The following is a 72,089-nucleotide window of genomic DNA, read 5'->3' as shown; positions in this document are numbered from 1 at the left end:
GATACTCGAGAGGGTCCAGAGAAGAGCAACAAAGATAATAAAGGGCATGGAAAACCTTTCATAGGCTGAAAGGCTAGAGAAACTGGGGCTCTTTACCCTAGAAAAGCGGAGACATGATAGAGACTTATAAAATCATGAAAGGCATAGAGAAGGTGGAGAGGGACAGATTCTTCAGACTAGCGGGGACATCAAAAACAAGAGGGCAATCAGAAAAACTGAGAGGAAACAGATTCAAAACGAATGCTAGGAAGTTCTTCTTCATTCAGAGGATGGTGGACACCTGGAATGCGCTTCCAGGAGAGGTGATAGGACAGAGTACAATATTGGGTTTCAAAAAGGAATTGGATGACTTCCTAAAGGAGAAAGGGATTGCAGGGTATAGATAAAGGGTTACTAAACAGGTTAATTAATGATTAGGGTATAAACAATTTAGGTGATGGAGAACTTACAGGTCATGGACCTGGGGGGCCACCACGGAAGCAGACTGCTGGGCACGATGGACCCCTGGTCTGACCCGGCAGAGGCAATGCTTATGTTCTTATGTTCACACAATGTTTGTATGTGAGATTTTGGCGTGCTGGATGTGAGGTGTTTTTTGTGGGGCTGCTACTGTGCATCATTTTTTTCACCACTGTTTTTGATATAGTGAAGACACATAAGTTGAGGTTTTTTTTTAGCCATATGAAGCTTAACTGAGGCTTTTTCTCCATTTTTTTTTCTGTGTCTTCTTTTTTTTTCAGACTGTGGGTGTATGTGTGATGTGTGGGTGGCCTTGCAGTGTCCCCATAAGACCCTTGAAAGTTCTATTTAGGGCGCATTTTGTGGTACATGGTGATTGTTTGTGTCCCTATCCTTAGTTAGTTGGACATATTCTGTCCCCATGTCATTCTCTAAATTCTCTGAGCATTCTTTTGCCCCTGCAGCTGAAAAGAGCGTTATCTTATTTCATGAAATGCCAATTTGCAGAAACAAAATACTATGTTTTGATATTTCAGAACGTTGATTGAACCGTATCCACGTCGTTCTTTTCTTGGTTGGGCAGAGAACTTTTCAGCACCCCCCCTCGTAGTTGGAATCTAAGGATAGTACCGGATGGTTCTATACTCTGTGTCCCAGAAATGTCAAATAAAAGCAATTTAATCATGAATTAATAATACGTATGACTATTGGGTAGACTGCATGGACCATTCAGGTCTTTATCTGCTTTCATTTATTATGTTATTATTGTACTGGGCAGAGCGCCAGTTCCATAACAGTATTAAGACTCGTCTAACTCTTTGTAGAATACTAGCACAAAGCCTTTTGGGCTCGCTCAAGTTTAGGCATGCTCCCGCAGCAAGAAAGGACTTACAAAACTGGTAAATCACAGTTTCAAGAAAAGGCTGAGATGCACGATACTCTCAGGACCTTATTTTTGAACTCAGAATGGAAGGCAGATCTTTGTCTGGTATAATTTAGTGCTTTGATATATATATATTTTTTTTATAACTCTTTAAGGGGCCTACAAGGGAAAATGACTTTGCTACTTGCACATAGCAAGAACATATGTCACAAACAGAGCACAGAAGCATGCTGACATTTTATCACCTGAAAGAGAAAGATGTATGTGCAATTTTGCACGACGTATACTATATTTCAATACAGTGCTGTAAGATCTTGAATGCCAAACTGTTGTTCTGATACCTTCCTATGCTACTGTTAAGAAGTTGAAAATTGATACAGAATGGATGATTCATTATATAAGATAAACATTCTCTAGTGGTTATTTGAAAAATTGGAGGAAAAATACCTCTGATGCCAGAAAACACTCATTTAAACCAGTGTCATTTATAGGCTTAAATATATTTTTGATTACTCCAAAAACCTGCTTTTGATCAAATATTTTCAATGTGAAACATCTACACAATCGCAATTCATAGCATGCAACAACAAAAAAAAAGCACAAAACGTTTTCATCATATAAGATGATTTGATTCAAGCAAAATACTTATCTTAGCCCTATAGCAGCCATGTATTTCGCATTAAGCACTTCATTAAGGGCTTCTATTTTTTAAATGTTGAAGCGACCCCCCCCCCCCTATACCAACTGCCACTTGCTGGGTCTGTGCCTGGAAATGAGCATGCTGAGAAAGAAACACGAGACCTAATATTCAGCCAGGGCTGACCACGGCCAGCGTTAAACCCGGAAAATCAATTCTGGACTATGACCGGGTACCAGCATTGAATTTCTGGGTATGCAGAGCTAGCTAATGCAATACACTTCTCCCTCTGGATTCGCGGGGGATAGGGGCAGAGCCAGACCACGAATGGTGAAAAACCGCGAATATCCGGCTCTGACCCCCCCCCCCGCCTCCCTCCCACCTTTCCGGCCTTACCTGGTGGTCTAGCGGGTTTTCGGGACAGGAGCGATCTTCCTACGCTCATGCCCCGTGCAGATCGCCATTAGCAAATGGCTGCTGTGAGTTCCCGTAGTCTCTCGAGACTACGACGGGAACTCCCTACAGCTATTTCCTAATGGCGATCTGCACGGGGCAGGAGCATAGGAAGATCGCTCCTGCCCCGAAAGCCGGCAAGACCACCAGGTAAGGCTGGGATGCCAGGAGGAAGACTTAACGATGGGGTTTTTTTTTCTTTTTTCCCCCTCCCCCCAAAATTGCGAATATGTGAAATCACGATTGCTGAAATCGCGAATGGGGAGGGGGAAGTGTATTCAGCACTTAAGTGAGTATGGGGCACCGCATAAAGGGGGCCCTTTTACTAAAGCTTAGCGTGTGCTAATTGAATTAGCATGCACTACATGGGAAATTCTTTACAGGACACCGGTTTCTGCAGCCGCTTAAGAAGGGGCTGAGGATTGCACACAGGCATCCTATACAGAATTCATCTGCCCTAAAGGACAGATGCCTAACCCCTCATTAACCGGCCTGATTCTTTAACCAGTGCCTATGTCACAGGCGCCGGTTAGAGAATTGTGCCTGATCCTTTGCCATCAACTGATCGCAGCAATGGAATCCTTCTGCCGCGATCAGCTGAACGGCTGTGGCAGAGAACCCCTGAATTCCCATGCAAACTCAGCCAGAAGGAGGGTTGCCCACACCCTCAAACCAGAACCCCCCGAAACTCACACCTGTGAAGTAAGTGGGCAGATTGGATGCCCACTCTCTCGTGCCTTGGAGCCACCCCCCCCCTCCCTCAGGCAAGCTGGGCAGGAGGGATGCCTACTCCCTTCTGCTGCCCCCCCTGAACTTGAATCCCCACAACACTCCCCAAGGCTCAGGACCCCCACCCTGTACATCTACCTCTACCCTCAACCCCCCATACCTTTCAGTTGAATGTCCAGCCAGAGGGACGCTCATACCCTCCGACCGGCTATTCTGCCACTCCAAAATGGTGTGCCTTCCCCTTCCTGGTGCATTCTGGGATACCCTTGGGAAGGGCCTAACACTCTGATTGGCTCAGATGCATATAAAATGTTAGGTGTGACATTGGGCAAGAGCGAACAAGAAAGGGATCTGGGGGTATTGATCGACAGGACCCTGAAGTCGTTGGCGCAGTGCGCATCGGCGGCAAAGAAGGCAAACAGGATGTTGGGCATGATAAAGAAGGGAATCACGAGTAGATCGGCAGACATCATAATGCCGCTTTACAGAGCAATGGTCAGACCACACCTGGGGTACTGTGTCCAGCACTGGTCTCCCTACCTAAAAAAGGATGTGACCCTGCTGGAGAGGGTGCAGAGGCGAGCTACGAAGCTAGTAGAAGGTATGGAAAATTTGAGCTACAAAGAACGCCTCATAAAACTGGGCTTATTCACCCTTGAGAAGAGAAGACTGCGAGGGGATAAGCTAGAGACTTATAAAATAATAAAAGGTTTCGACAAAATAGAGCGAGAAGCATCGTTATTCAAGTTGTCAAATGTGAATCAGACAAGAGGCCATGGACTGAAGTTGAGAGGCGACAGGCTCAGGACAAATACCAGGAAGTTCTGTTTCACGCAGCGTGTGGTGGACACTTGGAATGCTCTCCTGGAGGAGGTTGTGACAGAAACAACCATTCTGGGTTTTAAGGGCAAGTTGGATGCACACCTTCTTGCAAATCACATTGATGGATACGGATAAACAGGTCTTCATCGGGGAACACCTGGCTTGGCCTCCGCGTGTGCGGGACACCGGACTGGATGGACCAATGGTCTGATTCGGTGAAGGCGCTTCTTATGCTTCTTATGTCCCTCCCATTGGAGTGCATCCTGGGATGCAGTGGAAGTGGCCTAAGACTACGGTTGACCCAGGTGCCTAAGATCTCTCCAATGATAGGGTCCTTAGGCATCTGAGCCAATCAGAGCCTTAGGTAGGGTGCAGGAGGGCTTGGGGGTGGCTGCAGGAGGGAGTGGGCATCCCTCCTGCCCAACTTGACTCAGGGGGTGGGTGGTGGCTCCGGGGCATGAAGGAGTGGGCATCCCTCCTGCTTGACTTGCTTTGGGAGTTGTCCAGGGCAGGAGGGAGTGGACATCCTTCCAGCCAGCCAACTCCAAAGGGGGTTCCTGCCGCTGACCTACATTTCAGGTGTTTGTTGCGGCTCTAGGGAGATGCCTAGGGCCGCTTAAACTCACTCAAGGCCACTTCCAGGCAAAATCACGCCCACTCCTAGTCATGGGCAAGCTTACGTGTCTCCCTAGACCCACAAAAACACCTACAGCATAGGCTGCCTGCGACGGATAGATTTTTTCTAAATACATGCATCCCAATTGACTGCCAGACAGTGGTAGGACACCTACCGCAGCCTACAATCAAGATGCCTGTTTATAGAATCAGCCAATAAGTGCTAAGGAGCCCAATTTATACAGTGCCAATGGACTAATTCCATTAGTGTGCACCATGCTTTAGTAAAAGGATCCCATAGACCTGTCTTTGTGTGGTCCTATTTATGCTGAATATTTGCACTTAACTGGCCAACTGCCCATCCCATCTTCAGAACACCCCCAAAACAACTGCTTTTCAGCTTGATATTGTTTATTTTCAGTTAACTAGTTAAATGCTACTGAAAATTAGCCCACAAACAGATGTTTTATTTTATTTTATTAATTCAGTTTTCTATATTGTTCTCTCAAGAGAGCTCAGAATGGTTTTCATGAATTTATTCAGGTACTCAAGCATTTTCATCTATCTACCTAATGTAACTGGGGCAAGGGGGGATTAAGTGACTTGCCCAGGGTCACAAGAAGCAGTGTGGGTTTGAACCCACAACCTCAGGGTGCTAAAGCTGTAGCTTCAACCACTGTGCCACGCTCTCCCCTCAGCTTTTTTGGCTGATTAAATCACTTTGAATATCAATCTGTAAGTGGTTAACGCTAAATATGTATTTATTTAAAATATTCAAAACCTTCTCTATCCTTGTATTCTAGGCAGGTTGCAAAAATAAAACATACATAATACAATAAACAAATATAAAATGGCATCAAACGGGCTTGGCACATACTGAGTCTCATTCATAGCATTATATTCAGGTATTCTGTATTATAACAGAAATTCAAGATGGCAACCATACTTAAACTTCATGCTTGAACTGTCCAATCAGAAGTTTAGAATAAGGTCACATGTTGGGGGGAGGGTGGAGAGGAAATGCAAGTTCTAACATTGTTTACAAAGCATCTAATCTCACAAAATCCAAAAGTCATGTGGGTGAAACATAGAGTAACTGAACAAGATTTAAAAGAAAAATTTCCTTTCAGTGTTAACGTCGATACTGTGCAGTTCCAATGACTGCAACCTTTGGATCCAAAAGTGGTTTTCGCTTAATTAAAATCTTCTCCCTAAAAAAAAAACCCCCAAACTCTCCATAATCCCAAACTTGCCACATTTACCAAATACCCTTTTCCTACCAGAATTTCATGTTGGTGAAAAAAAAAGGAACAAACAGCCAACCAAGGATTACCTCTAACCTGGGCCAAAGGAGATTAATTCAGTCCACACAAACTTCCATACTGCTCGTCAAACACAGAGTGTGAGTTAAAATTGAGCTATTCCTACAGTTCCTATAAGACAGTGGGTTGAAATCAGAAAGAAATAACAAAGTGTTCAGCCCTATCTGTACAGCTCTCACCTGAATATCTTCTAAAGACACCCAGGGGACTCAATCCACTCTTGCATCAAAAGTGTCCCCCAATAACATTTTTTTAAAAAAATTTATTTACCTCTTTTTATGTGGTACAATCAAAGCAGTTTACATGTTGCATCCAGGTACTTTTCTGTCCCCAGTGGGTTCACAATGTATTATGCCATGGTAATTTTGGCATCTGTGCACAGGTCTCCATATATTTTATTTTTTAGCGCTGGGGGTGGGTCAAGGGGCAGAGAGTAGGTGTTGCAGCTGTGCACTGACCAATTAACGTGTGGTTAGCACATGAGCTCTTATCGCCTACAAAATAGGTGGTGTTAGGGACTCAAGTGCTACTATGCACTAATGGGAAAATTAGCACATGACCATTAATTGAAACAATAGAAAAACTTGACCATTTAACCCATGCAGAAAAAAAAAATGGCCTTAATGCATAAGAATGACCCCCGTAAGCAAACACTATGCTCATTTTCTTTACCACAGTTTGGTAAAAGGGCCTCTACGTTTTTTGTACTTGGGGCAACGGAGTTAAGTGACTTGCCCAGGGTCACAAGGAGGTACGATGGGAACTGAACCTAGATCACCTGGGTCTCAGCCCACTGCACAAACCACTGGGCTACTCTAACAAAGACAGAGGAAGTCGCTCTATCCTGCTGCCTAGGGAAACAAAGCATCAGGATAGATTCACTAATCTGCCTGATTGTGACCAATCCATGGCAGATCAGCAGCAGGCTGATGAATTCACTAAAGGCCAGCGATCGGAGGAACGTCCCCCCACCGACCACACGGATCGCTATTGAGCGTTCCTTAAGCATGCGCAGACCATCTCCTTTGTCTGTAGATGGTCTGCTTTTATTGTCTGTCTTTTTAACTTTTTAAATACTTCATGAGCCCGTGGTTTTAACCCGCTTTAAACCCATGGGTTACAACCTCGGGCTCGCACTGCGGGGGAAAGGGCAGGAGAGTCGGGGTAAAGGCAAGATGAGATTCGGGGCACAGGGTGGCAAGTTGGGGGCGAGTCTGCCCAGTTCTGTCCACACCGCAGAGGTTATATTTCTTTTTTTTAAGTCCGGAACAAAAGCATTGCGATCATTAGAGTGAAAAGTTTGTGAAACACTGGTGTAAAGTATAAAAATTGAGTTTAATGAGTTTCAGAATGTAAAAAAAAGTAGTGTTTTTAATGATTTTCTAAAAATGTAAAGGGAACGAAGATATTCTAATATCAACAGGAAGCTTATTCTAAATGGATGCAAAGAAGTATGCAAAGGATCAAGAGGCACGTTCAGCTCTATTCTGACGGCTCTTTGGGTGGGGGGAGGGGGGATAAATAACTGGCGGAGAATAGTAGAGGAACAGTTTATTTAATCAGCAGCACAACCTGGCCCGTTATGGCGGCAAGGCAGAAGAGCAGGAAAGGTCATGAGCGACTGGTCCCCACCAGTCGCTTCTTTTTGGACCGGCCAGCCCAAAAAGTTTAGTGAATCACATCCTTCCTACTTTACACGCCATTTCCCCTCATTTGCATGTACAAATCGGAATCGGATCAGCCACGAGGTTAGTGAATCGGGTCGGAGGTCGCAAACCGATCGGTACACGATCGGTTTGCTTAGTGAATCCAGCCCATACTCATTCTGATCCTGGGAACCTTAGGCTGTCAGAAGAAGCCAGACATTAATCCATGAATCTCTGTAAACATAGTTAAAGGAATATCACAGGGTAAATGCTAGGAGAGATACATTAATCTGGGTGCATGCTTATCTTGAGCAAGGAAACTCTATCCAGCCATAATAATGGTAAATCCTTGCAGCTTCTAAGGTTCAATTCAGGCCTGCTGTACATCAGAGTATAATTAAGTTGGAATAATTCCCCAAGACCAGAAGACATGTTAATCTCCAGATTTTGCAACTCATGCCCCAGCTGGAACACCCCTTCCCCCCCACCCAGAACTCATCTGACTGATTTTAATGCTCATAGAATTCATTTTGTCCTCTTTTTCCTCTTTCTCCCTTTCATCTCTTGTCAATGTTGCCAGCTGCCATCAACAGACATAATGTGGCAAAGATACACAGTAACAGTAACATAGTAGATGACAGAATAAAGAGCCTAATTCTATAAAGCTTTTTCCAGGGGTGTCAGGTCAAAACCGCGGAAGACAAAGGCATGCGCTGACAACTGAGCGCAGCACAGAGGCGCGCGCCAAAGAAAATAACTGTTTTTAGGGGCTCCGACGGGGGGTCTGGGGGGAATCCCCCACTTTACTTTATACAGATCGCGCCGCGTTGTGGAGGGTTTGGGGGGTTGTAACCCCCCACATTTTACTGAAAACTTCACTTTTTCCCTAAAAACAGGGAAAAAGTTAAGTTTACAGTATAATGAGGGGGGTTACAACCCCCCAAACCACCCACAACGCCGTCGCGATCTGTATTAAGTAAAGTGGGGGGGGGGGCTCCCCAACAATCCCCCCCATCGGAGCCCCTAAAAACTGTCATTTTCTTTGGCACGCGCCTCCATCTTGCGCTCGGTTGTCGGCGCGTGCCTTTGTCTTCCGCGGTTTTGTCTATGAACCTTTTCCAGGTGTAAAGCCAGTTTTACGCACAGTCAAGGGCTTTTATAAAGCTGTGTGACCACATATGCATGAAGAAAGCATGCACATGGAACATGTTCACCTCTTTCCCAGGACCGTCATCTGGCCGGAACGGAGGTGGGGTGACGATGAGCACACGTGGTTTATGAAAGACATAGGTACACACATTGAATACGCATGCAGGTTTGCATCTGTTTCAGAGCAGATATGGATTTGCGCGTCAGCATTTGTGCGTCGCCGGGCAGTCTTGCTGAAGGACTTGTGCCCCTCCCTTTTCTACCTGGAACATCCTTACACCGCTTCTCTCTGTCCGCATCAGCACCCTTCCCAGCATCGGGAGCACCGCTGAGCCTTCAGCGCGGCTCCCTCCGCTAATAACTGCGGTTTAGTAAAAGGGGGAAAATGAACACCTATGCTTTTAGGTGAGAGCCAAATTGTATCACTTAAGACACACATACTCCAGAAGTTACAAAATGCTACAAACGTTCTGCTATCCAACGAGTTGATGTACTTACTAATTGCAGGTTTTTATACGGTTTAATCTTTCCAGGCAAAGTTAGCCACTCAAGCAAATGCGATGGGCAGCAAACTGATGTGACTGTCAGAAAAGATCATGATTACTGAAGTAGAGTCAACTCTTTCTTTTGCGTGTGAAATCTGATTCTTGAAATAATTTTCAAAAAAATAAAAATTCAAATTCACTGTCTCGCAAACTTCAGGAAGCCGCGGCACACTGAACCCTGTGCCGCAGCTGGAGGGCATATGGATATGCGCGTGACATCATGCGTGAAGGCCCTCCAGATGGGACCCTGAGCCACCAGTGTGTGTGTGGGGGGGGAGGGGGGGCTACGGGCTACAAAAAAGAGAAGCACTTTTGAGATGGAGAGGCCATGGTGAGGAGGTGAGGTGCCAGATCCAGCCAACTGCTTACAGAACGCGCCTCTCGATCCTTTGCATACTTCTTTGCATCCATTTGGAATAAGCTTCCTGTTGATATTAGAATATCTTCGTCCCTTCACATTTTTAGAAAGTCATTAAAAACACAACTTTTTTTTTTTTTTTTTTACATTCTGAAACTCATTAAAACTCAATTTTTATACTTCACACCAGTGTCTCGCAAACTTTTCCGGCTGGCGGCACACTAAATCCAGTGCCCCGGCTGGAAAGCACCTGGAAGTCAACGCGATGACATCATGCGCATGCATGAGGTCATCACGTCAACGGCTGCGCATGCGCGGAGGCCCATCGGGCTGCAACCCTGCCGTCACAGGGATCCGGGAGGTGCTGAGAGAAGAGGAGTGATGCAAGAGGCATGTCCTGTAGGCAGTCAGGCGGCGTGGATGACGCTCCTCCTCGCCAATGTGTCGCAGCACACCAGAAATCTCAGGAGGCACGCAGTTTGCGATACACTGCTTTACACAATTTTTTGCAAGGTGGACTTGGTTGGTCTCATATATGGAAGATGTATTAGCTGTTAGTTTATTTTATCTTTAACCTTAGGGCTCCTTTAATCAAGGCGCGCTACGGGGGTTAGCGCGTCGGACATTTCATCACGCGCTAACCCCTGTGGCAGCCTAAAATCCTAATGCCTCGTCAGTGGAGGCGTTAGGTACTAGGGCGGCAGGCGGCTTAATGCGTGGTATTCCGCGCATTAAACCTCTACCGCGCCTTTGTAAAAGGACCCCTAAGTGTGAACCAAGCTGAATTGGAAGATGACGCGGTATGGAAATCTAAGAATTAGATTAGATTAGAGAGGCACATGCTGTAGGCAGTCAGCCAGCGCTGGCGCCTCTCCTCCTCACCAGCGTCTCGCGGCACACCTGGAATCTGCCACGGTGCACAGTTTGTGATACCCTGATATAATTACCGAGTTGGTGTGCAATGTTTGTGCATCGCCGCAGATCACTATTTGTGACGTTGAATGCACAGCAGATAAAAAAACATCTATCCCCCCCTCTTTTAAAAACCGCAATAACGGGTTTTAGCACATGGAGCCGTGCTGAATACCGCACGCTGCTCCCGACGCTCGTAGGAACTCTAGGAGTGGCGGGAGCTGTGCGCAGCATTCGGCACGGCTCCCTGCGCTAAAAATACGCTATTGCGGTTTAGTAAAAGAGAGGGGGCGTTATATTACTGCATTTTGTGAAACGTTTTGCAAAATAGTGCTGTGAGCAACCACATAAAGCACCAAAGTTTTGGCATTTTTTAAATATCTTTTTTGTATGTCGTAACCTTTCATGACAAAAATCCAGTCTATGACATTAGCCTCAAAGAGTGTGAGACGCATAATTTCACGCACGTCTCTGACGTTTGTAGAACGGAGGTCTGTAGCTTTACAAAATAGCCTGATGGATGGGAACCGTGTTGTATAAGTCCTTTTAAAAGACTCTGATAGAAAAGTTTAATGTATTTTACACTATAACTGCATTTTATTGCTCATTAAATTCAGAGTTAATTACAAAGGAGCCTAGTTTATGCCGTATATTAAATATTAATCAATGCACTCTTAAACAAATGTGCACCTGAAATTTATTTTAAAGATGCATTTAAATTAAGATTGAAATAAGCTTTAGATGTTAATTAAAATAATTTATAATGCATTGTCACTGAGAATAAGAGTGGGTAATTTTTAAAGAGACCTAGCCAAGGGTTTAACAGGCTATATATCTCCCGTGGGAAAAATTGTCCTACAAAGAGAGGCTAAGCGTAGTCACCTTGATGTGGGGGATAACTTTGTAAACACATCTAGGTCAGAAAGTGTACATTTCAAAGGCAATTCTGTAAATGTGTTTTTTTTTTTTATTTCAAATATTTTTATTGAAAATTTTTTTAACAGAACAGGAAATACAGATACGGCATACACCAGTGCATGAATACATTGATATATAGGTAATGTTTACAGAAAAATATAAGCATATTATGCAGTCACACATGGCTACTCTGTAAATGTTGACTGCTTTGAGACGCCTAGAAGGAGCATCTGCTCTGTAAAGAACAGTAGATGCCTACAAATAAAATACACACCTATAATTTAGGTGCAAATACTCCTGCCAGCACTTACACTGATGTAAGTGCTCACACCTAAATTTCAAAGATATGTTTGTAACCTTCAGTAGTTTATAAGTTATATATGTAAATGTGAATCCCATCTATGACCTCTCCTGGCTCAGCAACAGACAAATAGCAGAAAGAAGCAATGTTGAGGGTCTGGCCCTTCCTCTTCTGATTGCCTGCAGCTGATCCGAAAACCTCCACTCTGCCCTGTCCTGCTATCTCTTATATAACTTCTTGATATGGGAGAGAGTAACATAAGAATATTCTTACTGGGTCAGACCAATGGTCCATCAAGCCCAGTAGCCTGCTCTCACGGTGGCCAATGCAGGTCTCTAGTACCTGGCCAAAACCCAAAGAGTAGCAACATTCTGGAACCCCAATGAGAGCAACATTCCAGAGCTGAGACTGTGATGTCATAATGCCTCATTGCACAGTGTCTCAGAGCCAACCTCATCAGTGATATTACAATGGCTTGATTGTTCTATACTTGGCTCACGTAAGAACATAAGAATAGCCATACTGGGTCAGACCAATAGTCCATCAAGCCCAGTAGCCCGTTCTTATGGTGGCCAATCCAGGTCACTAGTACCTGGCCCAAACCCAAAGAGTAGCAACATTCCAGCATCTCAATGAATAGCAACATTCTGGAACCCCAGTGAGAGCAACATTCCAGAGCTGGTATTGTGATGTCATAATTCCTAATTCCACAGTGCCTCAAAGCCAACCTCAGTGATGTTACAATAGCTTGATTGTCCTATACTTGGCTCACATAAGAAAATAAGACTAGCCATTCTGGGTCAGACAAATGCCCAGTAACCCGTTCTCACAGTGGCCAGTCCAGGTCCTTAGTACCTGGCTGAAACCCAAGGAGTAGCTACCGATTCAGGGCAAGCAGTGGCTACCAATCCAGGGCAAGCAGTGGCTTCCCCCATGTCTTTCTCAATAGCAGACTATGGACTTTTCCTCCAGGAACTTGTCCAAACCTTTCTTAAAACCAGCTACGCTATCCACTCTTAGCACAACCCTTGGCAACGTATTTCAGAGCTTAACTATTCTCTGAGTGAAAAAAAAAAACAACAACTTTCTCCTATTGGTTTTAAAAGTATTTCCCTGTAACTTCATCAAGTGTCCCCTAGTCTTTGTAATTTTTGACGGAGTGAAAAATCAATCCACTTGTACCCGTTCTACTCCACTCAGGTAGCATGTGAGAGTGTCTGCCGCCACTGCCAGTGACCCCCACAAAAAGTGGTTTTTTTAAGGGAAGGAGGGAAGGGAGATGCAGGACTATAGAGCCAGGATGAATTTTCTATGGATGCTGCCAGGCACCTCTTGGAGGCCAGACCCAGGGGAATCTTCCCCCACCCCCACCCACCCCTCACGGGGGCCCTGCCATGTTTTGTCAAATGCGCCTGTGTCAGGGGTCAATCATTAAAATCCACTCAGTAAATGAATCCTATCCAATTCACTGAAGACTGACTAGTAAAGGCTCACCAGCAAAACTAATGTCCCTGTGGAGCTTGCTGTACTGGTGTTTTAGAAGTTTTGCCACTTAAATCACCTATCACCAGCCAGTCGCTGATATTCAGTTGGCACTAAGCTGGGCAGTGCCTCTGAATATTGACTCTGACCAGCATAAAAAAAGTGGGACGGGCCAGTGGTTGGTGCTGGTGGAGGGGGGGGGGGAAGCCAGTGCTTATGCAATCACTGGCAATATTTAACCAGGGCTCACATAAGATAAGCAGGTGAATATATCCTGTTTCTGCCAATATTCAACAGCTGGCTGGCTAAGGCACACAGCCAGATCAACCCATCTAGAAAGTAGGCCTATCGTTGGCCAATAGGCATTCGCCGGCCAGACACTTAAAATCGACATGGCCAGCTATGTCCACAGCCAGTGGTGTAGCGAGGGTAGCAGGTGCCTGGGGCAGAGGCGCCCCTCCATGTGTCCTCCTCTCCACCCTTCACTCCTTCCACCCCACCCCCCCAAGCCACACTTGCGCCCTCCTTTCCCACCCTGTACCTCTTTAAATCTTCACCATCGTGAGCAGCTTCTCTAGCCTTCTGTTTGTGCCATAATTGGCTTTCCCTCTGATGTCACTTCCTAGCCCCGTGACCCGGAAGTGATGTCAGAGGGAGCCAGCCCGGAATAAGCAGCAGGCCAGAATAGCTGCTCGCGCTGGCAAAGATTTAAAGAGGTTCAGGGGTGGGGAAGGTTGGGCGGAGAGGTACCAGAACCCCCACTAAAGTCTGCCCCTGCCTGCCCCCTCCTCTTACTATGACACTGTCCACAGTGGCAAACTTTAAACTGGAAATTCAATGCAAGTAATAATAATAATAATAACAGTTTTTTTTATATATCGCAGGACCGTGAAGTTCTATGCGGTTTACAATGATTAAAGAAGTTACAGATAGAGTGGAATCAACAGAGTATAGACTTGGTGATTGACAGTACTGGAGATCATTTGTTGAGGGCTAGGATTGTAAAGGTTAGTTTCCTAAGTATTTCAGGAACAGATGTGTTTTTAGACATTTTCTGAATTCCCTATAGGTAGTAGGCGTGAGCAATTGTTCTAGGTCTTTACCCCACAGAGCTGCTTGATGTGAGAAAAGATGTTGGTGATGACTTTTAAATTTACAGCCTCTGACCGGAAGGGAAACAAAGTTCGGGTGTGAGCTTCGCCTATGTTTGTTGGTTGAGAAAGAGAAAAGGTCTGTTATATATTTAGGGCCTAAGCCATAAAGTACCTTGAAGCAAAAACAACCAAACTTGAATTTCACACATGCCTCCATTGGTAGCCAGTGTAGGAGTCGATAGGAAGGTGTTATGTGGTATGTAATAAATTTATTTAAGTTATTTGTATAGTGCCTATCAATGGAGGTTGTCTAAGGTATTCTTTTGAGCAGGGACTATTTTCTTACTCTTTGTGACTCGGTACAGCACTGCGTGCGTCTGTTAGCGCTACAGAAATCATTAATAGTAGTGTTCAAGCATTTTTCCCTAGTAGTCCTGGTGGGATCACAATCTAACATACCTGGGGCAATGAAGGATTAAGTGACATAAGAACATAAAAAGTGCCATCTCCGGAACAGACCCTAGGTCCATCAAGTCCGGCGATCCGCACATGCGGAGGCCCCGCCAGGTGTACCCTGTCATAGTTTTAGTCCCTATATCACTCCAAGCATCTCGTAAGGAGATCCTTACCTATGTCACCTTATGCCACTCATAAGGAGATGTAATACCAGCAAATGAAGGCTAATAGCTTTAAACTTGGAACGCAACAAGTCTCACTGCACCCTCTTCCAAGTGACACTTCTTCCTTTTATTAGTAAGTCACATCATTTCAGACCTTCATATTGTATTTTGATATTTGCTTCCTTTAATATTTACTTACTTTGGACCTCAGAACCACCTCCTACATCCGTTATTTTCGTGCTCTAGAACGGGGAGCTTCTCAGGTGTATTGTCCTCACTGGCCCATAGTAATACCTCTAATACTCGCAAATTTTAGCAATTTTTTACCACTTTGTAAATTTTTAGTATTTTATATATACACTTCAATTTGTACTTAGCTTTCTCATTTGTACAGCGGCAGGACCCGACATGTTTCGCAGTTGCTTCGTCAGGGATCCAAGCAAGCTGCTAACATCCACCCCGCTCTAACTTTAAATCGCAATAACGGATGGAGGAGGTGGTTCTGAGGTCCAAAGTAAGCAAATATTAAAGGAAGCAAATATCAAAATACAATATGAAGGTCTGAAATGATGTGACTTACTAATAAAAGGAAGAAGTGTCACTTGGAAGAGGGTGCAGTGAGATTTGTTGCACTCATAAGGAGATGTACATCTAACTTACCCTTAAATCCTAGAACGGTGGATTCCACAGTTACCTCTTCTGGGAGAGCATTCCAGGTGTCCACCACTCGTTGCGTGAAGCAGAACTTCTTGATATCTGTCCTGAACTTCTCCCCCCCTTAGCTTCAGTCCATGTCCTCTTGTTCGTGTCACATTGGACATTGTAAATAATTTTTTTTTCCTGCTCTATTTTGTCGATTCCTTTCAGAATTTTGAAAGTCTCGATCATATCCCCTCGCAGTCTCCTCTTCTCAAGGGAGAACAATCCCAGTCTCTTAAGTCGTTCCTCGTATTTCAAGTTCACCGTGCCCTTTATTAGCTTCGTTGCTCGTCTATGCACCCTCTCAAGCATTTTTATATCCTTCTTTAGGTATGGAGACCAATGTTGGACGCAGTATTCCAAGTGTGGTCTGACCATCGCTCTATAAAGCGGCAGCATTACTTTCTCCGATCTACTCGTGATTCCCTTCTTTATCATGCCTAGCATTCTATTCGCATTCTTCGCTGCCGCCGCGCATTGCACCAACGGCTTCAGGGTCCTATCGATTAATACGCCCAGGTCTCTTTCCTGTTCGGTTTTTCCCAGAGTTGCACCTGACATACTATACTTGTGTTCCTTATTTTTTCTGCCTAAGTGCATCACTTTGCATTTTTCCATATTAAACTTCATCTGCCATTTATCTGCCCAATTTTCCAAACGGCTCAAGTTGCTCTGGAGTTCCTCACTGTCCTTCTGCGATTTGATTCCCCGGCATAGCTTTGTGTCGTCTGAAAACTTGATGATCTCACTGGATGTTCCATCCTCCAGGTCATTTATGACGATATTAAATAAGATGGGCCCAAGTACCAAGCCCTGGGGCACACCGCTAGTCACAGTCTCCCAGTCTGATTTGCCCAGGGTTACAAGAAGTAGCGCGGGGCTTGAACCCAAAACCTCAGAGTGCTGAGGCTGCAGCTCTAACCACTAGGCCGCTCCTTCCAGCAAGACAGAACTTTTCTCATTCAACTTTTGACCTGTCACTATTCAGCAAATGGGGTTTTTTTTTTAGAATATGAACCCAAGCACGTCTGTCTCCTATACAAGCTTGGATATCGGGATTTGCTGCTGACCACAGAAGGTAGTGGTCTGCTGAATTAGAGAATGGCATAGGGACAAATTTGTTCCTGTCCCTGCGTGATCTCAATATCCTTATTCCATCCCCTTGAGTTCCATCCCTGTCTCATTCCTACAAACTCTGCCTTAACCGCACAAGCCTCCAACAACAAGTCTGGTGCAGATGAGGACGGTTCATAGTCTAAAGCGCGCGCTGACAACCGAGCGCAGACAACTGAGCGCAGGACTTAATTGTGCCGAAGAAAAAACGTATTTTAAAGGGCTCCGATGGGGGGTGTTGGTGGGGAACCCCCCCACTTTACTTAATATAGATCGTGCTGGCATTGTGGGGGATTTGGGGGGTTGTAACCCCCCTCATTATACTGGAAACTTAACTTTTTCCCTGTTTTATAGGGAAAAAGTTAAGTGTTCATTATAATGTGGGGGGTTACACCCCCCACCCCCATCCCAACATGGCAGCGTGAGGCAGCGCAATCCCTATTAAGTAAAGTGGGGGTTTCCTCCACACACACCCCCGTCGGAGCCCTTTAAAATACGGTTTTTCTTCGGCGCGATTAAGCCCCGCGCTCAGTTGTCTGCGCTCGGTTGTCGGCGCGCCTTTGTCCTCGCGCGCTTTTGACCCGTCACCGATGAGGGCAGAGCTTGCAGGAAGGTGGCAGAGACAGGGAAAGAGCTTTCAGGGACGGGAGAGGAAAAATTTGCCCCCGTGCCATTCTCTAGCCTGAATCGGGGCCATTGTTTATGGTTCATCAGCTTAAAAATGTTCTCCCTTTTGCATTCACCTGCTCATTTCAGAGGCGCTCGTGTGGCTGGTGAAGGCGTTACAAGATCCGCCTCATTAGCTGCACCCCATCAACTGACAGCCTCGCGTGCTACTGAATACCATGTTTCATGGAACACCGATAAAGAAGACAAGAGAAGAGAATAGCACAATCTGTTCCTGCAGTGGAATGCCTCGGCTAAAAATAACCTAAACCATGCAAACAAAACTCTGTATGCTTGTTGCTAGATGAGACCCTATCTGATTAGGTGTGACAGAGGCTTAAATAAAGCAGAAAACAGGACACAGCTGATAAAGCAGGCAACTTAAAGATAAGGTAGACATTAACATACAATGAAAGAGAAATCTCTGAATTACTAGAGTTTCATGCGGAAATTTTGGTAGTATAAAATTATTATTTTCTAAGTGCAGTTGTTGTATTTCTTTCTTACTTGGTTTTGCATCTTTGGAAGGAATTCAACTGCTAAAATTAGTCCTGTTCTTTTTTTTTTTTTTTTAAGTTCAATAAGTTTTATTGAAGTTTTGTACATAACAAAAACATGAAAATGTAAAGAATATGATGAATACAAAACTGTTCATGTAATAAAAGAGAAGATACATTTGCATAAACCAGGGTCCAGTTTCATGAACATATTGAACAGTATATCACATGAAGTAAAAAGGGATGGGAAAGTATCTTTATTAGCAATTGCAAAGGGAAACTACAACCAAGAAGGGAAGCAGAGAAAAATAAAGGCACAAGTCCTGTTCTGCTAAAATTAGTGTTGGCGTGCTTCTAGTGATCTCCGAGCAGTGGCAAATGCTACACATTTTTTTCCCCCTAAAATTAGAGGCTAATTTTGGAACAGACTGTCCAGTTTGTGTTGAAAGTACAGTATACCCCTGCAAATTCACGGTTCAGAATTCACGGACTCAGTCATTTGCGGTTTTTCCCCACGGAGCAGCCAATAGCTGGCAAGTTTGCATCTCCCCAACCAATCCTGATGGAAGGAGAATCGCGAATGACAGCTGAGCCCCGTGCGAGGTGAGAGGACGGGCCAGAGCCAGAGAGGAAGAGGAGGGGGGCGTGCCGAGAACGCGAGGTTTAGGTCACTGGCCCGCGAGGAGAGGATGCGACTGCAAGCGCTTCCTGCGGGACAACTGGCTGCTCATGCTTTAAACCGCATCTGATATTCATGGTTTTTCCAAATTTGTGGGCATTTCAAGAAACTTAACCCCCGTGAATTTCAGGGGAGTACTGTATATGCATATATTAAGAGACAACCAGGAGGAATTGCCTTCACAAGAGTGAGAGACACAAAAACAACAACGAAGGAGACCAGATAGTGCTCAATCCATTTATTAATAAACCAGACTTGACACGATCATGTTTCGGCCTCAAAAGGCCTGCCTCAGGAGTCTTGATGTTAACTGATAAAACCATAGGTGTATGAATCCATATGTCTAAATTTTACTATAAAATCTCTTTTAAACACCAAAGTAATGACTGGTGGCAAGTCCAGCGGAAAATCGCATGGAGATGAAAATGAAACTATGGACTCGCCGCCCTCCCCCCCCCCCACCCTTGTGAAAGACTACCTCCTCCCTCTGCAAGATGCATTATTATCCCATTGGTCTCCTTCAAGATGCCACTGGACTGGACAGCAGAGGCGCGCCAAAGTTTTCCTTGGTGGATCTAGCCAGATTCATTGTCGAAAGGCTTGCCTCTCTGCATCTCCTTTTGGGTGATCCTGACATCAGATGCCAGTCTTTATGGTCATCCAGTTCAGGGCCGAAGGTCGCTCTATCATAGGAAATGGCCTATCAACAGACTGGAGCTACGAGCCATTCATCTAGCACTGCAGACATTGGAGTCCACCCTTGAAGGCAAGGTGATCAGGGTCTTCTTGTATAATGCCAAACATGTAGTATAGGTCAACATACAGGGAGGCACCAAGAGAGCCACGTTGAGAATGGAGGCTCAATTGTCTTGCTGGGCAGAAGATCACCTACAGGCTCTAGCAGCAGCACATGTAGCAGGAGTGGACAATGTAAAGGCCAACCATCTCAGCTTGCATTCCCTGAATCCAGGGTAGTGGCATCTTTCCTGGAAGGCCTTCAACAGTATTATGCATTGATGGTAGTGCCATCAGCAGCCAAAAGAAAAGTCTCTCACTTCTACAGTCAAATATTTGAGCCCGGAAGCACCAGAATGGACACTCTAATACAACCTGGGCCAGAGAAGGAGCTGTTGTACATGTTTCCCTCATAGACCTTGATTGGCCATGAGGACCAAGAAGAATAGTGACCCACCCAAAGTCGGTAATCCTGGTTGCCCCAAATTGGCCATGTTGGCCGTGGTATGCGGATCTAGTCCATCTACAGAGGGTCAAGTGTCTCAAACTACTGCTTCATCCAGCTCTTATCACACAGAGTTCTGGGGGAAACCAGAATGCTTTGGGCTTAAGGTATGGCTCTTGAGTTCATGGATTTAGCTTGCAAGGGCTACTTGGAGGTGGTCATGGCTACCCTCCTAGATCTAAGAAACTGGTGACTGTGGGGGCCTATGCTAAGACTTGGAAAACTTCTTAACATTGGGGTGCTAAGCAGGATGGGGAGCAGAGCTATCAGTGGTCCTACCATTTCTTCAGGATAGGCTAGAAAAGGGACTGGTTCCCTCAAAATAGAGGTAACAGGCCTCTAACGCTTTAATGATCAAATGGAGAAAGTTTCTTTAACTTCTTATCCTTATGTAGCCAGGTTTTTGAAGGGAGCGATGAGGCTTTATCCACTGTGTGATGGCCATTCATGACTTAGAACCTTAACATTGTGTTGCATGCTCTCAGCAAGACCCTATACGAGCCCTTACAAGAGGTGTTACTGATGGATCTTATTATTGTTTTTCTGATAGCTATAGCCTCAGAGAGAAGGATCTCAGAGCTTCAGGCTCTGTTGTGCAGAGATCCCTTTCTCAGATTTACGGAGGCTGGGGTCTTATCGCACACAGTACCTTCCTTTCTGCCTAAGGTGGTCTCAGCCTTCCACTTAAATCAGGAAGTCCAGCTACTTACGTTTCATGCCATGGGTTCAAAGAAAAAGGACAAAGTCTTGGCATTGCTGGATGTTAAGAGAGTTCATCTTCGTTACCTCAAGGTGATGAATGATTTTTTCTCTCAAATCATCTTTTTCTGCTAAGAAATCATAGCCAGCTGGGGAAGCAAGCTTCTAAGGCTTCCATTTTGAGATGGATACAAATGGCTTATTGTCACGATCCTGGCACCGCCTACCCGAAGAGCTAGGCTGAGTGTCCACCCACCGCAGCATAGGCTGAGTGTCCGTTCACCGCCTATCAGAAAATAGGTCAAGTTCATTGGAGCTCTTATGCTCAGAGAGGGCTTTGGGCTTACCAAGGGTCAGGCACTAAGCCCACATTCCTCCCCTCGAGGGTCGCCCAGGAGCTTCTGTTTCCAGGAACTCTCATTATGCTCCTTTCTGCTGGGAGTCCATTAATGAAACCCCCCTGTAAGTTCAGGGTGAGGTCCCTCTTGACCCCCCCTCAAAATGTGCCCCCAAGGATTGAGGGATCCAAGCCAGAGTTCCTCTCCCTATCAGGAGTCCAGTTTAAGGTTCTAGAAGTCTCTTTTCTTTAAAAATCAGCACTTTTCTCAGCCACTTGATTCTTATGCAAATTAGATCATTCCATCTTGACTATTGGGCAACAGAATACTCCGGAGCAATAGAGGTAGCTGGTTCCTAACACCACCCACTTAATCTTCTACTATGACTAGAACCACCCCATTAGGAACTAGTTGAGCCCAGCTATTCCCTGTTTAACCCTGGGTTACCTATTACCCCTGGGCACTTTGTGGAGAGGTAGACTCTGATGTAGCCTTCCCTCGGGGCGGCACTCTCTCATGTGATGGGACATACACCCCATCACACTTATGTCAGGTGTGGAAAGCAAAAACTGATTTCTTTGAGGGCACACTCTACAAGGACTGTAGCTTCTCTAATACGGTATTAAATCTAAAGATCTCCAGTGACTTCAACTAATACAAAATGCATTCATCAAACTTATAACAGGTAAGAAAAATACGACCATGTGACTTTCCTCCTGAAAGCAGCTCATTTGCTTCCTGTACATCATCGTCTAACCCATAAAATTCTACTTCTAGTCTACAAAGCATAGTAAATGACAGCAGATAAAGACCTGAATGGTCCATTCAGTCTGCCCTGTAATTATGTACTTTACATTTTCATATAATTATGTACTTTACATATAATTATGTACTTTACATTTTCTTTTTTTTCTTTGTTATTTCTGGGCCATAGACCATAGAAGTCTACCCAGTACTGTCCTTGGATTCCAACTACTGGAGTTGCCACTGAAGCTCACTCCAGCCTATCCAAACCATCTCCTTTGCTGGATTCAGACTGAAAAAGTTTGCTCATTTATATTCTAATTACACTGCACAACAATTTTTTGGTTAAGTCTTGATTCCTGAAAAGTTTTTGGTGATTATGACAGGTACCAACTTGGTATGCTCAAATATGGTTTTGGTTTTACTGCATCACGTAAGAACTATGAGAAATAGACATTTTTATGTTTACTGACAATAAAATATATAGTCAAGTTTACGTTTCGCACAAGCGACTAAATGAAACAGAATTAAAAGTGTTTTGCTCCCGAGTTTCTTTTATATTCAGTGTCTGGTGCATCACGTTGTAGCATCCAACAATAGTCGGCAAGCATTGACGGATTCCAATTGCCCTGGTATCGTTTCTCCATCGTAGCTATGTCTTGATGAAACCTTTCACCGTGCTCGTCACTCACAGCACCGAGATTTGCGGGGAAGAAGTCCAAGTGTGAATGGAGGAAATGAATCTTGAGTGACATATTGCACTTCATTCTCTTGTATGCTTTGAGAAGTTTGTCTACCAGCTGAATGTAGTTTGGGGCTCTGTAATTGCCCAGAAAATTGTCAACAACGTCTTTCAAGGCTTTCCAGCCAATTTTTTCCGGCCCAACTAACAGATCTTCAAATCGCTTGTCACTCATAACATGTCTGATCTGGGGGCCAACAAAAATACCCTCTTTGATCTTGGCATCAGTTATTCTTGGGAACATCTGTCTTAAATAACGAAAACCTTCCCCTTCCTTGTTCATTGCTTTCACAAAATTCTTCATGAGTCCCAGTTTAATGTGAAGAGGAGGCAAAAATATCTTTGTCGGGTCAACAAGCGATTCATGTTCTACATTTTTCTGTCCTGGAACTAACTTTTTACGGAGTGGCCAGTTCTTTCTAGAATAGTGCGACTCTCTGTCTCGGCTGTCCCATTCGCAGATGAAACAGCAGTACTTTGTATAGCCAAGCTGCAGTCCTAGTAACAGAGCAACGACTTTGAGGTCTCCACAGATATTCCAGTTATACCTGGTATACTGGACATACTTTAGTAACATTTCCATATTCTCATATGTTTCTTTCATATGTGCTGCATAGCCAACAGGTACTGAAGGATAAACGTTGCCATTGTGCAACAGAACAGCTTTCAGGCTTAACATTGACGAATCAATGAAAAGACGCCACTCTTCCGGGTTGTGATCACAACCAAAGACCGAGAACAATCCTTCAATGTCACAACAGAAACAGAGACTGTCGACTTGTGCAAAAAATTTGGTTATATCATGATGCCGGTCTCGAAACACAGAAATTTTCGTACCTGGTGATAGCAAACACCATTCCTGCAGTCTCGAACCTAGCAGCTCAGCTTTTGCTTTTGACAGACCCAAATCTCTGACCAAATCGTTCAATTCGGACTGTGTTATCAGATGTGGATCGCCTGATGAGGATGGTTCAAAATCCGGGTCAATGTCACTGTTAGAACCCTGCACTGCAGTTTCTTCATCTGGTTCGTCTAAGGTCCAATCCTCTGGTGGTTTCGGAACTGGAAGACTGTCATCATGTGGCATGGGTCTCATTGCTGAAGGCAGATTAGGATATTCAATTGACTTCTTGTTTTTGGCAGAGAAACCAGACACATTAGTCAAACAGAAATAACAGTCCGTCACATGGTCTTTCTGTTCTCGCCATATCATCGGAACAGCAAATGGCATCGTCTTTCGAGTACCTCTGAGCCAGGCTCTCAGACTAACAGCACATGTCGCACAGCAAATGTGAGGCGCCCATTGCTTGTCTTGATCACCTATTTTGCAGCCAAAATACAGATGATAGGCTTTCTTTACAAGGGCAGTCATCGAACGTCTCTGAGGCGTAAGTGTATATTCCCCACAGATATAGCAGAATGTGTCGCGGCTGTTACGACACCGACGAGACATATTGCCCGACACCAAAACGTCTATAGCATCAAGCTTACTTACTGTTATATTGCTACAGCTACTATACTACTATACTTTACTATACTGATACTATATACACACACGGACTATCTATATTAACCAAATGAGCAGGATCGGTGTATGGAAGCCACCATTATAGCATGGTGAGACAGCGCAAGCTCGTTCAGACCTGCCCAGACATGCCCAGGATGTCATCTTCCATAAAACAGCTTCCAACCTGGCTAGATTTTATGCATGGACATACCCAGGCGGCACAAACCGTTGTTGATAAGACACTTATGGGAGAAAAAATTGTTTGCATCCAAATATAAGAAAAAATCACGACAAAATTGAAGATTTCTCTGAAATGGTACGTGATGGGTAATTTTTGATGTAATATTCATGATCAGCACCCAAAATTCTATAAGAAACACCCAGCAGTGTTCAGGAAGCAAAAACTTTGTTGTGCAGTGTTAGTGATCCTTTGTGTTAATTCCATGCTTTTTTGAATTCCATTACGGTTTTCCTCTCTACCACTTCCCTCGGGAGGGCATTCCAGGCATCCACCACCCTCTCCATGAAAAAGAATTTCCTAACATTTATCTTAAGTTTACCACCCCTCAACCTCAGTTTATGTCCTCTAGTTTTACCAGTGTCCCTTCTCTGGAAAAGATTTGGTTCTATATTAATACCTTTCAAATATTTAAATGTCCGTATCATATCACCCATGTTCCTCCTCTCCTCCAGAGTATACATGTTGAGGTCTTCTAGTCTCTTCTCATATTTCTTTTAGTACAAACCCCTTACTATTTTTGTCACTTTCCTCTGGACCACGTTAAATCTTTTTATATCCTTAGCCAGATACAGCCTCCAGAAATGAAGACAATACTTCAAGTGGGGCCTCACCAATGACTTGTACATCAACACCTCCTTTCATCTGCTGGTTACATGTCTCTCTATACTTGTCTCACTCTTTCATCACCTTCAGATCCATCACTGCAAGGTCCCTCTTCCCATGTGTGCATATCAGCCTCTTGTCTCCCAGCATATATAGAAACATAGAAACATAGAATGTGACGGCAGAAAAGGGCCGACGGCCCAACAAGTCTGCCCACTTGAGAACCCTCCCTCCAACTAGTCTGCCCACTCAAGGACCCTTCCTCCCTGGAGTATCTATCAATTGAGCATAACTCTGTAGTACTCCCACCTGTTTGTCCCATCGACTCTTGAAGTCGAGCACGCTACTGGCCTCGATGACCTGGCGGGGAAGATCATTCCATCGATCAATCACCCGTTCGGTGAAGAAGTATTTCCTGGTGTCACCATGAAATTTTCTCCCCTTAAATTTTAGTGGATGCCCTCTTGTCGCTGTGGGACCCTTTAGAAAAAAAATTTCCTCCTCCACTTTGATGTGGCCCATGATGTATTTAAATGTTTCTATCATGTCCCCCCTTTCTCTGCGCTCTTCAAGAGAATATAAGCGCAGTTTAATCAGGCGTTCTTCATATGGAATGTCTTTAAGTCCTGAGACCATCCTAGTGGCCATTCTCTGTATCGACTCCATTCTCTTCACATCCTTTTGATAATGTGGCCTCCAAAACTGGACACAGTACTCCAGGTGAGGTCTCACCATGGATCTGTATAACGGTAGTATGACTTCTGGCTTTCGGCTGATATAGCTCCTTCTGATGCAACCCAGCATTTATCTGGCCTTCGCTGAAGCTTTCTCCACCTGATTAGCAGCTTTCATATCTTCCCGGATGAGAACTCCCAAGTCCCTTTCTGCAGTAGTTCTTGTTAAGTTTTCACCGTTCAAAGTGTATTTTTTGCATGGATTTCCGCTCCCAATGTGCATTACTTTACATTTCTTGGCATTAAAGTTTAGTTGCCAAGTACTGGACCATTTTTCCAACACAAGCAGGTCTTGCTCCATAGTGTTGGGCCTGGTTGTACTGTCAGGTTTTGAGGCCCTGCCCACAACGCTGCATAGTTTAGCGTCGCCGGCAAATAGTGTAATTTTGCCTTGAAGTCTCTGAGTCAGATCCCCAACAAAGATATTAAATAGCATCGGGCCCAAGACTGAGTCCTGCGGCACTCCACTGATCACTCTCGACGTTTTTGAGGGGATACCATTTACCACCACTCTTTGAAGCCTTCCGCTAAGCCAATCTTGTACCCATGCTGTCAGTGTTTCTCCTATTCCTCGCGAGTTCATCTTGTTTAATAACCTTCGGTGTGGAACACTATCAAAAGCCTTACTAAAGTCCAAATATACTATGTCCAGGGGCTCACCCTCATCCAGTTTTTTGTTACCCAATCGAAGAAGCTTATCAGATTGGATTGACAAGACCTTCCCATTCTAAAGCCATGCTGGTGGGGATCCCTTAATCTTTCATCATCCAGGAACATGTCTAATCTGTTCTTAATCAATTTTTCCATGAGTTTACTCACTATTGATGTGAGACTCATTGGTCTATAATTTTCAGCCTCCGACCTACCTCCCTTTTTGTGGAGTGGGATAACATTGGCAGTTTTCCAGTCTAGGGGCACTTTTCCCTTGCTCAGGGAAAGATTGAAGAGCATGGCCAATGGCTCTGCCAGGACATCGCACAGTTCTCGAAGTACTCTAGGGTGTAGATTGTCCGGGCCCATAGCTTTGTTCACTTTTATTTTTGATAGCTCACGGTAGACTTCGCTTGCAGTAAATTCCATGTCCCGGAATGGGTCTTCCGAACCCCCCCTTGTCTGTAGCTGAGGACCGGATCCTGGCGCTTCGCAGGTGAAGACTGAGCAGAAGTAGTTATTAAGTATTTCTGCTTTGTCTGCATCTGAGTCGGTAAAGTTACCGTCAGGTTTCTTTAGGTGCCCAATACCGCTTGTGTTCTTCTTCCTGTCGCTAACATATTTGAAAAAGGATTTCTCCCCTTTCTTTACCTGCCTGGCTATGTTTTCTTCCATCCAGCGTTTAGCCTCTCTGAATGTCGTTTTAACTTTTCTGGATTTTGCCATATAGGATTCTTTAGCTTCAAATTGCTGTGATTTTTTGTAGGTAACGAATGCTTTTTTTTTTTGTTTGTTTTACTAGCTCAGAGATCTCCGCGGAGAACCATTGAGGTTTGTTGTTTCTGCTTCGTTTGCTCACAGTTTTTATGTATATGTTGGTTGCTTCCAGCAATGTAGATTTCAGAGTCGACCATAGTTCCTCTACATTGTCTGTCGTGCTTTGATTTTGCAGCACGTTGTAGACGTAGTCCCCCATATCCTGAAAATTAGTTCCTTTGAAATTTAGTATCTTAGTCGACGTTTTTGACCTAGTGTTTCCTTTCTTGAGGTGGAACCACACCATGTTGTGATCGCTGGATGCCAAGGTGTCACCCAACGATAACTCTGTGACACTTTCCCCATTTGTGAGCAATAAGTCCAGGGTTGCCTGGCCCCTAGTAGGTTCCAGTACCATCTGCTTGAGGCATGCTCCTTGCATGGAGGCTAGTATCCCCTTGCTACCGCTGGTTATAGCGGAAGGTTCATTCCAGTCCACATCTGGCATATTGAAATCTCCCACTAGCACTGTATCTCCACGCAGTGTGATGGTCTCAATGTCTTCCATTAGTTCATCGTCTGCTTGCTCCTTTTGTCTAGGCGGTCTGTATACAACACCAAGATACAGGCATTTGTTATTGTCCCTGGCAAGGTTCACCCAGAGGGACTCTCCCGTATATTTGATGTCTGTGATTTTAGTAACTTTGATGTTTTCTCTAATGTATAGAGCTACCCCTCCTCCTGATTTGCCCTCTGTGTCTCGACGGAGTAAGTTATAGCCTGGTATGACCATATCCCATCCGTGGGACTCTGAGAACCAAGTTTCTGATATCGCCACTACATCAAGGTCAGCGTTTCTTATTTCCATTTCCAGTTCTAGTATTTTGTTGCCTAAGCTACGGGCATTAGCATACATGGCTGTCCATTCTTTCATTTTGTATGGAGTGTTTTCTGGTTTAGATAGTTTGTCCCCTTCCATCGTACCTTTGTCACCCTTTCTGATGTCTCGGTCTCCTTCAATATCTAAGCAATTTCTCCCCCCTGACGTCCTGTCCATGCAGGTTTTCCCCACTGACCCCAAGATTGAGACTCCGTCTCTTCCTTTGTCCTCCATTCTGCTGACTTTATTGCTTATCCTAACCCTTTGGCAATATCGCTCACAAACATATTGAAAAAAAATTGGCTCCAGCACCGATCCTTGAGGCACTCCACTACTTACCTTTCCTTTCTCCAAGCTAATTCCATTAACCATCACCACCTGATATTTGTCCATCAACTAGTTTTTTAATCTAGTTCACCACTTTTAGTCCTAACATCAACCGATCAAGTTTGTTCAAGAGCCTCTTATGAGGAACCGTATCAAAGGCTTTGCTGAAATCTAAGTAAATTATACTTAGTGCACTTCCCAAATCTAGTTCTCTGGTTACACAGTCAAAGAATCCAAACAGATTCATTTGCCATGATTTACCTTTAGTAAAGCCATGTTGCTTTGGATCTTGTAACCCATTAGATTCTAGGAATTCCATATCCTTTCCTTCACCAACACTTCCATGATTTTTCCAATAACCAAAGCGAAGTTTACCAACCTGTAGTTTCCTGCTTCATCTCTGCAACCACTTTTGTAAAGAGGGACCACATCTGCTCTTCTCCAATCCCACACAACCTCTCCTGATGCCAGGGATTTATTGAACACATCCTTAAGTGGACCCACCAGAACCTCTCTTTGCTTCCTCAATATCTCTCCCCCTTTTAAGAACATAAGAAGTTGCTGCTGCTGGGTCAGACCAGTGGTCCATTGTACCCAGAAGTCCGCTCCCACAGCGTCACCAGGTCAAAGACCAGTGCCCTGACACCAGCCCTACCTGTATACGTTCCGGTTCAGCAGGAACTTGTCTAACTTTGTCTTGAATCCCTGGAGGGTGTTTTCCCCTATAACAGCCTCCGAAAGAGCGTTCCAGTGTTCCACCACTCTCTGGGTGAAAAAGAACTTCCTTACGTTTGTACGGAATCTGTCCCCTTTTAACTTTAGAGAGTGGCCTCTCATTCTCCCTACCTTGGAGAGGGTGAACAACTTGTCTTTATCTACTATTCCCTTCAGTATATTGAATGTTTCTATCATGTCCCCTCTCAATTTCCTCTTTTCAAGGGAGAAGAGGCCCAGTTTCTCTAATCTCTCAATGTATGGCAACTCCTCCAGCCCCTTTACCATTTTAGTCATTCTTCTCTGGACCCTTTCGAGTAGTACTGTGTCCTTCTTCATGTACCAGTGCTGGATGCAGTATTCCAGGTGAGAGCGTGATAACCTAGCATTCTGTTTGCCCTTTTCACCACCATCGCGCATTGCGCAGACTGCTTCATCGATTTGTCGACCAATACTCCCAAGTCTCTTTCCTGGGGGATCTCTCCAAGCACTGCCCCAGATATCCTGTATTAGTGTATAAGATTTTTGTTACCGACATGCATCACCTTACATTTATCCACGTTGAACCTCATCTGACAACCTCCTAATTCCTTACATACCCTTGCTCACCCTCCGTTCCCTACAGAAAAACCTACTAGTTATCCCTTCTCCAAATCAGACCACTTACGACACAACCAGGAATAGTATCTTTTGAGTGTTAAGCCCCATCCTCTGATATGCCCATCCCAACAAGCTAAGGTTAGACTCCTCTATAGACAGATTTAAATCATCGCTGAATACATTCCTTACCCAAGATGCCTTCAACTAAAACCACTGTCTGCACCCAGCCCTCATCTGGAAGCTACTCTGCAGGTCTGCTCAGCATATCTAACTCCTCCTTCCACACTATCTTATACTATTGCATTATTGTAGTTCTGTTTTCTTTTTATTCTATCATTTATCAGCTCTCCATACTCCTCTCTACTACTGACATTTTAATGCATACCACATAGATATACTGTGAAATGTGGTATATCAAGGTTAAATAAAACTGAAACATGAGTGTTTTTCAAAATGTTGACCATCACTGGCTAAATTAGCTTCCAATTTTCAGTGTGAGACTATGTCCAGACACTGGCACTGAATATTGGGAGTTAAATGTGGGTGGGCTAAGTGCCTGAGTGCTGGAGCATATGTGGGCCCTGCTGATATTCAGCCAGGGCCCCCATAAGAGCTATGCGGCTCTGGCTGAATATAGCCAGGACCTGTAAATCTTATTTTCTTAAACAAATAAGATACAAGGTCCCTCCTGCCCCGACAATGCCCCCTTATTCCCTCCTCCCTCCCCTTAGCCCACAGCAAGAAGGTATCCCCCTAAGAAGACCATCTACCCCCCAGGTAGACCCCCCCCAGGCCTACTTGTATCCATAGTGGTGCAATGAAGTAACTCCTGCCCCTTGCAACATCTTCCCAAAATGGCTGCCGCAACCTCTCACAACTATGCTCCTACCCCCTTCCCCACCACAACCAAGAACTGCTGGACTACCAGGGATAAAGGGTAGGCCTGGTGGTGCCTACCTGTATGACTTGGGGAGTGGGGTGGGGGGACCTTCTTGCCATGATCTGGGGGATGGGGAGAGAAAGATGGGGCATTGTCAGGGGAGGCAGGAAGAGGCTTGGGAGCTCTTATTAAAAGAAATAGTTATGTAGTTAATGTATTTGATTTACTCTCCTTATGTGATACAACCAAAATATTTTACATAGCATTTACAAGTACTTTGTCGCTAAAGGTCTCATAATTTAAAGGGTTCCTTCACTAAATCTCGATAAGCATAACGCATACTTACCATAACAAAAAATGGCTTACCATGGAGCATGCTGAGGCATCTCATGGTAATTTTTGGATGTGCACATGATACCCACATGCTAAAAAATAAAATGGAAATGAAGTCAGAAAACCTGGGTTTACAAAAGTGCAGGTAGATATGTAAATACACATTTTTCCTGGGATAATTGTTAAAGCAAACATTTAAACATTATTTCATTTAGAAAATTTGTCATAGTGAAAATTACTGCCATATACATCTTAAACATGCATGCATTTATAAAATAACATCCACTGGGGTAATTTCAAAAGTAGCCCTCTCCTTTCCTCCTCTTGCCCCTACAAAAATGTGTCCTTGGCAGGTTCTTCTCACACTCTACCTTTGTACTGACCCCATCAAAGGGACTCATACTGTCGGATCAAAAAAAAGAAAAGAAAAGAAATTGCTAAACTCTCAAGCTGAGCTTCTGACATCTCTTTCTAGCTCAGTTCATAAGGGGCCCTTCAGGACACCCAGAGGTCAAGCAGGCAAGTAAGTTGCTGTCAATATCATCTGTGGGTGAAATGGGAATTTTTTTTTCTCCATAGCTGGATAGAATTTTGCACTCTACAGCTAGATCATTCAAAAGTAAATTATCTGCAGATGGAAACAAGATAGCACCTTTTAACTCAAGTATTATAGGGTCAAAGCATTGTGGAGCTGGTAAGCAGTTATTGAATAGTGGTTGGAAAATGGAATTTAGAATTCAAGGTATAAATATACAGTTAAAATGAAAAAGGACAGCAATCTATTGGACTGCCACTGCTGGTGCTAGGTCAGGGGAAATTAGCCGCATTCTTTATTTTGCTGATCTTGTAGAGCAAAAGGAGGAATGCAATGTAAAACTGATGGAAAACTGTTTGGAATAAAAATTGAGAGATGAACCAGGTGACACTACCAGCTGTTAAATATCTTGATAACGCTTCCAGCAGAATACAGACACTGTCCTACACCCCACAGACTCTAAAGTTAAAAGGGGATAGATTCCGTATAAACGTAAGTAAGTTCTTCTTCACCCAGAGAGTGGTAGAAAACTGGAACGCTCTTCCGGAGTCTGTCATAGGGGAAAACACCCTTCAGGGATTCAAGTCAAAGTTAGACAAGTTCCTGCTGAACCAGAACGTACGCAGGTAGGGCTAGTCTCAGTTAGGGCACTGGTCTTTGACCTGGGGGCTGCCGCTTGAGCGAACAGCTGGGCACGATAGACCACTGATCTGACCCAGCAGCGGCAATTCTTATGTCCTTATGCCCTTTTACTAAGCAGCGGCAAGCGCTAGCAGGCAATTACCACTTCTTAAAATGGTTCACTGCGGGATGTACTCGGGAGTCCTGCGGTAATTTGGGGGGTCTGCATGCTAAAATGCATTTTATTGTTTAACACAGAGGGAGTGTGTCTAGGACGGAGAGTGGGCATTTTTCTGCCGACATGTTAGCGCACCTACATTACCATGGTGTCGGTAAGTGCTCAGGCACGAATATTTTTTAATGGCTGTGTACTAAGTGGAAAATTAGTGCATGGCCCTTAATGCAAAAAAATAAAAAATAAAAAATAGAAAATTGGTCTCAGCATGTGGGAAACAGCCACATAAGGGCATGCTAAGGCCACTTTTTACCACAGCTTAGTAAAAGGACCTGTAGGAAAATATTGAAACTTCTTGTTTTCATGTTTTTTTCCTGGTCATTGCATCTCCTGTTTTGCTGTTCACATTTCTCGCTAGGTAATATTGACATACAGTGTGTATTAAGCCAGTAGGGAAAGATTCCTATTAATTTCAAAAAGGATTCAATAGCCTAGGGGAGTAGCTCAATTACCCACACAAAACCACGAAGATGAGAATGTCACACATCCTTGCGGTGTGGCAAACTGCAAACTGTGCGAGCACATCTCAAAGGATCCCACAGTCACTCGTATGGGAAAAACATTCAACATAAAGGGATCCTTCACCTGTTTATCTTCTAATGTGGTATATATCATTCAGTGCAAAAAGTGCAAAGAAGGATGTTACATCGGTGAAGCAGACCAGATGCTAAAGACCAAAATCAACTTACCGAATTTCCTCATTATTAATTCATATTGAGCAATGGACAAAGAGGGCAAAACTTAAATCGAATCCGGAAAAATCAAACTTTTTTCTTGCTAGTCCTTCAGATAATATAAAAGAGAAAGAACTACATCTGAATGGTCAAACTTTTCTAATTTCCACTTTGATTAAAATTTTGGGCGTCATATTAGACCGCCATTTAACTCTGGAAGATCACACAAATTTACTGGTAAAAAATGTTACACAACCTTGTGGAAACTTCGGACGATAATAAAATTTTTTGATAGTGCATCATTTAGATTACCGGTACACTCATCCATTTTATCCATTCTGGATTATTGTAATATAATATATTTGGGATCTCATAAAAAGCTTCAAAAGAGACTGAGACTTATACAGAACACGGCGGTCCGTCTAATTTTTGGGTTGAAAAAGTATAACCATATTACTCCATCTTATCGACAGTTGCATTGGTTGCCTTTTGAGGCTAGAATATTGTTTAAGTTTGGTTGTTTTAATGTACTGTTTGGTATGGCTCCTATTTACTTGTCTTTATGCTTTGAACGATACAAACCTAATAGAATTACTCGACGGCAATATTTATTTGTTTTCCTGACTATCCAGCCTTGTAGTTACAAGAGATTTTTCGATAAATTGCTGTTTTCAGGCAGGTAAGATGGATCTATGGCTAAGTACCATTATTTCTCAGGCCCACTCATAGATGTCCTTTAGGAAACTACTAAAAACGGATTTATTTGACAAATTTGTAAACTGATGTTCCAGAATATCGACTGGTAAATTGCATATTGATCTTATAGTTAGTACTGTTTTGTGGAATTTTATTGTATTTTAGCAAATTGTATTTTCTTCATTTATTGTATAATTTTAGCACTGTTTTTTAGTATATTGCATTTTTATTCATTGATTGTATAATTTTAGCACTGTATGTGAACCGCCTAGAACTATGTGATAGGGCGGTATATAAAAATAAAATTATTATTATTAAAATTTGCAATACCAATCAGGATGTCACCTCTGTCGGACAATACTTTGGAAAAACTGAACACTGCACCAATGATTTTACGGTGAGAATACTAAGGGCTAGATTCACAAAGCAAACCGATCATGTACCGATCGGTTTGCGACCCCTTTATGACCAAATTTCCCTCTGGCCTGATTCACTTACCCCTCCTGTGATCCGCTTCCATTCCGTGCATGCAAATGATTGGAAACGCATGCAAAGTAGACAGGGACGCGATTCACCAAAGAAATTTTGTGCTGGCCGATCAAAGCAAGAAGCGACTGCTGGGAACCAGTCGAAAAAGTCTTTCCGACTCTCCTGCTCTGCCCCATCTGTCTTCTGCCTGTTCACCCAGAATGCGAGCCCGTGGTTTTAACCCTGAGTACAGGAAGAGTCCCATTGGACTGGAAAACAGCTAACGTCATTCCGCTGCACAAAAAGGGATGCAAGACAGAGGCTGAAAATTATAGACCGGTAAGTCTCACATCGATAGTATGTAAACTTATGGAAACGTTGATTAAACACAAATTAGATACGATCCTAAACGATGAGAGACTAAGGGATCCCCACCAACATGGATTTACAAAGGTCCTGCCAATCCAATCTGATCAGTTTCTTTGACTGGGTAACGAAAAAGCTAGATATGGGAGAGTCCCTGGATATCGTGTACTTGGACTTTAGTAAGGCTTTTAACAGTGTCCCACACTGTAGGTTATTGAACAAGATGAGTTCGTTGGGATTAGAGGAAACATTGATGGCATGGGTTAAAGACTGGCTCAGCGGCAGACTTCAGAGGGTGGTTGTAAATGGTACTCCCTCCAAAACATCGGAAGTGATCAGTGGAGTGCTGCAGGGCTTGGTCTTGGGTCCCATCCTATTTAATATCTTTGTACAGGACCTGTCTCATGGACTTTGAGGCAAAATTGCATTATTTGCCGACGACGCTAAACTGTGCAACATAGTGGGCAAAAGCACAATGCCCGACAGTATGACGTAGGACCTACTCTTACTGGAACAATGGTCCGCAACTTGGCAACTGAGTTTTAATTCCAAAAAATGTAAAGTTATGCACCTTGACAGCAGAAATCCATGCGGTACTTACACTCTGAATGGTGAGACCTTAACAAGAACTGCTGCAGAACGCGACCTAGGAGTAATCATTAATGAAGATATGAAGACTGCCAATCAAGTAGAGAAAGCTTCATCCAAGGCTAAGCAAATGCTGGGATGCATCCGAAGAAGTTTTTTCAGACGGAAACCCGAAGTTGTAATGCCATTGTACAGGTCCATGGTGAGACCTCATCTGGAATACTGTGTTCAGTTTTGGAGGCCACATTATCAAAAGGATGTGCTGAGAGTGGAGTCGGTTCAGCGAATGGCCACCAGGATGGTCTCAGGACTTAAGGATCTCCCATATGAGGAACGTCTAGGTAAGTTGCAGCTATACTCTCTCGAGGAAAGCAGAGACAGGGGAGATATGATAGAGACGTTCAAATATGTAACTGGCTGTATTGAGGTAGAAGAAGATATCTTTTTCCTTATAGGACCTACAGCAACAAGAAGGCATCCATTGAAACTCAGGGGTGAGAGATTTCATAGCAACACTAGGAAGTATTTCTTCATTGAAAGGGTGGTTGATCATTGGAATGATCTTCCGCTTCAGGTAATTAAGGCAAGCAAAGTGTTCGATTTTAAGAAAAAATGGGATAAGCATGTGGGTTCACTTCATGGAAGTGCTTAGGGGGAAGGGTCCTTAGAGTGGGCAGACTTGTTGGGCCAGTGGCCCTTTTCTGCTGTCATATTCTATGTTTCTATGTAAAACCATCGGCTCGCTGGGCTACAAAAATAAAAAAAAAGTTAAAACAAAAAAATTTTGAAAACGCGGCTCACAGGGGTTTTGTCGCGTGCGCAGACCATCTATAGATGGTTTGTGCATGCATGGGATCGCACAATAGCGATCCGTGTAGGCCAGATGAGGGCGTTCCTCCAAGCACCCTCATTTGAATGTTTCCATTTTGTGAATTCGTCGGACCTGCCCAGATCGAGCCCGATCGGGCAGGTTCATGAATCTAGGCCTAAAAGGGAACGACAATCCAAGAATGTAAGACCTTTGAAATTCAAATGCTGAAATATTTTGACACCTATCAGACAGGACTTAACAAAGATCTGAGCTTTCTTTTTCACCACAAAGACATTTAAAACTGCTTTGTTATCTCTCTGTCTTCTGCTCACCCACCCACCCTCCCTCTTCCTGTGAAACTATCCCTGAAAGGCTTTCATGTTTTCCTTATATATACTGATATTTGTCAACATTTATTTATTTCTGATCTGAAGAAGGATAACCTTCAAAAGCTCATCCTAAAATGCATTGAATTAGTCCAAAAAGGTATTACCTTATTTCCTTTGTTTTTTGTTTGCCTGAGGTGCGATTCTCTAAATGGCACCATTGTGGGATTGACACGCGATCAGTGGATGCTTTTAATGCGGCTGCCAACAATGGCACCATTAGAGAATCCGGGCCTTACTGCCTACAGAATGGGTGGTGCTAGGAGCCCATGTGCTAATGGCAACATTAGCGTATGGCCATTAATGCTAAAATAGAAAATCACCCACTTTTTGATGCAGCTTTGAAAAGGGGCCCTTAAATAATTATGTCCTAACCCAAATTCATCAGGCAGTTTATTCTATACATATGACCCACTACTGAGCAATTCTTGCCTGCATCTTATCCAGCCTTGCCATCTTACAAGTAAGCACCGAAAGTAAAGCACCCCAGCTTCAGGTCAGCTGTAATGCAAGGGCATATCACTTCGCATTACCCTTCAAATAAATAGGACCTCCTTTGTGAGGTGTTGGAAAAACAGAGACAAGTTTTTACAATTTATGCTGTGAACATATTCATTTTGGATATCCTTAAACCCAGGCTGGCTAGGATGCTCCTGTCAGATACCACCTTACTGTCCACATGCTTGATGTAAAATCTTTGTGAATAATTTTTCTGGCCCTCAAAGTGATAATAAATAGATGTCATGTACGCATTTTCTCCACTAAAGCTAGCCTTGGTTGTTATTTCCCTATAGAATCAGAAACGCCTCAGAGATGAGAGAACTGAGGCTCTTATCCTAGCTGAATTCTTGTGCTCTGAATCTGAACATATACCAAAATGAAGACAATATCCAAACGATAGCAATAATCTGCAGTAAAAGCAAGTTTACATTTCAAATCATGAGGAGGACATTTTTGAAGGGAATTACCTTGGCAAATCTCTTTAGTTGAAAATTCTTCTTGCTCATCAACTTTATCACTGAGCTACAGGCATTGAATTTTAACTATTGGAAACAAACAAGGTGACACCCATGGAAAGAAGAAGCAAACTAAGGCATTTGATTTTCATATACCCTTGAGTACTTTCAAATTCTGCCCACAGATAAGACAGGTGCAACCTATATGCAAGATCTATCAGGGCAATAATAAAAGTGATATGTTGTAGAAAGTCTTTAAAGTAGACTTTAATTACAAAGTCCATCTACATTAAAAAGAATCTTATTAGCCAATATAAACGTGCTTATTTAGAGATGCAAGAGGGAATTGTTATTGGAGTATATCAGAGCTGCATGTAAGAAGGAAGAGGCAATGGATTGCTGGCTCCTTTCCAAAAGGGAGTTGGTGAGGAAGGGGAGATTGATTTCCATCTCCGAGTGATAAATAGGCCAATGATCCTTTGGTTCTGTGACAAAGGAGTTTGATGGTTTACTTTTTATTAGAAAGTTTTCTTTCTTTTTTTAATTCTTTATTGATTTTCTAAGCTTCAATAGTACAATACAGAAAAATATAACATATAATATGTCAATAAAGCACTTTCAACTTAGAAATATACATAACCAACAATTTTCTCCCACCCACCCACCCAATGATTATTCAATAAAACACAGAAACATAAATTTTCCCAATAACCTTACCCTATTCAAATTAATAATATCCTCTCAACCTCCCACCCACCCCAAGTGTAAATACTCAAAGGTCAAAATTAGGACAGAAATAGCCCCCCACCCCTTCCTGGATGTGTACAAAAATAAACAAAAACTGACTCATAATCAAAGACCTACTATAGTGAAGTAATATAAGATGTCAACGGGCCCCAAACCAATTTAAATAAATTACTCTGCCCCAAACTATCGGCATTCATTTTTTCATATCTATAGCTGGAAAACAGATTTGCCCACCAGAAAGGGAAATTTAGATGATCGTAATTCTTCCAATTTCGGGTTACCATCTGCATGGCTATCCTGGCCATGATAAGGAAAAGACGGCATTTATATCAAAAGTTTTCAATTATATTTGGTGAATGTACAATAAAGATAAATGTCAAATTAAAGAAAACAATTCAAAAGCAATAAGTAATATATCAATTGTATATCAATGCCATTTTCTAGTTCACTTTATATTGCCCATTGTATAATGCTATAATGTATAGCCTCCACTGTGCATGATCTTACCATACCATGTACTGTCGTACTTTAAATTACCCATTGTATAATGCTCTGCCCTACCAAGTCACCTCTGGTGGTATAATATATAATCTCCACTGTGCTTACTAGGTCAGCCATGCTTGTAATACTAAATTGGTTGGTGCACCTTAGTAAAAGGATCCCTTTTACTAAGGCGCGCTAAACGATTTAGCATGCGTTAACTGATTTAGTGTATGTTAACTGATTTAGCACATGCTAAAGATTAGCGCTCGCTAAATGCTAAGGCATCCATTATGTCCTAAGGGCACCTTAGTATTTAGCGTGTGCTAAATCAGTTAGCACGCCTTAGTAAAAGGACCCCTATGTTTGCCATGCTATGCCCACCATGCTGTCTCACCATACTATGGGCTCCTGTAACGAAGGTGCGTTAGGGCCTTAACGTGCAGAATAGCACACGCTAAAATGCCGCAAGTGCTAGCCACTACCGCCTCCTCTTGAGCAGGCGGTAGTTTTTCGGCTAGCGCGTGCTATAGCACACGCTAATCCGGTACATGCGCTAAAAATGCTTGCGCACCTTCGTAAAAGGAGCCCTATGTTTTTGTCATGTTATGTTTTGCTATGCTTCGTTAACTATGTTTTGCCATCTTTGTCTGACAATGTCCTCCCATGTCATGTTTTGTCATCACTTTGTATAAATACACTATAATATGTATGTAAACTTGTAACCCATTCTGATCTCTCCTGGGAGGAAGGGATAGAAAACCAAATAAATAAATTGAGGAACAATGGATAATCCTAAACACAATCAACAAAGAATTAATGGAATAAAGCAAAAATATATACATGAATCACTATCTGACCTATAAACCCCTCTCAAATACTGTATGCTATTTATTAACAATAAACCATCTACCAGGTGATATTGCATATTGATGAAAGGACCAGTCCAAGAGCTGCAAAGTGCAGTTATTAGAAGACGTATCTGCAAAAGAAACAGAAGACTTTTGCACTGGTCTTCAAGAACTCATGGGAGGCAAGGGAAACCATCAGGGACAGGGGGGGGGGGTCTAAGTTTTGGAACTCCTGTATGTCCTTGAATTCAGATTTTTGACTGTTTTCATGAATACTCTAAAGCATGCTTGTATTTCCCCAAAGCTGTTGCTGCTGTTAGGCGCCATCGACTCATGCTCGAGTCTTAGCGACTCGAAGAATTGCGGATCTAAAAAGAAATCGGTCCTCCAGCGTCATCCCCCCACGGTTGTTTTCAATGTGCCCAACCATCTGATCCTATGTTGAGAATATCTTTACAGCTTCTGATCTCCCTTTTCGGTCCAGCAACATCAGCATCAGGACGTCCTGGTGGCTCTGATCCGTTTCAAGTTTCAAGTTTTTATTAATATTTGATAAATCGCTTATTCCAGTGGTTCCTGGAGGAACACCAGGCCAATTGGGTTTTCAGGCTAGCCCTAATGAATATGCATGAAGCAAATTTGCATGCCTATCACTTCCATCATATGCAAATCTCTCTCATGCATATTCATTAGGGCTAGCCTGAAAACCCGATTGGCCTGGTGTTCCTTCAGGACAGGGTTGGGAACCACTGGCTTATTCAATTAACTAAGCGATGTACAGCTTTATAAAAACATAGGTTGTGAAACTAACAGGGTAATACACAAATTTTTAACTGTAAGACAAACATGAGTCATGGGGATAGCGGGGAGAAGTTGTAATTTTTAGTTCTAGAGAGAGTACAAAAAGAGGGAAGGTAGCGAAATAACGGTTTAAAGTTTTGTGGGTTAGGTCTCGTTACTAGATCTTGAATCCGTCAGTTTCATAAACACTGGGCATACTCTGGGAGATGATCAGATCTTCCCTAGTAATATGGTGTGTGGCTTCTGGCCTAGGGGACTATCTCCCAGTACTAAATGTTGATTCTTTGGGTCTCATCGTCATCGAGTTTTCTTGGCAGAATACAGAAGTAGGTTGCCGGGCCTTACTTTTGTGCAGTATAAATTTGATGTTTTCACCGCTGTCGCATCAAAGTGTGATCCCTCGCCTCCAACGCTGCCCGTCTGCTAGGTGCAGGCATTTACACCAGGTCTGACCCAAGTTCTCACATCTAAGCACAGTTACTCTTATAGTCCATAAAGAAAAGGCTTCAAATAGGTTTCCTCTGGGTCCCCTTTATAAAACTGTACCGAAAATAGCCAGTGGCCACTAATACATTACCATTGAAAAGTTGATTTTATTTTGTAGCACTGACAAATGCATCGCAGGGAAGGTAGCATCCCTGTGATAACCCAACGTAGTCTTACAAGTGAAGAAAAAAAAAAATCAATAAAATATCTCTGTAGGAAATGTGGCAATGGTTGGGAAAATCATGCTGGAAATTATATGGGATTTGTGGGAAAAATTCAACAAAACTTTCCACATCTCTGGCCTCTCATTCATTCTCTGGTGAGCAACACCTGAGCGAGAGAATAAGAGGTCTGTTTCTGGTAGAAATTTCACCAAACATAAGCTATAATATATTTATATGCATAAGTCGGCATGCATATGCAATACGTGTTTCAGTAGTTATTGTGTTCATTTCAGTGTGTAATGTATTCAGAGACTGTTTCTGAATTTTAAGCTGAAGGACACGGTGACCTGTAAAGAGCCAGGTTGCTACAGATTAGAACCAAGTGTGCAGATGTGATTCCTACAAACAGCCCTGAAAATGGAGTCGGTGCTGGTTTTAAAATGCAGTAAAGAATGAGAGAGCAGTGTCTTTTTGTAAAAGCAAGTCCTTATCATATTAAGATTATAGACATAAATTTAGAGCTCATTTTTCAGTTTGGTCTGTTTGGACTTAATAGAATTCACATGGGCTCACTGACATTCTGTAGATTCCACCCTCCACTCCTTTAATTCATCTAATACAGGGGTGCCCACACTTTTTTGGGCTTGCAAGCTACATTTAAAACGACCAAGTCAAAATGATCTACCAACAATAACATTTAAAAAAAAAAAAAACACAAAGCACACTGTACGCAGAGAAAATGTTAATTATCATTTATATTCCGGGTTTTTTTCAAAGAGGTCAAGGCAGATGACCCTATGCACTGTCACCTCAGTAACAACCAAAGACAAATATACCCCCCTCCCTTTTTACTAAAAAGCGATAGCAATTTTTAGCGCAGGGAGCTGCGCTGAATGCCCTGCGCTGCTCTCAACGCTCATAGGCTCCCTACGCTAAAAATCGCTATTGTGATTTAGTAAAAGGGGGCCATAGTGCAAAATATAGACAGCAGATATAAATTCTCAAAACGGACACATTTTGATCACTAAACTGAAAATAAAATCATTTTTCCTACCTTTGTTGTCTGGTGATTTCATGAGTTTCTGGTTGCATTTTCTTCTTCTGACTGTGCATCCAATCTTTCTTCCCTTCTTTCAGCCTGTATGCTTTCAGCCTGTATGCTTCCTCTCCTCATGACCTCATTCCTTCCGCCAACTTTTTCTTCCTCTCTCCCTGCCCTTTCTTTCTCCCTGCCTCCCTTTCTTTTTTTCTCTCTTCATGCCCCCTTTCTTTCTTTCTGTTTCCCTTCTGTCTCCCTGCCTGCCCCCTTTCTTTCTCCCTGCCCTCCCCCAAGCCACTGCCGCCGCCATCAGGGAACAAGCCACAAAGCCACTGCCGCCCCAAGCTCTCCCTGCTTCCCTGCGTCGGACCGACCAGCATTCCTCTCCCTGACATCAATTCTGCCGTCGGAGAGTAAGTTCCGGGTCAGCCAGGCAGCGATTGGCTGGCCTGGAACTTCCTCAACAATGGCAGAATTGACATTGGGGAGAGGAAGGCTGATCAGCCTAGTAGTTTGTGAAGGCTTTTCCCCTAAGACCCACAAATATTGAGGGTCTGCTGTATTCTGTAACATTGCGCCTACATTCTGGGAATGCTCCTGACCCTCCCATGACCTTCCCATGGCCACACTTCCTTTTGAATTGTGTGCCCTAAAATTTAGATATGTGTGATATAGAATAGCCAAAAACATAACATAAGAACATAAGAATTGCCATTGCTGGGTCAGACCAGTGGTCCATCATGCCCAGCAGTCCACTCACGCGGCAGCCCTCTGGTCAAATACCAGTGCCCTAACTGAGACTAGCCCTATCAGCGTACGTCCTTGTTCAGCAGGAACTTGTCTAACTTTGTCTTGAATCCCTGGAGGGAGTTTTCCCCTATGACAGACTCCGGAAGAGCGTTCCAGTTTTCTACCACTCTCTGGGTGAAGAAAAACTTCCTTACGTTTGTACGGAATCTATCCCCTTTCAACTTTAGAGAGTGCCTTCTCGTTCTCCCTACCTTGGAGAAGGATGCTAGGGTCTTGATGTCAAAAGTTTATTGTAGTAGCTCTTCACAAGTACACAAAATTGTGCCTATTATATCTATCCATTCAACACACATCAATGAGTTATGGTGATATAGAAAAGGTCAGAGGGCAGATCCACACATTAAAATGCAAATGAGTGCCAATTGACATCAATTATTGGGGTCATTTTACTAAGGCGTTCTAGAAGGTTTAGCGCATGCTAATCATTTGCGCAAACTAAGGCCCTGAATCTATAAATGGCGTCTAACTTCTAGCACACTTGTCAATCATCTGATAGGCACCATTTATAGAATCGCTTCGGTGGACATTGAAAGCTTAGGCACACCCCCATGTATGCCATGGTTATTTTTTTTTTACCTACATGAGTATGCTTAGGTCAAACCATGCCCAAACTCTGCCCATAATCCGCCTTAACCATGCCTAATTTCTTGTAGGTGTCTCGAGGCAGATGCCTACTTTGAAGTGTGGCGCAGTGGTTGGAGCTACAGCCTCAGCACCCTCGGGTTGTGGGTTCAAACCCTGCGTTACTCCTTGTGACCCTGGGCAAGTCGCTAAGGGCTCCTTTTACTAAGTGTTTTTAGCGGGCGCAGAATTTTAGCATGCGCTAAACCCGCGCTACGAAGCTAGAACGAACACCAGCTCAATGCTGACATTAGCGTCACGCGCATGGGGCAGTTTAGCGCGCACTAAGCGCGTGCTAAGACCGCTAGCGCAGCTTAGTAAAAGAAGCCCTCAGTCCTCCATAGCCTCAGGTACGTTAGAAAGATTGTGAACCCACTGGGAAAGATAGGGATAATGCTTGAGTACCTGATTGTATAACCGCTTAGATAATCTTGATAGGCAGTATATAAAAACCTAATAAACTTGAAGTGGTAGGTGCCTATCAAGTTAGGTACCTACCAGTTAATTATTTTTTAAATTGCTTTTTAATGACACTTTTCAATTATCAGTGCAGATTAAGCCTAATTGAATAATTGAATAGATCGGTTAGGTGTGCTAATCTAGTTTAATTTTAGTGGGGTTTTTTTTTCTAGAAACAGGGTCTAAATGCCATATTATATTCCTATAGGCTACATGGCATTTAGGACCCGATTCTCCAAAAGATGCTAATCTCAGCAGCTGCAGCGACCTATAGAGAATCTCGTATTTTTTTTCTAACAGACACCTTAAATATAGGCCAGCATTTTGCAGGCCTACATTTAAGATGTCTGTCTCACACCTACGGAGACACATATGGATGCTTACGGATGCCCAAGGCCACTTCCGGTGGAAACTATTCCCATGCTGACTTTGGGTGTCCATAAGCTTCCCTATGGATCTCTGTAGGCGCGAGACAGAGGCCTACAATATAGGTGTCATTTGTCACATCCATTTTTTAATATAAAAATGTATGTCCTGACTGGCTGATGAGATGGCAGTAGGATGCTTTCAGCCACCTACAATTGGGCCCTTTAGTGCGTGCTAAATCCATTAGCGTACCTTTAGTAGAAAAAAAATTTCATTATTAATGGCTTATTAACTATTTCATTTGCATATGAATCTGGGCTCTATACCTAAATTTGGATGAGCTATATGGAATCCAGGGGAGTGAGGGGGATTATACCTAGGGTTACCAGACATCTGGATTTCCTCAGACTTGTCATCCTTTTGAGGATATGTCTGGGAGTCTGGACAGCTTTTCAAAACCCGGTACTTTGTCCAGGTTTTGAAAAGCCTCCTGACAAAATCGTGTCAGGAAGGGGCACCGCGGATGCAACGTGGTGATGTCACGCGCTCGTGCACGTGATGTCATTGTGTCACGTCCGTGCTTGTGCATATGTCATCTGGGGGTGGGGCTGGGATGCAGAACAAGGCATGACAGAGGCAGAATTGAGTGATCCTGGGGGTGTGGCCCTGGGTCCAGATTTTCCTGAAGGAAAATCTGGTAGCCCTAATCATACCACACCATGTGGTTCACTGAGGACTCAGGAAGTCTTTGTTTGCATATGGATTCCTTCATTAGCCCATATTGACTGTCAAATGTTTGCTTGCCCATGTTAACATCTTCAAGCTAGGATCCCTCAAACATACATGGGAAGTCTTTCTTGTATAGCAGGGGTGCTCGACGTTGGTCCTCAAGGGCTGCAACCCAGGCAGGTTTTCAGGATTTCCACAATCAATGTACATTGTAACATACATAGTAACATAGTAACATAGTAGATGACGGCAGATAAATACCCGAATGGTCCATCCAATCTGCTCAACCTGATTCAATTTAAATTTTTTTTTTTTTTTTAATTTTTTTCTTCTTAGCTATTTCTGGGCAAGAATCCAAAGCTTTACCCGGTACTGTGGAAATCTATTTGCATACAATGAAGGCAGGGCATGCAAATAGATCTCATGCATATTCATTGGGAAAATCCTGAAAATCTGACTCGGTTGTGGCCCTTGAGGACCGACACTGAGCTGCATAGCCTACTGTTTTCAGGGCCACAATGCTTATGAGGGGCTGCTGAAAAGTTCTCAGCCCAGCCAACAAAGTTGGGGCCGTCTCCATCGAGGGCTATACACTAACGGCCGCGGACAATAGCCACGAAGCCCATTAAATCTCTATGGGCTTCGGGGCCGTTAGCGCAGCGCAGCCGCTAACGCGGCTTTGTAAAAGAGGCCGCCAAGTCCAGCGATTTTCCACTTATTTTCATTCCGTCAGAAAAATACAGAAGAATGAAAGTAGAAAATCACTGGACCAAATTTAGAGCCCTCAATGGAGAATACCTCAGCTTTTTTGGTTGGGCTGAGAACTTTTCAGCGGCCCCCTCATATGCTAAAGTTTATTGCATAGGTTCCTAAGTGGTGATTTTGCACAGACATTACAATTTTTACCAGTGTTGTGCTAAAACCTTTTTACCATACGTTTCAGTGCACAGAATTCTCAATATCCATTAACTATTACTAAATTACAATGAAATACCTGTAAAAATATGTTTGACATGCACATGAATTATCAAATGCACTCATAATGATCATTGTTATTACCCTGAATGCCAAATGAATTTATAATGGTGGGGAATTGAAAATAAAATGTTTTCAAGGTTTCAAATGATTTTACAATACAGAAAAATTATACCAACCACTGGGACAATGAATGACACTGTCAGAATCCTACTGATTCAAAAAAAAGTACTATACAATCTTACTCTGTGTGATTGTTAATAAATTCTGTTAGAAGGAGCAGAAGAAAAGAGACAGTGAGGGTGGGAGGCAGTTTAATGGCAGGAAAAGTCTATTAGCTGAAAATTTGAGAGGAAAAAAAAAAATCAAGGTTGTGATACCCTTTTTTATAATACTACTGTAAATATAATCTAAAGATTTTGTGGTTCATGAATTTTCAAAACTGCATCATACTTAAATTTTGGAGATCCATCTGGGATCAAGTGAGCAATATATTGGAAAATCCAGTGGCATTGACGTACGATACCATCCTATTTGGTACGTTAATGAGCCACATATCTGCTCAAAATAACAAGCTTCTCTTTATAATGACAGGGGTTGCCATACAACTTATTTTGAAGAACTGGAAGAACTGGGATAGGTTAAATTACACTTTCTGGTGGGAATCCCTTTGTTATACTTTTAAAATGGAACGTCTGATCGCCATACAGCAGGGACGTTACAGGAAATTTATGGATGTTTGGGAGCCATTGCCTAAATTCTATAAGGAAGGATAACTGACTTTATTTTATTGACCTTTAAACATACACATCCAGGGTGGAAGGGAGGGGGGAGGGTTTTGCATTGGAATTTGATTCGTGGAATTTATGGATAGTTTCTTGTAGGTATTTATTTTTCCTGATTATTAGGTGGGAGGGTGGGGGGAAATAATTGTTCATTAATGTCTGTAAGTTTAATGTGCTTTTCTTGTAATATTATACATATATGAATTATTTTTTTGGACAACTGTAGTTTGGAAATTTAATAAAGATTTTTTAAAAACCTGCATCTGTCCTTTCTTTCAGTGAGATGTAATATTTGGTAAAATATAGCATTTGGATGTATATTTGGTAGTCACTGGTTTCTTTTGTGCCTGATGTGATGTTATTTTTTTTTTTTTTTGTTAGATTTTCTGTTCTGCTGCTACCTTGGCTGTTCGGGGAAGATTACACTAAGAAGAAACCAAATTAATATATATATGGGAATTACATAAAAAAAGAGAAAGAATCAAAGCTAACTTTGTTGTTAGGTGACCAAAATCTGTCACTTGGAAGCATAATCTGATAAACCAAATTTGAAAAACAAGAACACTTTCATGATCACGTCCATTTGTAACATTGATCAACTTAATTGAGAAACCTTCATGTTAATAGAAAGTTGTACACATAACAGAAAAGTGAATGTATAAGTTTAGACAAATAAGGAAATAAGGCCCAGATTCTCAAAACTTTAATGCCGTCGCTAAACTGTTTTCCGGAGTTTTAGCCTGCCCATAGTTTAGCGGCGGATTATCAAAACAAATTATCTCTGTCTTTAGCGAGGTTTCTAGCAGTCTCAGACACTGACAAGCAAATGGACTCTTCATCGTTGAAATGAGCCCTTAAAAAATGCCGAGCTATGTTCAAAAAGCGGTATCGGCTTTTGGCGACAAAAAAAAGCGACTGGTCCAGGGGTGCCGGTCAGTGTCAGAGACTGCTAGAGAGCCCCTGTGTTGTGATGCAGCGGGTGAGGTGCCCATTCTCTCTGCTGCATCACAACACCCGTTCCCTGCAGTGGTGGCGGCGAACATCCCCCCCGGAATGGCGGCAACAATGGGAGAGATGCCCACACTCTCCCGCTGCCCTTACCATGGATATTCAATGGCACTTAGCCAGTTAGTGCTGCTGACTGTCAGTGATGAGTGCCTAAACCGAAACCAGCTAATCGGTGAATAGTCAAGATGCGGAGTCAGCACATATGCAGTTAAGTGCCAATATTCGGTGCTTAACCACACAAGGATACTATATAGATAGGATTGCATAACACATAGGGCTCCTTTTACGAAGGTGCGCTAGTGGTTTTGATGAGCGCTTAGCGCGCGCTACAATGTCACACTCACTAGACACTAACGCCTCCATAGAGCGCAGGGTTAGCGCTCGCGGCATTCTAGCACGCGCTAAAAACGCTAGAACACCTTCGTAAAAGGAGCCCACAGTCCTATCTTTATGTGGCTTACCTTATGCAGTTAAGTGCTGAACATTACATTTAACTGCATACAAGTTAGCTGGCCATGCATGTCCAAATATTATTCAACTAGTATTTAAGCCCCTTACATTAACGGGTGCTAGAATAGATGTCTGTCTGTCTTTCTTTCTTTCTGTCTCTCTATCTCCTGCTGTATTTCTCTCTCCCTGGCCCCCTTTCTCTGTCTGTCTTTCTGTCCCTCTTCCTGCCCCTGTGTCTTTCTTCCTTTCTTTCTGTATCCCTCCCTCCCACTCTCTGTCTGTCTTTCTTTCTATCTGTCTCTCTCCCTGCTCTCTATGTAACATTCTCTCCCCCTCCATTTCCCTGTGCAGCAACATTTCCCCCCCACCAACACTTTCCTGTGCAGCAGCAGCATTCCCTCTCTCTCCATTTCCCTGTGCAGCAGTATTTCCCTCTCCCCACTCCACTTCCCTGTGCAGCAGCAACAGCATTTCCCTCCCCCCCACTTACCCTGTGCAGCAGCCACAGCAGCATTCCCTCCCCCTCCATTTCCCTGTGCAGCAGCATTTCTCTCCCCCGACCCCACTTCCCTGTGCAGCAATAGCAGCAGTATTTCCCTCCCCGTCCACTTCTCTGAGCATCAGCAGCAGCGGTATTTACCTTCCCCTCCAGGTCCCTGTGGAGCAGCAGCAGCATTTCCCCCAACCCCCCCCCCCTTCCCTTCCGGTCTGGACTACCATCGCACTCACTGTGGTCAAGGAGATCTCTCTCCTCCAGATTAGACACACTGATTGGCTGCTTCATCAAAACTGTTCGTTGCCGCAATGCTTCATTCACTGAAAGAGAGGGCACAGCAGGAAAAACGGCACTACCGGTAGAAGTTTATTTGTAAGTTTAAAGGTGCCACCGTGGCTCCTCTCAGGATCGCTGCCTGCGTCAGAAACCTTCTCCAATGCAGGTGCGGCTCATGAGAGGAGCCGCCGCAGCACCTTTAACCTTAAAAATAAACTTCTACCGGTAGTGCCGTTTTTCCTGGATGGAGGTCTGGAGCGCCAATTCTGTGCAATGACCTCCTCGCAGTTCAATGCGGGCAGCCATAGCGATGTTTCTCTGGCGATGGATGGGTGGGTGAGTGAGGGCGGGAGGGGGGAGTCGCACGTGTTTGCTGCCTCTGTCAATCAGCCACTGCCACAGCCAAGCGCGCATGCGCACTCCTACCTGTGGAAACTTACAGCTCATGGAAAACGGAAGCATGCAGGTAAGAGTGCGCATGCGTGCTTAGAGTTTTATTATATTAGTTGCTGGTGCCCAGCATGGCTGGCATTGAATATCCAGGGATAATGCCAGCTGTGGCCAAAATACTATGTTTGCATTTCAACTTCAAAAAAAGAAAAAAGCTGACAACCACTGGCTGAATATTTATCACATACTATGAAAGTCATAATAATAGCAGATCTGAACACAGCGAGGTTACAGAATTAGCCACCTCCTCTTTGAGCAGAGCCTATGTGATAAACAGGAGATAAAGTGAGTGCGTGTAGAAAGGAGGATGAAGCGGAAGGAGAGCAAGGCTTACCAACTAGTAATGCCTAGGACTAGCCAAGGACAAGCCCAAGCTCAGTGTCAGGGTGGAAACTGTAAATTATGAAAGACAATTCTGAAGCCTCAAAGCAGAAGTTCTAGCAGGAACTTTTTAGAGAACCCAGTTCACTTACATGAGCAATGGCACACTTCAGGAAAATGTTTGCCTATAGAATTCAGGCCACAAAGCCAACCAATTGCATTTAGGTTAGCAATAACAAAGATGAACCGGATTAGACAAGGCCCAGCTAAGTGCCTAGGTAGACCTTTGACCTAGCTAAGAGTGTGGCGCAGTGGTTAAAGCTACGGCCTCAGCGCCATGAAGTTGTGGGTTCATATAGTAGTGCCCTGATTCTATATGTCCTATATTCGTATGGCACTATCTGCAATAACTCTCTCAAGTCCCTTCGAATATATGTCACAATCACAGCTATGGGACCTGTATATATCACAAGTTTCTCTTAGCAAATATTATTTATTTATTTAGATTTTTATCCCGTCCTCCCAATAGCTCAGAACGGTTTACAAATGAACATACACAGTGGGGAGCAACTAGACATATAAGTGGTACAACAGGTTTAGTGATTGGATTTAGTTTTTGGAGAGAATTTAAATACAGGGAGAGTAAGCAGAGAGAGAGAAGGGGGAAATACAGTAGTTTAGTTTAAGGAAAGTTATAAGCGTATAGGTACAATTTGTTAGTGGATAGAGTAAGAGAGGGTCATACTGGAATTTCGGGAAGGTGGTAGGAGAGTGGAGGGTGGGGCCTAAGGGGGGGAGAAGACAGAGGAGATCTTTAATTGAAGAGGAGGGTCTTTACCGATTTACGGAATGTTAATAATGAGTTCTGTTGTCTAAGTTGGGGGGGGAGTTGGTTCCAGAGGTGTGGAATGAAGTGGCTGTAGGATCGTTTGTGGGCAGTTTCTGTGAGCAGGGATCTTCCAGGGGGGGTGCATAGGCGTATCTCTGACTTTGAGCGGAGGGTGCGAGTGGGGTTATAGATGGGAAGTTTGGATTTTATGTAGGAGGGGGTGGTGGAGTAGATTCTCTTGTGGGCAATTGTCAGGGCTTTGAAAGTACAGCGTTGGCTAATTGGGAGCCAGTGTTCAGCATGGAGTGCCGGGGAGATGGAATCGTGGTAGTTGAGGTTGTGTAGGAGGCGGATGGCTGCATTTTGAACCCGTTGGAGGCGTTTGATATTATTTTTGGTTAGTCCATTAAATAGGGAGTTACAATAATCCATTCTGGAGAGGACATATGCGTATAGGAGTTGGGCGAGGTCTGGTGTGGAGATGTAGGGTTTGATCCTTTTCAGTTGGCTAAGGTAGTAGAAGGAGGTGGAGACTACTTGGGATATGTGGTTGGATAAGGATAGGTGTCCGTCTAGGGTTACTCCCAGGCTGCGAACTTGATCTGCTGCCGTTAGTAGAGTGGAATCCCATGTTAGTGTAGGTCGTAGGTATTTGGTGTTTTTGTTTCTGATCCATAGGAGTTCGGTTTTGGAGGCATTAAGTTGAAGCTTGTTGTTTGACATCCAAGTTTTCATGTCAGTGAGGCAGAGTTCGAGGTTAGCAATTTGAGATGGCCGGTTTTCGCCTAAGGGGAGGAGCAGCTGGATGTCATCTGCATAAGAGTGGATTTTGATTTTATATTTTTGCGCTATATCGATGACGGGTTTGATGTAGAGATTGAATAGGAGGGGGGATAGAAGGGCGCCTTGAGGAACGCCATATTTGATGGGCTTAGGGTTAGATTTATGTGTCCCTAGTAGGACAGTTTGGGTCCTTTGGTGAAGGAAGGAGGTGATCCATTGGAGGGCTGTGTCTTTGATTCCGAGGTCTTGGAGCCTAGATGTGAGTAGTAGGACGCCTCAGCCCCACCACTCCACCGCTATGTTAATTTCTTATTTGCAGGAAGAATTATGTGGCACTTCATCATTGGCTGTACCTTTATATTTTTATCATTTTCATGCTATATATTTTTATATTATTTTTTTCTTAATAAATAAGTGCTCTACAAAATTTTTTGTGTACTTAGCTCTTCTTTCAGCCAACGCCTGGGAGTCTGACCCGACATGACATGTTTCGCACCCGAAGTGCTGTATCAAGGGTCTCCCGAGAGCGTGCGTGTCATCCGACTCTACAGTAACTATGTAGAGTTAGGTAGAGTCGGATGACACGCACGCTCTCGGGAGACCCTTGATACAGCACTTCGGGTGCGAAACATGTCATGTCGGGTCAGACTCCCAGGCGTTGGCTGAAAGAAGAGCTAAGTACACAAAAAATTTTGTAGAGCACTTATTTATTAAGAAAAAAATAATATAAAAATATATAGCATGAAAATGATAAAAATATAAAGGTACAGCCAATGATGAAGTGCCACATAATTCTTCCCGCAAATAAGAAATTAACATAGCGGTGGAGTGGTGGGACTGAGGCGTCCTTTATTTGCTAAGAGAAACTTGTGATATATACAGGTCCCATAGCTGTGATTGTGACTGATTCTATATGTGACACCTACCGGTAAGCGCCTAGATTGGCGTACCTACCGATGTCTACGCCTAACAATTTTTAAATTGGTTAATTGGTGCTGATAATTAAAAGCGCCATTAAAAACCTGTTTAAAAAAAACAACACAATTTAAAAAAGTTAATTTGCCAGTAGGCGCCTACAACTCGGATGCAGGCATCTAGCTGAGCCATCTAGCAGTGCCTACAGGAACAGTCGGCATGGTTTGCGGTGGAGTTTGGGCATGGATTGAGTTGGGCGCCAATAGTTTAGGCCAAGAAAACCCTGGCTTAATATACCGGCGCCTACGTTTTTGATGCCTATTTCCACCTAACTAGAGTTAGACACCACTAGGCATGATTCTATAAATGGCACCTAACTTTGAAAGCTAAAATATAATGCTGTAATGCTTCTTATTGTTTGAAAGACATGTGGTAGGTTCCATTTCGATAGGCGCCAACCAATTTTTGGACGCTGTTTATAGAATAGGGCTCTAGGTTATCATGCTTCAAATCTTGTTTGCAAACACTTTTTAAAGACACCTTAACAACTAAAGGGGCCCTTTTACTAAGCTGCATTAGCAATTAACACGCAACTAACACAGCTTAAAATAGCGTACCATGGGATTCGTTCAGGCATTCTGCAGTAACAGCCAAATTAGTAGATGCTAATCTGCACACTAAAACAATATTTGCATTTTTTGGGAGGAGAGACATGTCAGAGGGTGGAGAGTGGACACTCCTACGCTAACCAGGTAACACATCCATATTCGCACACTCTACTAATATTTATTATTTAAGAACATAAGAATAGCCTTACTGGGTCAGACCAATGGCCCCTCAAGCCCAGTAGCCCATTCTCATGGTGGCCAATACAAGTCATTAGTGTCTGGCCAAAACCCAAGGAGTAGCAACATTCCAGCATCTCAGAGAATAGCAAGATTCTGGAACCCCAATGAGGCATGGGCCTCATTCCAGAGCTGAGATTGTGATGTCATAATGCCTCATTCCACAGTGCTTCAGATCCAACCTCATCAGTGATGTTACAATGGCTTAATTGTCCTACACTTGGCTCACGTGTAGCATGTTCTCACAGTGGCCAATCCAGGTCACTAGTGCCTGGCCAAAACCCAAGGAGTAGCAACATTGCATGCTACCAATCCGGGGCAAGCAGTGGCTTCCCCCATGTCTTTCTCTGAGAGAACAAATATTTCCTCCTATTGGTTTTTAAAGTATTTCTCTGTAACTTCCTCGAGTTTCCCCTAGTCTTTGTAATTCAGTTACGAATCTTTCCAATCAAGTATTTCACATCTTGGCTTATTCATTTCTCTTTGCACTATCTTTGTTAACTGAAGTTATCGTATTTATCATTCTAAAGACACACCCATCCATAAGACGCACCCCCTGTAGAGGAGGAAAAACCAAGGAAAAAAATTTCCTCCTCTACAGGGGGGTGCATCTGGTGGTCTGGTACGTTTGGTGCTGGGAAGCCCAAAGCAGCTCACCCACAGCCTGAAGCAGCCCACCTGCAGCCCGCAGCCCAGAGCCGCCCACAGCTGAAGGAGCCCACCCGCAGCCCACAGCCTGAAGCCACCTGCAGCTGAAGGAGCCCTCCTGCAGCCCACAGCCCAAAGCCGCCCACAGCCGAAGAAGCCCGCCTGCAGCTGAAGGAGTCTGCCCGCAGTCCACAGCCCAAAGCCACCTGCAGCAGAAGGAGCCCGCTCGCAGCTCACAGCTTGAAGCCACCCGCAGCCCCCCGGTACCTTTTTAAGGTTGCGGTGGTCCAGAACTGACATCAGCCCATCACTGAATGGCGCAGGACTAGGCAGGAAGTGCAAAAGTTGTGCTCCTGTGTCGCGCCGCTCTGCTACCAAAGCCAGCTGTACAGCAGGCGAGTGCGCTGGACCACTGCAACTTTAAAAAGGTACCGGGGGGGGGGGAGGTATATTCGCTCCATAAGACACACCCACTTTTCCACTCCCTTTTTGGGGTTGGAAAAAGTGCATCTTATAGAGCGAAAAATATGGTATTTAGACTCATCACTGGGCAGCATTTGCAAATAATGTATAATGAACAAAACAGAGGGTTTTTTTTTTTTTAAATTAAATCTATTTTTCTGTACTCTTCCCCCCTAAAGTATTATTTCTGTTCAGCTGCAAGAAGGTAACTACAGCTTCTGGCTGTTGAGATTTAGCCTCTTGTTGGGATGGCAACCTTGGAGGGACAGAGACAAACTGCCAGGAACTCTTGACCTGCACTTTGAAACAAGATAAATAAAAAAGAAATAACTGTCAGCCGCAGACCGTGTATAATATACTGTATCGATGAAATGGTTGGGTCAGCTTAACCTACTGTTAATGTCAAATACCAGGAGAGAAATGGAAAAATCTGATGAGAGGGAAATATGGCAGTGGATCCTGTACTGTTCTCTGTTCTCCCTTATATTGAGGACAATTTTCAAAGAGCTGTACCCATGGAAGAGGCCCTTTTGAAACTTGCCTCCTCCCTCTAAGGGGAAAGTACTCACAGTGGGCTAAATTCTATTTAGAATGCCTAAAAAAATCGGTGCCAAAAAAAGTTCTATTCAATAAGCCGTGCTTAAAGTTAGGCGTGGTTTATAGAATAGGGCTTACGCCCGAGAAACAAGTCTAAATTTAGGCTCGTCCATTTTCACCAATGAAAATGTGGCGCATATGCCCGTGCCTAAATTTGGGTGCAGAGGCCCTAATTACATAAGAACATAAGAATAGCCTCACTGGGTCAGACCAATGGTCCATCAAACCCAGTAGCCCGTTCTCACGGTGGCCAATCCAGGTCCCTAGTACCTGGCCAAAACCCAAAGAGTAGCAACATTCCAGCATCTCAAAGAATAGCAAGATTCTGGAACCCCAATGAGAGCAACATTCCAACATCTCAAAGAATAGCAAGATTCCGGAACCTCAAGAGATCAACATTCCAGAGCTGAGATTGTGATGTCATAATGTCTTATTCCACAGTGCATCAGAGCCAACCTCATCAGTGATGTTACAATGGCTTAATTGTCCTATACTTGGCTCACATAAGAACATAAGAATAGCCATACTGGGTCAGACCAATGGTCCATCATGCCCAGTAGCCTGTTCTCACGGTGGCCAATCCAGGTCCCTAGTACCTGGCCAAAACCCAAAGAGTAGTAACATTCCATGCTACCAATCCAGGGTAAAAAGTGGCTTGCACCATATCTTTCTCAATAACAGGCTATGGGCTCCTTTTACTAAGGTGCGCTAGCATTTTTAGCACATGCTAAATGAAAAATACTACCACAAGCTCTATGGAGGCGTTAGCGTCTAGCGCACGCGGCATTGTAGCATGCTAAAACCGCTAGCACAGCTTAGTAAAAGGAGCCCAATGTAGGCTGCTAAAATGCTGGCCTACATTGCAGGTATCTAAGTTTTTTCTTAGGCATCATTAGCCATGATTCTGTTAACGGCACATAAGCATGATTGGCACGTTGCCAGTGGCCATTTTTGTAGTCACCGCCAATATAGGTCTTGTTGGGCTGATATTAGAGAGTCATCTCATGTCCTCATTATGTCTTAACCACATTTTGAATATCAATCTGCCTAGAATATATAAGGACAATAGTATTCTTCTTTCCACCTAGAATACATTACATTTATTAATAATTTAACACCTACTCCAATACAGCAATCTATGTGTTAATCCCTATGAAACCCCAAGATACAAATCGGTGAGTCTAAAATCCTCTGGAAACATTGGTTGCAGGCAGGCATATGTACTTTGGAAGATATAATTTCTAATGGGAAATTGGTAAATTTATTACAATTGCAACAATCATTTGGCATATCAAAGTCTCAAGGATTTAAATGGTTGCAGTTGAAAAAGGCCATTCAGAAAGGGTTCCCTTATTGGCGCAACTTAAAAAATCAATATAGCTTGCCGGGCCTGTGTTTACAGACAGATTTGCAAGGGCACCAGGCCACCAAGTGGTATAAATTAATATTGGAATATTTGAATAAAAGGCCTAAATCAAGTCTAAAAGATATTTGGAGCATTGAGACAAAGCAGCATATTTCTGCTACTCAATGGCCTCGGATTTGGACTTAGAGGATGAGATGTACAGCGTCAGCATCTATGAGACAAACTTGGTTTTTTCTGTTGTATAGAATTTTTTGGACCCCAGTTCGTTTGCAAAAGTTAGACAGTTCAAAATGTAATAGATGCTGGCATTGTTATCTTGATATAGGGACACTGGATCACTTGATATTGGAAGCTTTGATTCCATTGTCTTATGACATAGTGTTATTTGGGACTTTATTAAAACCTAAGAGTCCAGTTACTGCAACAAGAACAGACTTCGTCTTATAATGACAGGGATAAGCTATGCAGTTGATAACAAAAAATTGGAAAAACTGAGACAGACTGAATTTCAACTTTTGGTGGGAAACCCTGTGTCAATTTTATAGATATGAGAGAATGAATTCAGAACAACTGGGACATTATAAAAAATTTTAAGAGACTTGGGGGTCCATAAACGGAATTTATAAAAACTGATTGAATAAATAAGCCTTTGATTCCTAATTGATTTTCACACACATCCAGGGAGGGTGGGAGGGAGGGGGGAGGGAAATTTACTTTATATTATTTGTTTGGATGTAAGTGCTAATTATTGTATTAATTGATTATATATTCTGTGCACTTTTGTATGTGATTTCAAAATTAATAAAGAATTAAAAAAAATAAATAAAAGTTTTGTAGGAATAGACCACAGAAAGATAACAATGTTTGCTGTAGTCAGACAGAATACTGCTTTATAGATCTCTTTGATGCGGTGATTAGCTAAAGAGGTCCACGCTGGAGATAAAATTGATCTATACTTAAAATGAGTAACCAAAAAATCCTATGTTGCCATTCTACTAACCTGTTATAGCAGAGTGGTCTCTAATGGCCTGATTCTATATAGGATGCCAATCTCAGCAGATGCCTAATTGGTGGCTGAGAATTGCACACTGGCGTCCTATACAAAATCACATCTGTCCTAATGGACAGACGGCTAACCCCGCTTAACCTGCCCAATTCTGTAACTAAAACCCATGTCACAGGTGCCAGTTAGAGAATCGCATTGACGCTGAGCTGATTGTGGCAAGGGAATCCCCCGGCCGTGATCAGCTCAGTGGCTGCGGCAGGGAAACCCCACCCCTGTGAACATCCCCAACAGGAGGGATGCCCAATCCCTTCTGCCACCAACCCTGAACAATCCCTCCCATGGGAATGGCCTTAGGGATCTGGCCAATCGGAGTCTTAGGCCATTCCCAGTGGCTTAAGTCTCTGGTTGGTCCAGGTGCCTAGGGTCCATCCTATGGGAGGGGCCTTAGGTGTCTGGGCCAATTAGGGCCTTAGGCCCCACCCCGGTGCATTCCAGGATGCACCGAGAAGGGGAAAGGCCCACCTTTCTGAAGAGGCAGGCCTGCTAGCCAGAGGGAGGAGGCATCCCTCCAGCTGGCCTTGCTGAAAAAGGTCTGGGGGGGGGGTGTCTGGTGAGCTTTGGGAGGGGGGTATGTTTATGGGGAGTGTCACACCCGCACTCCTGTAAGGCGCAGTGAGCACACGGGGATGTGACCAAAACCTCAGATCCAGCGTGTCCCTTACTACCAAGGGATCCTTCAGGTCTTAATTCTTGCACGGTATCTGCCTTGTGAGCATGCAAGATAAAGAGTCTAAGTCAGAAATGGCAAAAACAAAATAGCTTTATTCCAGCCACTGGCCAAATAAATCAAAATATAGGCTTCAGCCTTGCAGTTCAGGATAAACTTATATTCCATGGAATTATAACAAAAAAAGGTTCAAACAACACAATCAGGATGTTCAAGTTTGATCAGCACTGAATTGAATACAATCCCCTGCTTCTGGACTTTAACAAGTTAAGTAACACAGTCCTCTTCACCAGAGCAGTAATACTTTGACTTTGCAGGCTTTACACACAGTTCATACAAAAATAAGGTGAGCAATACTTTGTTTCTCAATGAACAGAAAAACAAACTTATAACAAACTGTGCAGTGCAGCAGGTATAAATTTCACATGGTTTTACTGTACTATACCATGCATATTTTCCCTTGGAAACGTTGCTGCAGTTACTATGCACAGCTGAGAGGGAAGGCAACATAATTACTCAGCTTCATATCAAACCAGGAAACCATTCACACGCTTGCTGGTAACCCACACTTCATTACTTTAAATGTAGCCTCCAAGTTTAGCTTGCAAGGAGAGATCCTAACATACTTCAAAGAAGGACTACAGTTTAGCTGGCAGCTCATAGATATATCCTGACACTGGTAAAGGAACCAATTAAGCTACTTTAAATGCTTTTAACCTAGAGTAGTGCTCAGACTCCAAAGATGGATTGTAAGAACTCAATATGGGGACAAGCCCCTGTAGAGATTCTTATGGTATCTATCATTGCACCATTTTGTGGTTAAAGGTAGTTTAAAGTATTGTTAAAGCCTTGTTCATGATTGAATTAGTCCATAAAGAAGCGTAATGTCCAATAGTAAATAAACTTCAAATTGATAATCTCAAAAATAGACTTAGCTTGAAAAATATCAACAGCAAGTGTTCAGCTGGGTCCTGACGCGTTTCGCCGCTATGGCTTCCTCAGAGAACCCGCTAAATAGCTGGAAAAGTTCAATGCTGTGAATATCCTAAACATACAAAACACAGTGCATGAGGTTATAAAGCTGAAAATCCAAGTAAATAATCAATACCTATAAAACACTCACAGCACTACCGGCTGAGTACCTGATTCAAAAAGTAGTTTTTTCTGTTTCCTGTGACGTAAGTGCTCAGCTGAGCACCCCATATTTATACTGTGGAAGATGTGTCAATCACCTAGTGGAGAAACGCCCACCACTCCACTTCTTTGTTAAGGCCAGCAGGAGAAACCGTCTGCCAGTGATAAATCCACTTTTGCTCATGCTTCCACAACCAAGCTTTATCATTTCCCCCTCTGATGTTATGAGCCACTTCCAAAACAACAAATTGTAAGTCCTGTAGCTGATGTGGTGTAGCGTGCCAGTGCTGAACAAGAGGGGCATTCATATCTCCCCTTCTGATTTTGCTCAAATGTTCAATGATACGTGTCTTGATATTTCTGGTAGTGTGTCCTATGTAAAGTAATCTGCATGGGCAGAGGATCATATAGACAACCCCCTGCGTGTCACAATCTGTGTACTGACGTAAATAATGCTTCTTAGATAAACTGGGATGTTGGATGTAAGCAGTTTCCAGTGCATGATCACAGACGGTGCAATGCCCGCATTTAAAATGACCTGTAACTTGCGTCAATGTACTCTCCGATTTACTCACAAAGTGGGAGGTAGAAATACACTCACGAAGATTTCTGCCTCTGGAATAGGCAAAAAGAGGGGGTTGTAAAAGACTTTGATGTACCTGGAGAATGTGCCAATGAGTGTTAATGATTTTTTTAATGGCAAACGCTTTATATGAATAAGGGAGTGTACATACCATCCGATCCTCAGGTTGATTAGGAGATTGCTGTAACAGGTAAGAACGATGGGCATACAAGGCCCTCTTGTAAGCTTTCTTGATGGTGCTGTAAGGATATCCACGATCCTTGAATCTCTGCCACATATCTCCAGACCGGATTTTATATTCTTCCTTACTACTGCACAGGCGCCTGAGTCTTAAAAACTGACCCACAGGTAAATTATCCCTCAGGTGACGAGGATGGTAACTCTCGTAGTGAAGTAAGGTATTTCTATCAGTTTCTTTGCGGTGTATGGTGGTTTCAAACATGCCATTGTGAAAGGTGATATCAATGTCCAAAAAAGCTATGTTGGTATACGAAATACATGAAGAGAATTGCAAATGTGGGTTACAGGTATTAAGCCACTGTAAAAACTGATGAAAAACATCTAAAGTGTTTGTCCATATCAAAAAAACATCATCAATATAACGTTTCCATACATAGATGTCCGATACATAAGAGGACGTATAGACAAAGGTTTCTTCAAAATCAGATACGTATAGACATGCTAAAGACGGGGCCATGGTGGCCCCCATGGCTGTGCCCTGAATTTGCAAAAAGAAATCAGTATCAAACAAAAAATAATTCTTCTGCAGCGCTATGCTCGCAATGGCTACTAGGAAATCAACTCTGTCCGTAGACAACTGAAGAGTACTGAGATATTTCTGTATTGTTTCAATAGCACTGGATTGTGGAATGTTGGTGTATAAAGCCTGTATATCAAGTGTGACTAACAAGGCCCCCTGAGGAATGGAATGGGACTCCTGAAGCCAAGCTAGCATAGAAGTAGTATCTTTGATATATGATTTTGCACCAGAGACAAGGGGTTTAAGGTAGAAATCCACAAAGTCAGACAAGGGCTCGAGAATAGAGCCGATGCCTGAAACAATGGGACGACCTGGAGGGTTGGTTAAAGTTTTATGTATTTTGGGGACAAAGTATATTACAGGGATGACTGGATGATTTTGGTGGAGAAAGCGGTATTCTTTGTCTGAAATGATGCCTTTTTCCAACGCTTGTAAAAGAAGATGTTGAATACCATCACTAATATCTACTGTAGGATCACCAGACAAAGCCCTGTAGTAGTGGGTGTCACTTAGTTGTCTACGAGCTTCCTCTGCATAAGCTACAGTGTCCTGAACTACAATCCCACCACCCTTGTCAGCGGAGCGAATAACAATATCAGAATCTTGAGCCAACGTTTGAACTGATTGAGTCATCTCACAAGACATATTACGCCTGATGTGAGTGGGTTGACTTTCAAGACTGACAATGTCTTGCTCAACCAAATTATAAAACACTTGTATGTGTGGGTCCAAATTCCCCGGGGGGTTCCAAGTTGAAGGTCTGTGTAACCCCGTAGGGCCCGAATCACTAGGTTTGTCCTGAAAGAAAATTTTTAAAGTACATTTCCTGACAAGTTTGTAAAGACTTATCCTCGTATCCAAGGGGTTGTAATTTGTAAAAGGAACAAATGACAATCCCTTGGAGAGCACAGACAACTCCCTGGCAGAAAGGTGCCTGCTGGATAAATTAAACACATTATGTGTGTTTATCAAGGTTTCGGAGGACGTCTCCCCCTGGCGGTCCGTGGGCCTCCTGTTTTGTGGGAGGCCGTCCCTTGAAAATTTACAGTAGTGGAACGTGTTTGGACCGGGCCTGCCACTGTAGAACTACTGGAATCTGAGCTAGGGTCCTCCCCACTTGACCCACTCGATGTTTGTGCGTATGTGGTTTTTCTAAACTGACGGGAGCGTTTGTTGCGATCCATCCAGGGGTAAACATACCCCCGGATGTAATCACCCTCATCTCTTTTAAATTTCCCTATTTTAGTCTTTCTAATATCCACACGGAATTCTTCCATCTGTTTTTTAAATTCTTCCATTTTGGTGGTGAAATCTTCTAGTTGTGTAGTACTTTGTATCACTGCAACTTTTTCCTGGAATTCAGATTGGTAGGTGTTTAACTCGTGTTTGGTAGTGTCTATGATAAGTAACATAAGGTCTTGTGAACACTTATTTAAGATCGCGTTCCATTTATCTAGAAAACTACTGTTGTCAAGGAAAAGTCTAGGTTCTGTACGCATACGGAGCCCTCGGGGAATGCGTCTAGCTCGGCAATATTCTGCCAAAGTAGCAGCATGTAATTCTGCCCTAATTGTTCTCTTTTGTAAAAATATCAGTTGTTCCCAATCCACAGTAGAAGTAGGCACATCTTCCTGAGTAAATAATTTGAAAGATGACAAAATGTCATCAGCTTGTTGATCAGTAAATGAAAGCATGGTATCCCAGCCTGTAGATGCCATGTCTAATTACCCCAGAACTGCAAGGTCCTGTGTTCACAATATAAACGACTGGGGAGATATAAGAAGGAAGTTCCTAAAGGTCAATGATATTTAGCGGGTTCTCTGAGGAAGCCATAGCGGCGAAACGCGTCAGGACCCAGCTGAACACTTGCTGTTGATATTTTTCAAGCTAAGTCTATTTTTGAGATTATCAATTTGAAGTTTATTTACTATTGGACATTACGCTTCTTTATGGACTAATTCAATCATGAACAAGGCTTTAACAATACTTTAAACTACCTTTAACCACAAAATGGTGCAATGATAGATACCATAAGAATCTCTACAGGGGCTTGTCCCCATATTGAGTTCTTACAATCCATCTTTGGAGTCTGAGCACTACTCTAGGTTAAAAGCATTTAAAGTAGCTTAATTGGTTCCTTTACCAGTGTCAGGATATCATTGACCTTTAGGAACTTCCTTCTTATATCTCCCCAGTCGTTTATATTGTGAACACAGGACCTTGCAGTTCTGGGGTAATTAGACATGGCATCTACAGGCTGGGATACCATGCTTTCATTTACTGATCAACAAGCTGATGACATTTTGTCATCTTTCAAATTATTTACTCAGGAAGATGTGCCTACTTCTACTGTGGATTGGGAACAACTGATATTTTTACAAAAGAGAACAATTAGGGCAGAATTACATGCTGCTACTTTGGCAGAATATTGCCGAGCTAGACGCATTCCCCGAGGGCTCCGTATGCGTACAGAACCTAGACTTTTCCTTGACAACAGTAGTTTTCTAGATAAATGGAACGCGATCTTAAATAAGTGTTCACAAGACCTTATGTTACTTATCATAGACACTACCAAACACGAGTTAAACACCTACCAATCTGAATTCCAGGAAAAAGTTGCAGTGATACAAAGTACTACACAACTAGAAGATTTCACCACCAAAATGGAAGAATTTAAAAAACAGATGGAAGAATTCCGTGTGGATATTAGAAAGACTAAAATAGGGAAATTTAAAAGAGATGAGGGTGATTACATCCGGGGGTATGTTTACCCCTGGATGGATCGCAACAAACGCTCCCGTCAGTTTAGAAAAACCACATACGCACAAACATCGAGTGGGTCAAGTGGGGAGGACCCTAGCTCAGATTCCAGTAGTTCTACAGTGGCAGGCCCGGTCCAAACACGTTCCACTACTGTAAATTTTCAAGGGACGGCCTCCCACAAAACAGGAGGCCCACGGACCGCCAGGGGGAGACGTCCTCCGAAACCTTGATAAACACACATAATGTGTTTAATTTATCCAGCAGGCACCTTTCTGCCAGGGAGTTGTCTGTGCTCTCCAAGGGATTGTCATTTGTTCCTTTTACAAATTACAACCCCTTGGATACGAGGATAAGTCTTTACAAACTTGTCAGGAAATGTACTTTAAAAATTTTCTTTCAGGACAAACCTAGTGATTCGGGCCCTACGGGGTTACACAGACCTTCAACTTGGAACCCCCCGGGGAATTTGGACCCACACATACAAGTGTTTTATAATTTGGTTGAGCAAGACATTGTCAGTCTTGAAAGTCAACCCACTCACATCAGGCGTAATATGTCTTGTGAGATGACTCAATCAGTTCAAACGTTGGCTCAAGATTCTGATATTGTTATTCGCTCCGCTGACAAGGGTGGTGGGATTGTAGTTCAGGACACTGTAGCTTATGCAGAGGAAGCTCGTAGACAACTAAGTGACACCCACTACTACAGGGCTTTGTCTGGTGATCCTACAGTAGATATTAGTGATGGTATTCAACATCTTCTTTTACAAGCGTTGGAAAAAGGCATCATTTCAGACAAAGAATACCGCTTTCTCCACCAAAATCATCCAGTCATCCCTGTAATATACTTTGTCCCCAAAATACATAAAACTTTAACCAACCCTCCAGGTCGTCCCATTGTTTCAGGCATCGGCTCTATTCTCGAGCCCTTGTCTGACTTTGTGGATTTCTACCTTAAACCCCTTGTCTCTGGTGCAAAATCATATATCAAAGATACTACTTCTATGCTAGCTTGGCTTCAGGAGTCCCATTCCATTCCTCAGGGGGCCTTGTTAGTCACACTTGATATACAGGCTTTATACACCAACATTCCACAATCCAGTGCTATTGAAACAATACAGAAATATCTCAGTACTCTTCAGTTGTCTACGGACAGAGTTGATTTCCTAGTAGCCATTGCGAGCATAGCGCTGCAGAAGAATTATTTTTTGTTTGATACTGATTTCTTTTTGCAAATTCAGGGCACAGCCATGGGGGCCACCATGGCCCCGTCTTTAGCATGTCTATACGTATCTGATTTTGAAGAAACCTTTGTCTATACGTCCTCTTATGTATCGGACATCTATGTATGGAAACGTTATATTGATGATGTTTTTTTGATATGGACAAACACTTTAGATGTTTTTCATCAGTTTTTACAGTGGCTTAATACCTGTAACCCACATTTGCAATTCTCTTCATGTATTTCGTATACCAACATAGCTTTTTTGGACATTGATATCACCTTTCACAATGGCATGTTTGAAACCACCATACACCGCAAAGAAACTGATAGAAATACCTTACTTCACTACGAGAGTTACCATCCTCGTCACCTGAGGGATAATTTACCTGTGGGTCAGTTTTTAAGACTCAGGCGCCTGTGCAGTAGTAAGGAAGAATATAAAATCCGGTCTGGAGATATGTGGCAGAGATTCAAGGATCGTGGATATCCTTACAGCACCATCAAGAAAGCTTACAAGAGGGCCTTGTATGCCCATCGTTCTTACCTGTTACAGCAATCTCCTAATCAACCTGAGGATCGGATGGTATGTACACTCCCTTATTCATATAAAGCGTTTGCCATTAAAAAAATCATTAACACTCATTGGCACATTCTCCAGGTACATCAAAGTCTTTTACAACCCCCTCTTTTTGCCTATTCCAGAGGCAGAAATCTTCGTGAGTGTATTTCTACCTCCCACTTTGTGAGTAAATCGGAGAGTACATTGACGCAAGTTACAGGTCATTTTAAATGCGGGCATTGCACCGTCTGTGATCATGCACTGGAAACTGCTTACATCCAACATCCCAGTTTATCTAAGAAGCATTATTTACGTCAGTACACAGATTGTGACACGCAGGGGGTTGTCTATATGATCCTCTGCCCATGCAGATTACTTTACATAGGACACACTACCAGAAATATCAAGACACGTATCATTGAACATTTGAGCAAAATCAGAAGGGGAGATATGAATGCCCCTCTTGTTCAGCACTGGCACGCTACACCACATCAGCTACAGGACTTACAATTTGTTGTTTTGGAAGTGGCTCATAACATCAGAGGGGGAAATGATAAAGCTTGGTTGTGGAAGCATGAGCAAAAGTGGATTTATCACTGGCAGACGGTTTCTCCTGCTGGCCTTAACAAAGAAGTGGAGTGGTGGGCGTTTCTCCACTAGGTGATTGACACATCTTCCACAGTATAAATATGGGGTGCTCAGCTGAGCACTTACGTCACAGGAAACAGAAAAAACTACTTTTTGAATCAGGTACTCAGCCGGTAGTGCTGTGAGTGTTTTATAGGTATTGATTATTTACTTGGATTTTCAGCTTTATAACCTCATGCACTGTGTTTTGTATGTTTAGGATATTCACAGCATTGAACTTTTCCAGCTATTTAGCGGGTTCTCTGAGGAAGCCATAGCGGCGAAACGCGTCAGGACCCAGCTGAACACTTGCTGTTGATATTTTTCAAGCTAAGTCTATTTTTGAGATTATCAATTTGAAGTTTATTTACTATTGGACATTACGCTTCTTTATGGACTAATTCAATCATGAACAAGGCTTTAACAATACTTTAAACTACCTTTAACCACAAAATGGTGCAATGATAGATACCATAAGAATCTCTACAGGGGCTTGTCCCCATATTGAGTTCTTACAATCCATCTTTGGAGTCTGAGCACTACTCTAGGTTAAAAGCATTTAAAGTAGCTTAATTGGTTCCTTTACCAGTGTCAGGATATCATTGACCTTTAGGAACTTCCTTCTTATATCTCCCCAGTCGTTTATATTGTGAGCTCATAGATATAAACAGAAAAAACCCAACTCTTATGCTCACTGTGTTTCCATGGCTATTGGATGTGTCTCAGTTCCTACCCAGCTTTCCTGCACCTCCTCGGCTTCCTCCTCCAGCTGCTCCCAAGAATTCCAGGTAGGAGACAACTCCTCTGCCTCTACCATATGCCAGTCTGTATTATCAGACTCCTCCAGGTGGAGTGAGAGTGACTGACTCTCCCCATGTTTCCTCTCTCCGATTTGCCTCCCTCCTCTTCCTGTTCTGAGGAGCCATGTTTTATCCTGTGGAGAGCTACTCCCCCTCTGAGTAGGTGGGGGAAGGGCTTTCCACACACCAGCCTGCTCCCTATTACTACAGGTAGGATTCTTTCTAGTCCTAATTCGGCTCAGGTTGCTCGAAAGGTATCAAACTTCTGACAGTGGCGGGGACAGGTTTACACTGGGTGCAGCTTTCAAGCCTAACCTTTTCCTGCCCTGCCTCTTCTGACTCCATATCATTGTCTGAGCAGAAGTCAGCTTGCTCTATTAATTGGCAGGCCACCTGGTCAGCTCTCCTATACCTAGACTCAGTGTGTTTTCTCCTGATTCTTGAGACAAAACCCAGGCCGGATTTGGGTTTGTTATGGGCAAAACCCGAAACGACCTTGGGTTTGTCACAGGAGTCATGTGCTTAGTGGGGGTACCAGCAGGAGAGATTGGGCATTGCTCCTGCTGGGGTTGTTTCGGGGGGTGGCAGCAGGAGGAATCAGGCATCCCTCCTGCCAGAGATGTTGGGGGGGACGGGACGGGACTGCCGACAGGAGGAATTGGGGGTCCTGTCAGTAGGGAGTAGGCATCCCTCCTGCTGGCTGACTTGCGGTGGGGTTTAGTGGTTCCCTGCTATGGCTGTTCAGCTTTCCTTGCCACGATCAGTTTAGCGGCCATATCTATTTGACATGTAGGTCAGCATTTCAGTGGCCTACATTTCATGCACCTATTGCAATCCTAGGGAGATCCCTAGTGCCACATAAGCTTGCCCAAAGCCACTTCCGGGCAAAATCATATCCACACCTAGCTTTGGGCAAATTTAAGCATCCCTAGGCACCTCCTTGTACCCGTAACAGACACCTATCAGTGTAGGTGGCCTGCCTCGGGGTTTTTGTTTTTTTTGTTTTTAGAAAACGTGCATCCCGATTGGCTGGATAGACAGCAGTAATACGCCTACCGCTGCGTACAATCGGGACGCTGTTTATAGAATTTGCCCCTAAGCTTCTTATCTTCAATGATAAGCAAGTGCAGGAGAACAATATGTTGGTTGGGAGGTGAGGGCAAAAAAACAACCTCTGTTCCTGACTCCCAAGCCTCCTACTTGCTGGTGTGATGTAGGGCAAAAAGTTGGTTCATGATCCCAATGACCCACCTCATTCTATTGCATAAAATAAATATTTTCTGTCAGAAAGGTCAATTGAACAAAATGGGCCTAAGACATGCATATAAACATTTTAAGCCTGTAGTGTTTTGGTTTTTTTTTTTCCTAATTCTTATAACTTGTATTAAGGCGTTTTAACCAATTTAGCACGTGCTAAAGATTAGTGCTCACTGAATGCTAAGGCATCCATTATATGCTATGGGTGCCTTAGAATTTAGCACATGCTAATCTTTAACATGTGCTAATCTTTAGTGCATGTTAAATCGGTTAGTGCACCTTAATAAAAGGACCCCTTAGTACTTTATTATCCATTGTAAAAGCAAACCAATAGCACATGACTTAGTGCTTTTCTCAGTATGAAGGCAAACCAAACAACACAATGTCAGCAAATAAAGTAAAAAAGTTCAAATCAAGTATATCTCTCAGAATATCACATGTAAATAACTTAGTGCTTTTCTCTCAGTCATTTCCATGAACTTTGAAACCTATACAGGCAATCCTTAACATTAACTAACAGCACATGGCTTATTGCCTTTTCAGTGAGAAACCAAACAGGACGCACTTCAGAAAAAAGGAGGAGGGATTGAGACATCCAGGTTTTACTTCAATTGAAAGCAATGGAAATAAAACCTAATCTGTCCTCCTTTTTCTGGGGCCATATAGTAACCCTAGGGCAGTGGTTTCTACTAATTTTTAAGTGAGGGCCATTCTGGGTCTAAAAGGGCTGAAAGAGCGGACAAATATCTTCTTACTTGGGCCCATGACAGCAATAACACTTCCCAACTTTCATTCCTATCAGAACACCTGGCCTCGGTCACACATGAAGAACATAGATAAGCCCTTTGCAAATGCAAGACCACAAACTAAAAGTACTAATATACAGTATACAAACGAAACACTAAGATGCCAGACTCTGCATTCAGTACAACACCAGAGAAAAAGAAACAATTGCATTTCTTCTTTAACAGTGCAAAATATAGACTTCAGATTTAAATTCTCAAAACTGACATATTTCAATCACCATCTTTATTGTCTGATGATTTTATTTTTTAAATAATTTTTCCCAATCTATGATTGCACTTCCTTCTGTCTGTGCTCTTAACTTTGTTTTCAGGGCCTTCTTATCTATTTGCTGTTTTCTCTCCTTCACTTTCTGCCCTACATCCATCTTTGACATTAACTTAACAATCAACTTTCTTCCATTCTTCTATTTTCTTTTCAAATCTACACTATCTTTTCCCCTGTCTTCCCTTCCCTTCCCTTCCCGTCTATCAATGTGTATCGTCCCCTCCCTCCCTCTGCCCTTCCCTTCTACTCCCCTTCCCCCACCCCCACCCTGTGTACCATCTCCTCCCTTTTCATTCTCTATTCCCATCTATCCATAAACATAATTTCTTAAATCTCTTTTCATTTTCCCACCCATCCCTGTGCACCATCTTTTCCCTCTCCCTCTCTCTCCTCCTTTCCCAACCCATCACTGTACACCATCTCTTACCTCTCTCTCCCCTTGTTCTGATAGCTCTGTCTTCCCCTTTGCCCCTCCTATGATGTCATCTTTCTCCTTTCCTTCCCACAATATGGCATCTCCCATCCCCTTCACTTCCCTGGTCTAGCATCTCACGTCCTATTCCTTTCAATGTTCTGGCATCTCCTCTCCTTGCCTCTTCCCTGGTCTGGAATCTCCCATCCCACCCCCTTCCCGTCCCTTCCCTTCCCTCTTCTCTCCCCTCCTCTTGGTCTGGCTTCTCTCCTCTACCCCTGATCTGTCTCTTCTCCTAGTCTGTCTCCTCTTCTTGTCTGGTGCAGCATCTGTTCTCTCCTTTTCTCTTGCCTCACATTTTTCTTCCTCCTTTCTCTTCACCTTCCCCGGACATACCTTAAAAATCTGGTGGTCTAGTGGCTTCTTTGGAATCAGGAAAGATACCCAGTCTTTCCTATCTTCTACTGCCACTGCGCCCGCTGCTAATAGAGTTTAAAAATGGCTGCCAAGACTTCATGCTGCAGCATGATTCAAGGAAGTCTGTCTTGCATCGGCCTCAGCCCCCACTATTCTCATCCAAGGTAACACCTCAACACCCATGTTGTGTTTCCATCTTCTTTCTCTTTAAGCATCCCCTGCGTCTATCCCATGCACTGCTTAATTTGTTCACAGTTTTAGACTCAACCACCTCTCTTGGAAGGGCATTCCATGTATCCATCACCCTCTCTGTGAAAAGTATTTCCCAACTTTACTCCTGAGTCTACCTCCCTGCAATCTCTATTCATATCCTCTAGTTCTACCACCCCTATGTCTCTGAAAGAGGTTTGTTTGAATATTAATGCATTTCAAAATTATCTGCACAGATTCACTGAGGTCCTTTTTTCTCCATTTACTGGATGTTTTTCTGTGCAGTGCACCATTATGAAGATGATTTTGTAATGTTCTGAGGTGTTTTTTTTCTCTCCACTCTCTATATATTCTTGGTCATTTTTGCATATTTAGAATCAACCACATAAAAATGCCCCATTAACCCCCTTTCTTCAAAAGCCACTATCAAAACCCATTTATCACACAGCATCTTGAATAGCCTTCAGTATGTTGTGTTTCTGGTTATTTGAAATGCCGATTACAACAAGAATGCCGATTCTCTATTGCACTAATGATAATAGTTGATTAACCAGGCCAAGATTTATTGGATTCTGGTGATTCTCAAGGTCAGATTTCAAAATTGATAAACCAGGTTGCTTTGCCGGTTTTTCCAGTCTGTTTGCCATCAAGGGCCAAGACTCACCCATTTCCTAAAATTTATCTTTTCAATCTGCCAATTCTTAAATTAAAAAAAAATCTATTTATTTATAGACACAGATTATGCAAATGTTGAAAACTAATTTAATTTTTGCTTGTCTAAATGGGATTTCTAAAAGCCCGAATGCTATTAAGCATTCTTTACTTTTTGAAGTTGTTTTAAGTTAACTGTACAGTTTTAGAAAGATTAAAATAATTCCAGAACAAACCAGAGTGCTATCTATTCATTTACCTTCTAATTAATGCCATTTCTATGTGGGGGTTTTCATATCCTGATTCCTGAACTGCACTGACTTTCTTCCATAGGATCTGTAGGAGACGAAAGGCGACACTACAGCTTTATTGGGAAATCTAAAAGTCAATGAGACACAGAAAAGAGACACCACTCACAGGATGAGCTCAACCCAATGAATAAATTCAAACCATTTAGAGAGTGTTTGAAAAGATCATAAGGGCATCTTTGCTTGCAGCATTTTAACAAGCTTCCATGAATTAGCAAGAAGCCTGAAAAATGAGCTGCGGTGGCAGGGAATAATTCCACTGTGGTCACTTCAGGGTGATGGATGAGAATGTGAAACAGAATGTGCAGGGACAAGTCATCTTTTCCTCAACAATTGTGCTTTACCCTCATGGCTTGAGATTTATATCGCAGTGGTCACAACACTGGTAATTAATGAAACACTTGTGGCCTTTGCGGAACACAAGAAACACAAAGTCAGAGGAAGACGCAAGGGAGGCCCTGGGAGATTTTGTTTCAGGATTGAAATATTTCCAGACAGTCGTAACTACACCACAATGCTGATGGATTTGTCTTTCACTGGGGACACCGAGCATGGTTTAGAGGGAAGTGGGAAAAAAAATGACTGCAAGGCACATTTGAAGGTAGACAGGAAGATGAATTAAGATTGATGAGGGCCCTGGATGTGGGCTAGGACTACTGGTCTGATATGAAGCTTATGATAAAAGCAGGACAGTCAAGCTACAGAATGCAAGCACCCCAGTACCGCCTGTGGTCATGTCTTTGTGAGGCTATCACATTTCATGTGAGGCCTACATTTTCACAGACCACCTAGGCAAAAAAAACCACACACACAAAAAAATCAGAAGGTAAAGAAAAATTGGTGCAGCTACAGTCTTTGAAATGTAACATCAAATCACCAAGAGTGGATAAGAGCATTTCTTTATTAAAATCACATAAAAGACCCAACATGGCCACGTTTCGCCCTACCAATGGGCTGCATCAGGGGTCAACGAAAACATAATAAACGTATGTAAACATATAAATAATAAAAATCTTTTTACATAAAATATGCACGTGTATACTGTATGCATTAGGACTTCTAGCTTGATTCTTTAAGCATTCAGGCTCAGATTCTACAAATGGCACCTTCGATGGCTGCTGCCTAGGAAACACCTGTCGATCGCATGCCAATCACGCCATGGCCCTGTTTATAGAATCCACGGCTTCGTGAAAGGTAGGTGGCAGAAATGTAGGCCAGGGTTTTCAAGGCCTACATTTCCAGTGCCTACTTTTCACGTAAATGGTGGATATGTAGGCACTTTATGACGCCTAACGCCACTTCTGGCATCTGCCACACCTACAGCAGCATTAGGCATGATAAAGCACCTTCATAGCCACAATGCAGGTGCCGACCTTTTTTAACTCTTTTATTTTAAATGGCATTTTCCACTTAAGTTAGGCTCTGGTAGGGCACCTAACCTAAGGGGCCGTCTATAGAATATTGGCCTCAATGTTTTTAAAATCACTTTTATATACTTTTAGTATATAAATACGTAGGCTGAACTCCCATTACTGTTTCCATGATTTGCATGTACTTTCTGATTTATAGTTTTAAAAGTTTTATACGCTGTTTGTGCTCACCTTCCATTCGCTGGTGCCCAGTGGTGTAGTAAGGGGGGAGGGCAAGGAGGGCGGTCCACCCCGGTCACATTCTTGGTAGAGGCACCGGCACTCGTCCTCCTCTCTGCCTCTCTGCTCCTTCCCTTCCCCTCCCTCCCCGCCACGTGCATGCGCCTTTCCCTCCCCTCGTATCTCTTTCATTTTTCCTGCACGAGCAGCATTATGAACTTGCTGCCTGTGGTATTACCTCTCTCCGATACCACTTCCGGGCCCTGCACCTAGGAAGTGACATCAGAGGGATAGCTGACGCGACGCGG

This window comes from Geotrypetes seraphini, chromosome 7, assembly GCF_902459505.1.
Source record: "Geotrypetes seraphini chromosome 7, aGeoSer1.1, whole genome shotgun sequence".
Lineage (NCBI taxonomy): Eukaryota > Metazoa > Chordata > Amphibia > Gymnophiona > Dermophiidae > Geotrypetes > Geotrypetes seraphini.
This window is presented reverse-complemented; position numbering follows the sequence as displayed.